Here is a 72089-nt window from a genome sequence, read left to right as displayed (position 1 = left end):
TAATCAATAAAGAATTTTTTTTTTTAAATAAGAACTTATACAGGAGCAGAAGAGGACAAACCACATCAGGTTGATGTTATCAGGTAAGACTCCATGAAAGATATGGAATTTTAGCTGTGCCTTGATAAACATGCAAGCTTTCAATAAACAGTGGGAGTCTGAGGAAGAGTGCTTTAAAAAAAAAAAAAGCTGTAGTACATTTACAAAATAGAATAGTATGCAGCCATGAAGAAAGATTCTTGCCTTTTGGGACAGCATGGATGAACATAGAAATTATTATGCTAAGTGAAATAAGCCAGTCAGAAAAAGACAAATACTATATGATCTCACTTATGTGTGGAATCTAATGAACAAAATAAACTGGTGAACAAATAGAAAAGAGGCATGAATACATGGAACAGACTAACAGCTATCAGAGGAGTGGGGGGCAATAAAGGGCTGGACGAAAGTGAAGGGATTACCCAAAAAACATATATGCATAACTCGTAGACACAGACAACAGTGTAGTGTTGGCCAGAGGGAAGGGGTGGTGAGGGCTGGGTGGAGGTAGGCAAAGGGCAGGAAAATGGTGACATCTGTAATAGTGTAAGCAATAAAAATAAAGTTTAAAAAAAACCCTGAAAAAAATAGCAGAAGCAACTTTGAAGTCATGCTCACCAGTAGAAATGATCAGATATTGAAATGACACAGAACTGGGAGGGCATGGCTGAATATTTGATGACAGAAACCAGACTCCAAAGTATCTTGACAGGCTGGAACAATAGGCTGAATCTAACATGATGGAAATGAACTGGGCTAAATGCACCATTTTGCATTTGATTGTTAAAGGGGAAAATGCTCACAATCACAGCTGCTTATGGGGAAAAGACCTGGTGTATTCTGTTGCATGTAAGCTCTGTATGAATTGATAGCATCATTGCCAAAAAGCTGAGGCATGCCCAAGTTACATTTCTCTCCAAAAAATATAGGTTGCCTTTACCTTTTTATTCAGAAGAGATCATAGCTGTCAGTCTGTTAGCCCCCAACTCCTCTGATAGCTTTCAGTTCTGGGGGTTGGAAGTCCAGTGCAGGCCTCACCAGACAGAAGTCCAGGTGTTGACAGTCTGCATTGTTTTTGGGGGGCTTTATGGGAAAATCCACTTTCTGTTTGTTTAGGTTATTGTTGGAATTCTGCTTCTTGGATGTGAAGGAAGGTCTCTGTTTTCTTCATGGCTATAAGCTAAGGTCCATCAACAGCTGTTAGAGGCTATTATGTTCCTTGGCTCATGGCCCCTTTCTCCACCTTCAAAGCCAGCAAAGGTAGGTTGAGTCCTTCTCATGTCACATCTCTCTGACCCTTCTTCCATTACTGTATCTCTCCCTTTATCTCTGCTTTTAAGGATTTATTAGATGGAGCTGACCTGGATAATCCAGGATAATTACCTCACCACATGTCTGTAACATTAGTCACATCTGCAATGTGCCTTTGCCAATACTGTGAATATGTGTGATGAAGAATCTGGGGCCTGGATTCAGGTCTCTACTATTAATCCTAAGCTTTGTCTTACTGTCTCATATTCGGCTTATAGTAATGAATAAAGATGGTGGCAGCTAAAAGAACAAAGATATCAATACAAATTTTATTGTTGAGGGAAAGATAGTAAATACAAAGTATAAACTTCTATCCACTGAATTCATGAGCAGTGGTCAGAGCCTGGAAAATGCACTATAAGGGAATTATCAGAAGAAAAGGAGAATGAAAACAACTGTGGCATGTGAGAAGAGAACTGAAAGTGAGAAGACCTGGATACAAGTCTCATCTACCACAACACAGCTGAGCAGTCTTAACAAGTCACTTCCCCTCTCTGGACCTCAGCTTTCACATGGAAAATGAGGTTGGGTTGGGGATGATGACCTCTACTATGCTATCCTGCTCTGAATTCTATGTTCTGTAGCTGTGCAGCAAGAGGCAGTTAAACACTGGCCTCTCTCCGAAGAAGAGCCTTTGGGTATTTTGCTCATTAAAGGGATTAGCTGTCCATTTTCAGGGATGTCTCTCCAATGAGGTAGGGACAAAATGACCCAACATAGTTAGTTTTGATTCGCTTTATAAAGTACCTATCCAATTCCCTGGAAAGTTAAGCCAAGCATGTCTTCTCATGTGTTTTAAGAATCAAGGCATTTGGCTGAGAAAGACAGCAAATGCTTCTTATTAATGTGTGACAAATCCATATGGAGAAAAACACTGTTTCTTTTCTCCCATATGGCCAGCTGAGTAAGGCTGGTTTTTCTGACCTTGAAATGGCTCCATGAACCAGGTGGGTGGCTTATTTCACAGGCTGGTGACAATCCAGTGTGTCTCTCCCACGGAGGTGGGAAGGGGTGAGAATTCGTCCACTATAACCCAGGGCTGTCAACAAGGTCTGTGACATGGGCCATTGGCTCTTCTTTCAGAATGAAGGGTAGATGAACTAATCTGAAAAAGGATAAGAAAACCACAAACCAACTTGAATCCTGGACCTAAACTTTTCTTGAACTTCAAGGTCTTCGAGGTTTGGGCCTAGCAAGGGTGGGTGTTTTTTACCCTGGAAAACCCTCAAACTCCTCTACCCCCTAATCCCAATGTGGTAAGCTTAATGAGGTCATTGGGAGAGAGAAGGAGCTAGGGGGAAGCAGTTACTTGAGGACCCAAGGCTTAAAACTCAATGGCATCCAGTTTAACCTGAATTTGGTCCTCTGCAAGGCATGCTGGGTTAGCTGTTTCAGTCTCTCTGATGTTTAGGGTACAAACAAGAGAGCATAAAGGAGATTGCATTGACTAAATATGAAAATAACCAAAACAATAGCAACAACAAAAACCCAAGTTCATTAGTATCTCTAAAATAACCCTACTTTTTAAAAAGAGTAAGACATTATGCTGGAAAGAAAAATGTTATCTCCTCTGCCTTCCAGTTTAAGCTGGCATGAACTAGAGAAGCATGGTAACTTTCATTGTCCCCACAATTTGGGGTGACAAAATTAAACTTTTATCTTTAACAAATAATCTTCTCAAATTAAAATTTTCACTCTTCTCTTTTTGTTGTGCTATGATTATCTGCTTTAGTAATATATTCATTGTATGCTATTTAACCAGAATCAAGCAAATGTGCCTATTTTTCTCTAATATGTAAATTATCATCATATACAATTAGGCACAAATGTAAAAGATTTTCTAAAAATGAGAAAAGCAGTTAAGTGACAAGAATATCAGTTTTGAAAGAAAATACCAAAGGTCCCCAATCTAGTAAATTAGAACCAGGTACATTGTGAAAATAGAGTTAGATAAACACACACATGTACATATACTTTTATTTCCTAAAAATGGTTATGTTAGATATGAATTTGAAACCTATTGGGAAGATTGTATACTGAACACTAGTGGACTTCTTAACTCTGAGAATGATTTAATTGAGTAGTCAAAGGAAGCTGTGTTCTTCCTTGTATATAATTGTGTACTCCTCAAATTCTAAAAATGTAAGATTTTTATCAAAGATCATCTAGTCTAATGGAGCAACTTCCTTATAAAGTTTCCAAAACAAATTAACCCATTTCTGCTAGTTGATTTTAAGGGATGGAAATTTATTCCCAAACATGTCATGCAATTGCAATCATTAAAATATTCTTCTTTATATTAAACCAACATCAATAATCTTCTCTTGTGTCCCTCTGGAGCCATGTAGAATATTTTATTTGTTCATCATGTAAAATCTTTAAACTTTTCAGGTCACTTGTTATATGCCTCATAACTCTTCCCTGGATTTCAGATTAAGAATAACAAATTATTTGATACCATGTGATGGAAGAAAGATTGAATGAACAAGTGTAAGAGTTAACAAAAAAACTGGAAGGTATCACCAGGTTAATGAAGAGAATTCAATCAACATGTACTATGTGTTCACTAATGTCAAAACAGTGTACTAAGTTCTGAAGGTCTCTTTTAAAGTCCAACACCCTGAACTAATCTCCACTCTTCAAAGGATTCTTCTTAGCTCACAGTAGAATGATTCTATCATAACTTATCATGCTTTTCAGGATGAGAGTGGTATTACTGAGGGACAGAATACTGAAAATATGAGTTAACTTCTCAATGGTCATCTCAAATCTATAATTCCACAGATAGCTCTAATTCTACAAAGTGTAAGATTCTTGGCTTGAAAGCCACAAGAGGGCACTAGACTACTACATGGCCCAAAGCACAAAGCAAGGGTCAGTATTGACATTACACTGACTGACAATAGTAGACGGCCACATCATTTGTATGTCCCAAGCCTGTGTCTGAGGCACAGTATGTAATCATGGATAATGTAGAGTTGTTGGCTATGAAACATGCATTCAGATGATAAGCTTGGGTTATGTTAAATATAGTCGAATTCACATACAATTAGAAAAAATAAAAAGGAGTTTAGGTCTATGCTTGAAGTTCTAAAAAGTAAGGTGGTTCTTTAGGCTGTGAGTTCTGAAAACAACATGGATAATGTGGTGATTTCTGGGGGCACACAGCAGGAGTTAGACAGAAGGGAGCCTTCCACATCTACTTTTGGAAAGTTAGACATCTGATGAGGCTGGCCACAAGATTGTCTCCCAGACCATGAGATTTACATTGGGCATCACCCAAGGTATTGTCTCTGCTCCTGAAGGGCTCTATACTTCACAAGGTTCAGGAAAACTAGTCTCCAGCTAAAGAGAGCACACTGAAAAACCTCTCACAAATGTTGAATGAGTCTTTACAATGTTATCAGACCATTTTAAAAACAAAATATTCAAGCAATTAAGTGGTGGGTTCATCTGAGTAACATCAACCAACAACTTATTTGTGTCAATGAAGAAGTGTCTATACAATGTCAAAACAGTCAATCAAGTTAATTCAGCCAAATGTGAATCAACACAGGGAAATGCTGGGGTGTGGGGGTGGCTGGGGAGAGGTCAATGGGGGGGGGGGAGGAGGAGACATATGTGATACTATATGTAATATTTTAAATAATAAAGAATTTAAAAAAAATTCAGTCAAGCAGGTTGTTTGAAATTATGGAAATCAAACTCTAGACTGAAGGCCTGAGTTCTTCACTTTCAACAATTTGTGTTAAATATTGTGAAGAAATTTACTCCTTTAATATCATAAATATGTATAGGAGATACTTATCCATAAAAATAACTAAATTATATATATAGGTAGATAGATAGAAAATAGATTATAGATGATAGATAGATAGATAGATAGATAGATAGATAGATAGATAGACAGATAGATAAAATAACTCATGTCAAGTGTCATAAAAATAAGTTATTGAACTGATTAAACCAGAGGTTCTTATTGCAGGAGGAAAGTTTAGAAGGGGGTCATTTCTCTGAATCAGGGTTTAGTTCTTTGGAGGCAATGGACACCTACAACAGCCCCTAATCCCTGTGACAAAGTCTCCAGTCATAGGAGTGGGGTTTTTGTTTTGTTTGTTGTTTTTTGCAGGTCTAGTTGAAATTATTAAGGGGGATGTTCCCCTCCTCCTAGTATCTTGTTAATTTACCTACATTCTGAGTTCTGAATCCATGCCTTTCATTTTTGCACTGTCAGAAAATTTTTGATTTTGATCTTTTTACTTCTACTGTCCTTCTAACATTTGGCCTAGGCATTGTCCTGTGGCTCCTTTCTTCCATCATGGACCAAGTGCTCTCACCTTCTGCTTTCTAGCTCCATCCCAATCTTTTTCCCCAGGAGTTTTGTCCTAACCTTTCCCCCCAGTTTTATTTGTCCTAGAATTGATCTATATACCACATTGCCTCAGTTTTTAGGTTTGTGGGTTTTGTTAGTATCAGGTATATTGAGTCTGTTAAAGATATCTTGGCTACGTGGCTTGGCTTTGAGCAACTTGCTTGCTTGGCTTCTTTCTATCTTTTAAGTGACTTTTTTTCTCATGATGTTATGTTTTATTAAGTTCTGGTCACCAATTTCTGCATATTTCCTGTTTCTTGACTCTTTCATTAGCTTAAAGCTACACTTGAACTTCCATCTTGACCCCTTCAGTTTTGTTTTCAGAGCTCTACCTTTACTGGCTAAACCTACCCTAAATAATGGTGGCTTTCCTTGCTACAAGTCTCAGCACAGACCTCATATTCTGGCACATCCCCCAGCACTATGGGGAGGAAGTGAGTTCAGAAGAAAGTGGCCCAGGACCTTCTCTCTGCACTTTTTTCCTTATGGCAAGACTTTGAAGCTGTCTCTCTGGCCTGTCTTCCTTCTGTTACCAAACAAACACTTTTTAAAATTAGGAAATGAAAATGATAGTCCTACCCCTAGCCAGGAGCTCCTCATGTGAGCTCCAGGAAAAGGGTGATTAATGGAGCTAAGGCTTTATGCCTGAGCCAGGGAGCAGCAGCTTGTGGGCAATAACAGACATGCCAACCCAACCATAGCCTCGGATCAGGTGAACTGAACTGGCTTGGGGCCTACTGGAGGCCCTTAAAGTTAGCTGGTGGCCCTGGCAGAAAGTGTGCCCCAATAAGGGCCTGGTGGGCATACATGGCCCAAAACAACATGGCAATTTTCCGATGTTTTGGTTTATATAAAGAACCAACCTAGACAACCCTGGCTCGCAAGAACTTGCTAGCATCTGGAATATCCAGATTGGTTGTCCAGACCATTTAAATTATATGGATAGGCAAACATTTCCTTTCACGGACTGTCATATGGACTCATTCCAAAGTCCTTTTGGAGATTGAGGCCCGATGTGTAATAGTCCCTCAGCAGAAGGGGGGGAAAATAGAGGGAAAAAAAATCTAGTCAATTTAAGTTCTGCTTTGTCAAAGCTCACAACACAGAATTGGCCAATTCTGTATGGTCTTGGCTCATAGTAGTTTTTCACTTCTCTCGATGTCAAAAATAACCTGTTTGCATGATCTTCAAAAGGTACATTCAGACAGTTTCATTTCATCTGAGGTTTGGGATCCCAAAGACTTATGGCATAAGCCCTTAGATCACTCCGATTTAATGTCAGGTGGTACCTAGGAGTTCATAAGCATGACCCATCATGATAACCATCCTTTCTCCATCTCTGCCTGCCATACTCTTCTGCACTGTACCTAACCCAAATGCTACTTTTTCCAGGAGATCCTCTCTTCTTCCTCTGTGGACCCCTGGTATTTGATGTGGCTTCCTTTGCTCAACCTGACAAGTCTTTTTTACCATTTAAGTTCATTTATTTTCCTTCATTTAATTTTTTTTGTTTGCTTTATTAGTGACCTCTGCAAAAACAAATGTAATAAAAAAGAATTTTCAAAAATAAAACTAACCCTTTACTCTCTCCTCTCTGGAGAGAATTTGCAGTTTCTATTCATCACAAGAAAAGTGGGTGAGAGCACTGAAGAAATAATGTTAAGAATTGCACCCTAAAAATAAAACCAATCACTTTAAAATGCATGATCTCATTTGCTCCCTGCATGAGGCTCTTTGCTCTATTGTAAAATGGAGATTGTAATGATTAGACCAGAAGAGGTAAAATCACTCAGCATATAAATGGGGAGATCGGAATCAGACCTGGATTTTGTCTCTCCCTTTTTCTCCACCATGTTGTGTCCCAGCATGCCCTAGCACCCTTTGAGACAAAGGTCTGGAGGAAACACAAAGGGACTTCTATTTTCATCTTTTGGTTCTAAGAAGATGAAGATCCGCAGGCAGACAGCACCCAGGAATAATGGCTCTGCTTTCTCAACTGGGCCCCTTCTCCCAGTGCTTCCTCCCCACTCAGGGTGACCTCTGCAGAACAAGCTTGCTCTGTAATGACCACTTCGTCAGTGGGGGCTGTGTATTTAGTAGCAGGAAATATAAGCTTTTGTGGTCAGTGTGACGTCACCCCACCCACTAAACAGGCCTTTATAATTTGACCACAAAAAAGCTTGAAAGGGATAGACACATACACACAGAGAAAGAGGCAATAGGACTGTCAACAGTTGTCTGAGCAGTGAAAGGAGCATTGTATCTTTCAAATGTTTCCCAAAAGCCTGATGTTTGGCCTGCTGTAGACAAAACATCTGGGTGATATATGGCTTTATCTTTGTAGTTGACTGTCCCAACTCATCCATCTGTCTCTTCCTCTCTCCTTTCCTCTTTGTGTCCTTCCCTAGTATTTTTTCCTTCCTCACTCCTTTCATCTTCTGCTTCCCTTTATGCCATCTTTTTATTTTTTTTACTCTCCCTTAATCTAAAATATCCAAATACATATTTTAAAATGTTTTGCTGTTTTCCAATGTTTAAATGCATAACACACACACACACACACACACACACACACACACACACACACACCAATTGCATTACTCTTCTCCTGGATACTTCACTGTTGGATAGAAAGAAAAGAGAGAGAGCTACAGAGAGGGGGGGGGGGGCACAAAGAGAGACATTCTAAAAGATGTAGTTGACATATTAATATAAATATTAAAATTTGCTTCCCACAAATGTCTTGTTTTTCAACCTAATTTTTTAAAGGAGTAAATAACCTCTTTTGTAGAGCTAAATAGTGACCCAATTTCTTTCAGCATTATATTGTATAAGTTTGGTAATATTCCACTTATATATTTCACTTTACCTTTTTTTTCATTTTTATTTTAGGTGAAAAAAAAAAGCACACCTGTTAGGCATTAATGTCAACACTCCTATTAATAACAAAGAGAGAAATAAAATAAAGGTACATATGGATAAGTAAACCTAAAAAGCAGATACCCTGAGAAAGGAGGGTAGGAAGCAGCTGTCCATTTATTAATATCTGTATTAACTTTCTGCTAGTTCGAAGCTAAGGAGATTCTGTCAGAAATTGAGACAGATAGTGAGAGGAAGTCTGGGAGGTGATGGCTGATGTGTCTAACCTCTGAATTAATGGCTGATAGAAAAGTATAGCTTCCTTCGATTTGTGCTGCTATGGAAAACTCTTTCCCAGGGCTCTGAGTTTTCCTCTGTTGTACAAGTAGCAGGAAACACCTGCTTTACTTCTCCCCTGGTTTTTCCCTTTTAAGGGGTCTGGCTCCCGCTTCCTCCCTTTTCTGGGAAGCACAAATGGACAAGCAGATTTGCACATGTCTCTGTTTTTCTTACAAGAGGAAGTCTGGACCCATCTCTGAGTGAGTGATGTACTTTGATGGCTTCCCTATCCCCAATTCTATTCTCCACCCTTTCCCCTCTTCCAATTAACATCTATTATTGCTTCCTCAACATGGCTCTTTTCCTCCTTGGAGTAATAATATTTTTCTCCCAGAATAAATGAGGCACAAGAAGTCTAGCTATAAAAGCTAGGCAAGTGTGCATTCTGTTTAGTATGATTCCTAATTTTGGGTTTTGCCATTTCCCTCCCTGTAGTAACAAAGGGGAAGCAAATGGAATTTCCATTTGGAAAGGCATGAAAAACAGATGCAAGTATGTATCGGGATCAAGATAGCGGCCTTCAAATATTCTCCCAGCCAGAGGCACTGTGCCACTAACAGCCTCTTAAAGTAGACCTTATCCACCACAGAAACTGGCAACTGAGAAACTATCTACATAACTGTACAAAGAATTAAAAATTTTTATTAAGTAACAAATTATGAAATCTAGGAAATTTTCTTCAAACCTACAAAGACCAATGAGAATCACCATGTCTGTTTCCTTTTTCCAAACAGAACATCAATAGCAACGTTTGTAACACTGCTACTTCCTCCACAGTGCTTCCCTCTTCTGTTCTTAGTGAAAAGAATCCTGTCTGATTTACCAGCCAGTATTTATTGAGCACCTACTGAAAGCATATATTATGCTAAGCCTCCTAGGAGTTTACCTACGTATGAGGGGTTGGGGTGGGGGGAGACAACATAGTGAGTCAAGCACATTGGAATTGAATCTTGGCTCTATTATTTACCAACAATATGATTTAGAACAAGCTACCTATGGCCTTTAGTTTCTTTTTAATCTACAAAATGGGGATAATAATCCCAACTTTGCAAGATTAAGATAGTACTAAAATATACAACCAACTCTGGATCAAAAACAGTATTTTGGATCTGTAGTCAAGAATCTGCAGATGCAGAGGGCCAACTGCATGAATTGCTCTGTGCCATTTTATCTAAGGGACTTGAGCATCCATGGATTTTAGTATCCAAGGGAGTTCTCAAACCAATTCCTCTTACACACTGAAGGATGACTGTGCTATTTCAGGTTACAGTTGAGGAAACAGATATTGAGGATTTAAAACATTGGTAAGATGGTGAGTAAGTGACAAAAGGAAGGTGTGATTCAAAAGCTTATTTCCTGACCAATATCCTATATGACCTCTGGTTTTGCTTTGCACTCAAATTTGAAATCATCCAGTCTTACAAAACCAAGAGTGGACAGGTGTTTAAAGAAGCCTCTGGTAGAGGGTATCAAATCATCATCTAGATCTTTTTTCCAAAATGCTTCCAGATTTTTGTTAGAGAGCAAGCAGGCAAAGAGAATCACATAAGGGGTTGACAACTGATCCAGGCTTAGGGGCCAGCTCTCCTGACTCTTCCACACCACGTCATGGAAAGAGAATTAGGGTGTATGCACATAAACCTAGGTTATCCATGCTACAGCTGAGATGGGGAATGGATTAGCATCTTTCCAGGCAGAGGGATGGCTTACTGTCTAATACAAATCAGAACACCAGTCAACATACGACTGATATCATCATCGTAGCCCTTTAAATATACTTGGACAACTAGGGATTCCTTAAGTAGAAATAATTTCTTATTTTATTTTTAGAGTCAATGGACTGGTGTTGGCCATTTGGCAATCAGCCCCGTTGGATAAATTAGCTATTAGAGTGAAATCACATCTTGCACAAGATTTAAGAAGTTTGGTTGTAAAATTTTTGGTCTCATGAAACAATAAATAAATGAGTAAATAAAAAGTGCAAGGTAAAATTATCATAGAAAATCCTCTGGAAAATTTCTGCATTAGAGACCAGTGTGTCATCTTCTAATAAACACAATAATTTCTTTTACCTTCAGCTTTGGAACTAAATGTGCATGTAACCATGATCTATTCCCAAAAGAAACAGACACTTAGGCATGTCTTGGCCAGAGAGTCGACACATACCAATTGTAAGTGGCACATGATTCAATTGCTTCTACCACTCCTTCTCTGTCCATCTTGCATGTTTGATTGGGAAACTATGTCCTCAGTTTCTGCAAGTCACTGCCAACAACTGGAACCATTTCTCTCTTCTGTCTCTTTAAAGGCAGCATTTTAACTCTTCTTCTAGGGGACGAGACTTTCCTGCTACTCTTCCTCACCCTGGGTAAAAATAGGTTTTTTGTTTGTTTATTTTAACGGCTTCCCACCAACCTTCAATCATTCTTGTGACCCTCAGTTCATTCGCTCTCTCTCTGACTCAGTTTTCTTATCCACTAGATAATTTTCAAGATGATTTCAAGTCATTTTAGTCTATGATTCTGAGTTAAATGTTTTTTAATATGTTGTCTTAGGTTATCATTACAGTAGAATCTGTCAGGAGAAAAATCAAAACTCTCTATGCCACACACATTTTTTGAAGGGAAAGAACTGTGATAGTTGTTTATTTCCAATGTAAATGTTTATGATTTTAAATACATGTTTTTTGTGTGAATAACTGAAATATAAGACACATGCTCTTTTCTGTAAAGAAGTCACACATCCTTCCCTGAGAAGTTCCTTCACTCTTCTTTCTTTTCAGGAGAATAAAGTAAAAATAAAAAAGGGGGGAGGAAAAGGACATCTTCAAAAGCATTATGGGAAATCTGGAACTCCTTCTCAGGACAGGATTGAATTTAAAATAAATATGGCCAGGCTGAAATGTCCATTCTTTTCCCTTCGGGTAGCACTGCATTTATATTCTGACAGACAGATGTGTCTGATGGCCCCCAGAGAAGAGCATATCACCCGCCTCAGAGCACTTGGTCAATGATTCCAGTGTCCAAGGAACTTGTCAGTTGTGAAGTTCATTGTGCACTCTGAATCTCCTTAGTCACGTTATTAACCAGTATTCCCTTGCTCACTCCCCAGTGGACAAGGTGAACAGATGGATATTATCTTCTGTAGGGAGGAGTATGCAGAAGCATAGGAGTCTTTCGGCAAAGCTCATCAGTTACTTCCTTTCATCCATCATCAGTCTTTTTAATAACATTCCCATCCCCATCCTGTATCCACACTACATATATCCCCATCAAAATCCTAGATAAAATACATAATGCAAAATACTTCACTATGGAAATGTTCTATCATTTGTTTGTGGTGTCATTGAATCAGCCCCTTTAAATAAGGTAATGAGACCTGCATGCACATTTGTTTCTCTTATCTTACATGATGATATGTAAAAGCAGATTTGAAGTGTTTGATTAAGTCCAACAACTTAATATTAAGATACAAAATATAATCTATATGTGGTATAAAACTGAGAGGCATTTTGGGGGGGTTCAATTACATTAAACAATTATTAGTGAATTTGTGGCTGGACCTTTATCAACTTTTAGAGAAAGTACATTACGTTGCTAAAAAAAACTGTCTTAATTTTATCAATAGGGATACTTGGTAAATTTTATTGACAAATATTTATCTTGAAGATTTTTAGACTCATAATTATAAAATTATACTTGTTGAAAATAAATTGATCTCTATTTCATCTTAGTAAAATTAAATATTTCCTAAGTATCCTATATAATAAAGAGGTAATATGCAAATTGACCATCACTCCAACACACAAGATGGCCGCCCCCATGTGGTCAAAGATGGCCACCCCCATGTGGACACAAGATGGCCACCACAAGATGGCCAGCAGGGGAGGGCAGTTGGGAGTGACTGGGCCAGCAGAGAAGGGCAGTTGGGGGTGACCAGGCTGACAGAGGAGGGCAGTTAGGGGCAATCAGGCTGGCAGGGGAGCAGTTAGGCATCAATCAGGCTGGCAGGGGAGTGGTTAGGGGGTGATCAGGCTGTCAGGCAGAAGCAGTTAGGGGCAATCAGGCAGGCAGGCAGGTGAGCAGTTGGGAGCCAGCAGTCCTGGTTTGTGAGAGGGGTCCCAGATTGGAGACGGTGCAGGCTGGGCTGAGGGACCATGCCCCCCCATGCATGAATTTCATGCACTGGGCCTCTAGTGTTTATATAATTTATTTCTAGAGCTTCTGGTAATACATACAATAAAGATAAAAGAAATGACTACAAATATTTCTCTCTTACTTGAGCAAACTGATTCAATGAAAGAGGCAATGAAAATCTTTTTTTAGATATATTTTAATTGATTTCAGAGAGGAAGAGAGGAGAAAAAGAGAAATACATGGGTTAGCTGCCTCCTGCACACCCCCTACTGGAGATCGAGCCTACAACTTGGGCTGGGAATCAAACCCTGGACTTCCTGGTCCATGAGATAATACTCAATCCACTGGACAGCAATGGAAATCTTAACTGTATATTTGACAAACATTACCAAGTCATTTTCAGTAGAATTTTCCTGAAGAAGTTATGGATTATGTTATAAATCATATATAAATTTCATAAGGGCTTCTATGTAAGTGCCAGGTAAATTATATGAACTTGATATTAAAAAATTACAATTATTTAAAATAGGAGAAAATCTCTAAAATTGTGTGGTCAATGACTAACAGTATCAGAAGGCTCTCCAGGCGTAGTCAGAATTAACTGAAGCTAATTATAATGAACTGATTTTTATCAGTTTCTACCTGCTCTAGGTCTATATACTAACTCTCACTTCCTTGTTTTCTAAAATGTATTCATTTATCTGAGAGACCTTAATAGGATTTAATAATCTTGACTGCCATATATTAATTATTTGTGATAGACATTCAACTCATACTAGCTTAAGCATAAAAATTCATTTATCTTATGTACCAGGGCACCTCACAAAAGAAACAAAATAGGAATATAGTTGGGCATTAGATATAATTAAATGCAAGGACTAATGCATAGGCTTGTCTTCTTGTCTTTAATTTCTGTTTTTCTTTCCATCTGTTCTCACCCAGTAGACACCCTTTTCTTTCCCTCTAGGCCCAAAGGAGAGGAGGAGGAGGAGGAGGAAGAAGAAAAAGAAGAAGGAGAAGAAGAAGAAGAAGAAGAAGAAGAAGAAGAAGAAGAAGAAGAAGAAGAAGAAGAAGAAGAAGAAGAAGAAGAGGAGGAAGGAGAACTGCCAGCCAACCACATCTGAGTTTTATGTGTGATGGAGAGATATTGACTGCTCAATTCCAGTCCCAGTGAACCTTGGAAGCAACTATGTTCGTGTGGCCACCTTTAAGGCAATCACCCCAGCCTTGCTGCCAAATTTGGTCACATCCATGATGCTTTCTTAGTAACCCAGATTATTGGTTCAACTGGGGAGAGTGGAGAATAGAATGAATGAGAGGACCCATTCTTCAGAGGTAAGCAGATGAAAAAAAAAGGTATCCACAATGTACTTCTACCCTATAGTTGCATCAATTCTCTTCACTGTTAAAGCTTGGCAGAGGATATAGCATAGAGGCTTTCATCAATGAGATTAGGGAAAGACTTCCATAGTGACTCTCCCTGCTACTTAGGCTCACATTGTCTTTTGTTCACAGAACAGCCATAACCCTCAGACACATCATTTGGCCTCAGAATGAGGAGACCTGACTCTGAAACTGAATCACTTAAACTTTCTGGGACTCTGCTCCTTATCTAATCTAATAATAGAGAAATATGCAAATTTGTACATTACAGCATCACATCACAACCAGATCAGCAGGCTGTGACCCCGCCCTCTGCTCAGGCAGCTGCAAGGACCGGGGTAGGATAGGATATGATAGGCACAGGAATGGAAAAGGGAAGGAAACTGCACACAGAAGGGGTTGGCGACTGCTGGAAGGCGAAGCAGGAAGACCCGCCCAGATGCGGGAGGAGGGCGGCGGTGGCCATTGCCGGGGAGGTGCCCACGGTCTTGGACAGAGTGGAGGACGGTCCAAGGCCTTCTGGGCCTGTGGGATCGGGCCTAAACTGGCAGTTGGACATCCCCCGAGGGCTCCCAGATTGGAGAGGGTGCAGGTCAAGCTGAGGGACCACCCCACGTGCATGAATTTCATGCACTGGGCCTCTAATCTATAATAATAAAAGTATAATACACTAATTAGACTGGAGAGCCAAATGGCCTTCCAGACATCCTTCCAGAAAAAAAACACAGTGGTGGGGGCCAAGGCAGAGGTGGTTAGGGGCGATCAGGCAGGCAGGCAGGCAGGCAGAGGCAGTTAGGGGTGATCAGGCAGGCAGGCAAGTGGTTATGGGCCATCAGGCAGGGAGGCAGGTGGTTAGGAGTGATCAGGCATGCAGGCAAGCAGTTAGGGGTGATCATGCATGCAGGCAGAGGCAGATAGGGGCAATCAGGTAGAGAGGGGAGTGGTTTGGGGCAATCAGGCATGCAGGTGAGCATTTAGGGGCAATCAGGCAGGCAGGCGAGTGGTTAGGGGTGATCAGGCAGTCAGAGTGGTTAGGGGTGAGCTTAGGAACAATCAGGCAGGCAGGCAAGCAGTTAGGGGTGATCAGGCAGGCAGGCAAGAAGTTAGGGGTGATCAGGCAGGCAGGCGAGTGGTTAGGGGTGATCAGGCAGGCAGGAGAGCCATTAGGAGCCAGCAGTCCTGGATTGTGAGATGGATCATAGATTGGAGAAGGTGCAGGCCAGTCTGAGAAACAGCCCCCCACCCCGTGCATGAATTTTGTGCACTAGGTCTCTAGTATAGTAATATTACCAAAAGTGTACTAACATATTATAGTATCACAAAAGTTATAGGAAATATTAAAAATCTGCAAATAACAGGATTACTTCTATTATATTCTAAAATATTTTTTCCTCTGGCTCTATTTTTGTTCATCAGTTTATGTTGTTCATTATATTCCACAAATGAGTGAGATCATGTGATATTTATCTTTCTCCAACTGACTGGCTAATTATATTTTTCTTGATGTTGGTTGTAGTGTGACTTTGAAGAAAATAATACAAGAAGATTAAAAAATAAAGATATGCTGAGACTCTCAGAACTTTTTGAAACATATTTATTTGAGTTGGAGATAAATTAAAGACTTTAACACCTTTCAAAGAAAATTATTTTCTGAAAGTAATAGGACGACTTTTTTTGAGAGCAAGAGAGAGAGAGATGAAGAAATAGGCAAAAAACAATCACACTTGCAAAACCTTGAAATCTATCACACCTTGTTACCAGGCTCTTGAGGCACATCCTCCTTTTGGGCTGTGGTTCATAGGACTGAAATACCTCCTGACTTCACTCCAGAGGCAGGCTGAGGGTATGAGCCTCTCAGTAGCTTCACAGTTGTTCTAAGGGCTGTTTGGAGACCCAGCAGCCTCTCTGTGCTTTGTAAGAGGGAAGAAGAGTCATGCTAGGTCTATCTCAGAGCCCAGGAAAGGTTAGAAGCAGTGATTGGTGAGCAAAGTAGCTGACAGAAATGGAAACTGCTGGAGGTGGTCAACATATGTAATTCAGAGGATCTGAGCAGAGCTGCCCACTTTGTCTAAATCATCCCTTGTATCAACTACAACCTAGACAGATGGCTGGGACTCAGGTCCCAAAATCATCTAATGAGAGACTTCCAACATTCCAGTATGATACATTTTAGTACTTAGTGCTATTTATTTTTTTCCACAAGATCATTTTTACCATCTAGTCTAATTCCCTCTCATTGCATCCAAATGTGATTACATCATGGTCTCATCTTTTAACCAGCAATAAATTGGAGAAGTAGGTGCCTCACTCTTATACATTTAGCACAATATAGGTGTGGTGAGTATTCAAGTATATGCCCTTGTGCTCATGCTGTGGGCTCAACCCTAAAGGACCTAAAATCGGATTTTAGAATTTAGCCTAGTCTGATGGATCTCTTTGATCTTACTTTTTAGGCTTATGAGCCTCATGCCCCATTTTAGATAAAGCAGCAGGTATTTGGCACTTTTCCTAACCACTCACAGGAACCAACTCAATGACAGTCAGTGGCAGGCTTTTATAAAATGCATTAAATGGACTGGAGAGTAGGGTGGCTGAGGGAAAGAAGAAGAACAGGGGAAAGATAAAAAATAAGTTTATGTTTCTGCTATCTGAAAAATCAAGTGATTTTCTAGCAGACTCCAAGTAGAATGTATTTGTTGATTTGCTAGGAAAGCTTTTCACAGAAGAAAGCCTTAGGTGGATGGTACCGTAGCGTGTGACCCAATCATCTTTCTGACGCAGGGCATGCCTTGTTAACATCCTGGAGATATTGACGAGGAACACCTTGTTCTTGGCCTCCTATTCCTCCTCTGCATCCAGAGCCAATGTTCTAGGTAACAAAATTGGCCAAAATTCTTTGCAGCTGCCTCCCATCCAGTGGTGGAGTCTATTCTTCACTCCTTTAATTCAGGATTAGCCAGGTAAGTTGCTTTCACCAATTAGATATTAGCAAATGTGATAAAGCAGATGTTTGAAAATAACTTACAGAGAGAAGCTTGCTCTCTTGAAATCCAAAGCCAACATATGAATAAGCTTGGGTTATCCTGCTGGAAGGCGAGAGACAAGCAGCACAATCAGCTAAACCCCCAAAGTAGGCTGACTTGGCTGACCAATAGCCAATTGAAAATGCAGGGTAAACTCAGTACAGCTGGCAGAACACCTGGATGAGCTTTACCGAACCTGCTGAAACACAACTTAGTGAAGTCAGTAGTTATTGTTTAATTCTATTATGTTTGGAGATGAAAAGCTAACTGATACAGTCAGCTTACAGAGAGCAGAGTTTTCCCACGGCAAGAGATTTTTTTTTTTTTAAATTGAACAAAAAAGAAGACAGAATTTCACTTGGACTACAGGCTGATGTTTATTAAACTCTCAGTGTAGTTTCCTTTAGCATCTTTCACCTGACATTCAGAGGATGAAAAGTACTAGAGTATATTTATAAATGCCTTTTGAAAGTTTTTCCAACTTTGGAATTATTTCTATCATGGATTGGATATACCTGAAGTGTGTCTAATCAGGTTATATGTTAAACAAAAGCTATTAGGCGTAGGAAGAGGACAAAATGAGTGAAGGGGGTCAAAAGGTACAAAATCCCAGGTATAATGAAAAGCAAAAACATCCTGAACAATTTAAAAAATATAAAACCTCTACCACTGATACACTATCAATTATGATTTTACATATGTGATTGAACTATATGCAGTCTACAAGAGACACACCTTAGATTAAAAAACCACAAATAGGTTTATAATAAGAGAATGGAAAAGGATATAACATGAAAGCAGTACCTAAAAGAGAGGTTGAATGGCTAGACTAATAATTAGACAAATAGACTTTAGGCAAGAATTGTTACTAGAAACAAAGAAGGACATTTTATAATGATATAAGCATCAATCCATCAAAAAGATATAACAATTATAAATATACTAGGGGCCCAGTGCACAAAGTTTCATGCATGGGGGGCTGGGGGTGTCCCTCAACTTGGCCTGTACCTTCTCCAATCTGGGACCCCTCAGGGGATGTCCAACTGCCAGTTTAGGCCCGATCCCGGCAGTCGGACATCCCTCTCACAATCTGGAACTGCTGGCTCCTAACTGCTCGCCTGCCTGCCTGCCTGATTGCCCCTAACTGCTTCTGCCTGCCAGCCTAATCGTCCCCTAACCACTCCCCTGCTGGCAGAGCCATGGGACCCCTAGGCCTTACCACGCGGAGCCACCTCCGGGGCCCTCCTCCACTGTGCGCATTGCCATCTTGTGGCGGCCATCTTGTGTTGGCCATTTTGTGGTGGGCATCTTGTGATGGCCATCTTGTAATGATGTCACGGTGGCCATCTTGTGATGACATTGTGCGAGGGCATCGCATGACACCATCTAGGCTTTTATCATATAGGATATCTACCTAGTAACAAAGCCCCAAAATATATGAAGCAAAACATGACAGAATTAGTGAGAGAAATACATAAATCTATAATAATAAAAGCATAATATGCTAATTAGACTGGATGTCCTTCCAGACGACCTTCCGGACGAAGCTGGGGCTGCTAGGGAAGCCCGGGTCCTGGGTGCCAGAGGGTAGCCTGTGCCAGCAGCCAGGGGAAGGAAGGCCTACTCTTGCATGAATTTCGTGCATTGGGCCTCTAGTTCAACAATAATAACTGGAGTTTTTAAAACACTACTTGGATTAATGGATATCGGAAAACAGAGAAAAGATCAATAGGAAATTGATGTTAGTCCCAATAAGTACTAACAGATATCTATAAAACACTTTATCCAACAAAGCAGAATATGCAATCTTTTTAAGTGCATATGGAGCATTCTCTAGGATATATCATACGTTAGGCCATCAAATGAGTCTCAATAAATTTAGTAGAATTGAAATCATACAAAGTGTGTTCTCCAACTAAAATGGAGCAAAATTACAAATCATTAACCAAAGGGAATTTGAAAATTGACAAACATGCAAAAATTAAACAAACTCTTAATAACCAATGGTCAAATAAGAAACATCAAGAGAAATTAGAAAATACTTGGAGGTAAATAAAAATGAAACATAATATACCAAAACTAATGGAATGAAGAGAACGTAGTGCTCAGAAGGAAATTTATAGCTGTATACATTTACATTTTAAATATCTCAGATCAATAAGCTAATCTTCCATTATATAAAACTAGAAAAAGTAGAGCAAACTAAACTCAAAGCCAACAGAAGAAAAGAAATAATAAATATCTGAATGAAAATAAATAGAGGGTAGAAAAAAAGAGAGAAAAGTAACAAAACCAAAAATTAATTCATTAAAAAGATTAATAAAATTGACATACCAGGAACTAGATAGATCAAGAAAAAAACACATAAGCCTGAAATTACTAAAATCAGGAATAAAAGAAGTGACATTACTATCAATCTTACAGAAATAAAAAAAATGTAATGGAGTAAGATGAACAATTTCATACCAACAAATTAGGTAATTTTGATGAAACAGACAAATTCCTAGAGACACAAAAACTACCAAATTGACTCAAAAGAAATAGAAAATCTTAATTGACTTATAACAAGTAAAGAGATATAATTAGTAATAAAATAAAATAAAATTTTTTGCAAATAAAAGTCTATGACAATATTGCTTCACTGGCAAATTTTGCCAAATGTTTAAAAAATTATATCAATATTTCTCAAACTCTTCCAATGGTGCTCATTATACATCTACTAGAGGCCCAGTGCATGAAATTTGTGCACGGGTTAAGGTCCCTAGGCCTGGCCGGCAATCAGGGCTGATCGGGGCCTTCTGGCTGCTGGCTGGGGCCTTCCTTCATTCTGCACTGACCCCTGGTGGTCAGCACACATCATAGTGAGCGATCAAACTCCCAATCTCCCAGTTGAACTCTGGAGGGGACACTTTGCATATTAGTCTTTTATAAATATAGATGTGCATAGCCTAAAAAACTACTGAATATTTTACTTTAAAAGGGTAAATTTTATCGTTTGTAAAGTATACCTTAGTAAAAAAATAACCTATATCTTCCCTATGACCCAGCAATTCCACTCTTATGTATTCACATGAGAGAAAATAAAGCATCCTATATAATAAAAGCTTAATATGCTAAGTGTCTGGTTGTCTGGTTGGCCACTCAACCAATCAAAGTGTAATATGCTAATGATATGCTAAGGCCACTCAACCACTCACTATGACATGCACTGACCACTAAGGGGCAGACAGTTGACCGGTCAACCAGTCGCTATTATGTGCACTGACCACCAGGGGTAGATGCCCTGACCGGTAGGTTAGCTTGCTGCTGGGGTCTGGCTGGTCGGTACTGAGAGAGATAGGCCAGACATGCCCTGGAGCCCTCCCGTGGTCCCTCCCTGGCTGGCCAACCTCCCACATCCCCTCCCCCCCCCCGGCCCCAATCATACACCAGAGAGGTCCCTCGGCCTGGCCTGTGCCCTCTCGCAATCCAGGCTGAGGGACCCCCCACCCCCAAGTGCACGAATTTTGTGTACTGGGCCTCTAGTATGTCTATAAAAAGACATGTATGAGGATGTTCTTATCAGCTTTATTTATATCATCCAAAAACTAGAATTGATCCAAATGTTCATGACCAGAAAAATGAATAAGAAAATTGTGAGATATTCATACAGTGGTATACTATGCAACAATAAAAAAAATGATAACTACAGCAATGTGAATAAATTTTAAAACCATTAACTTAAATAAGGGAGGACAGGCTAAAAACAGTAAAAACTATGTTATTGATAAAAAACTTTTCTGAAGCTTAATCATAGGCAAAATTAATACATGCATTAAAAATTAGAAGTGTTTTTTTGGGTATGGTATTTCATTGCAAGGGGTATGAAGGAAATTTTTTAAATGATTAAAATATTTTGAATATTGATTGGAATAGTAACAATACAGATGTATACATTTATCAAACCTCATTCAAATTTACAGTGAAAAGCTGTGTATTTCAATGTATGCAAATTTTACTTAATTTTTAAAAATTTACTGTTTTTTATTTATTTATTTTTAATATATTTTATTGATTTTTTTACAGAGAGGAAGGGAGAGGGATAGAGAGTTAGAGACATCGATGAGAGAGAAACATCGATCAGCTACCTCCTGCACACTCCCCACTGGGAATGTGCCCACAACCAAGGTACATGCCCTTGACCGGAATCAAACCTGGGACCTTTCAGTCCACAGGCTGATGCTCTATCAACTGAGCCAAACTGGTTAGGGCTACTGTTGTTTTTTTAAAGAGTGTGACCCAATATAAGATCAACAAAAAAGTCAGAGCTTTTATATATATACTAGAGATCCGGTGCATGAAAATTCATGCACTGGAGCGGGGGTACCTCAGCCCAGTCTGCCCCCTCTCACAGTCCAGGAGCCCTCAGGGGTGGGAGGCGACTTGGCGATCAGGGGAAGGTGATGCTCCCATCACACCTCTGCTGCTGCCACTGCCAGCAGCACAAGCCTTGGCTGGCCCTGGTTACCTGAGCCTTGGGCGGCCCTGAGCGGCTGGGCAGCCGCCATCCGAGGCTTGCCTGTATCTCAGGCCGGCCCTGGGCAGCTGGGGGACTGAGGGCGGGTCTGGCCCCACCGTGTGCCTGCAGGCCCCCTGGCTGGGCTGAAAGGACTGTAGGACTTTGGTGGCAGGCGCAAGGAGTGGCAGGTCTGGCTACACCACATGCCTGCCACCCCCTCCCCGCCGTGGGGCTGAAAGGATGGGAAACTCTGGTGGGACCATCTTGTGGCTACGGGTGCCACCATCTTTGTGATGGTGTGATGGTCAATTTGCATATTCCCTGTTTATTAGATTATATATATATATATAATTGATTTCAGAGGAAAGAAGGAAGAGGGAGAGAGATAGAAACATCAAAAATAAGAGAGAATCATTGATTGGCTGCCTCCTGAACATCCCCTACTAGGAATCAAGCCTACAACCCAGGCATGTGCCCTGACAGGGAATTGAACCATGATCTCCTGGTTCATGGGTTGACACTCAACCACTGAGCAATACTAGCCAGGCCAGAGCTTTTTTAACAGCTTTATTAATATTCAATAGACATACAATAAACTGGAGACATTTAAGTATATAATTTGATGTTTTCTGGTGAAGGAGAACTTATGAACAAGGATTTCAAGGAAAATTTCAGGAAAAGGAAAATATTTTATGAAGGGAATGAGGAGCTTACATGAATCACTGGAAACCTGTGACAATTACACTGTAAGCATAGAGACCAAAGGCTATAGTTGAAACTCTTTTGGAAGGAAAGAGGATGAAATGTTAATTATTCAACAATTTTATTTTATCTCTATCAGCCTACTGAAGTCTCAAGAATTCACAGGTATCACTCTTTCAACTCATCTATTTTCTCTTTTATAATAAAGATACTCAGGGCACATTATATTTATTGCCCTTCATTTTCAGGGACTTCTGTTGGTGGCAATGGAGACAGCATTGGGGATGGGGTAGGTGGGTAAGGAGAACTTTTTTCCCCAAATGATGAGATCTTTTAACCATTCCCAGAAAATCACAGCTGCTTCTTGAGAAGAGGGTCAATGAGGTCTTCAATTTACATTTCTTTCTAGACTTTCTCGCCACATCTCCATCATTGTCCAACCATGAATCCAATATGTGTATTATATACTATGAGAAATGATATATAATTACTTATGGCCTGAAAACAGTCCAGCAGCCTGGTTTCATGGATTTTAAGGCATACCCACAAGGTCTGGTTTATGGCCCTGAAACTATCATCCTGGGAAGAGAGACAAAGATCCAGTGATCAGTCTCACCCTGAGTCCATTGATGAGTTCACATGACCCTCACAAAACATGAGATATTCTTCCCATAGCAACTCTGGCTTCTGGAACCTTAACTTGCAGATAACCAACCAGATCATTAAATGCTATCCTTCTCACATACTCAGCTCTAGTCACCAACTCCAGACACTTGCTTTATACCCAGCAAAATGAATGCCAATGAGCAATATAAAGCAAAGAGGAATGTATTGATACACTTCAGCTTAGAATTCCACCCTCCCATCAACTCCACCCATTACCCTAGCCCCCAAACCAAGCCATTTACTCAAATTCTACCCAAATAAGCAGCAAAGAGGACCCTTCCCTCAGAAAGCTGCCTGGCTTTTGCTGAGGAACCACTCCTAGCCCTGGAGAATATCCCCCTGCTCCAAAAGAACCCATTATGAAATTAACTGGCGATAAAACCAACCACAGGGGGATTGTGGGGCATTTATCTTTTTCAAATGCCTTGTTGTTTTTGTCCATCTGGTTGCATTTAGTCCAGAGGTATAATTTCCAGGGCTGCTCTTTTCTGGTAGACCATACAATTAAGGTATTTGAAAAACAAACAGCTCTTAACCACTGCATTGGTGAGGAGCTAGTTTAGCAATCTGTGACCCATTTTCCCTGAGCAAACACAGTTCTATATCCAAGATGGTCATAAAGCAAGAACTGAAAGTCAGGAATTATTATTTGATATAATAATAATCTAACCTCTTCTGAAACTCCTCAGAAAAGAGAAAATGAAACATGAAGAGGGCAGGGAGAAAAGACTGTTAACGAAATTATACTTGTTGTGGCTCATTTCATGAATCCTTAATATTTTCTTTAGGGCTTTCACAAAATATATGTACTCAGAACACACAGAAGGAAAAGATTCAATGATGGTAGGCTTATCCTGACAGACATGATGCTATCAGAGAAAGAAGAATGACTGGGTCCTATTCAAAAGAAGTATGGCTGTCAGTTTCTAAAAGCTGCTAGATATCCATGCTCATGAAGTGTGAAAAATAATTGTACTATATTCACCCATGTGCCCTTGTGCTTATTATACCTTGGCCATGAGACTACTTTTGCTTCTAATGCATTATTTTTAAGTACCATTCTTCAATCTCACACAGGAAGTTGTGTAGATTGTATTTTGAAAATCTAAGTATGGGCTGATGAAAGTGATAATCCATATAACATACATGCATTAGGCAAAAATATGCTGGGTATACCAAGGTAATGGTAGCACATCCTGTCCGCAAGAAGCTCTAGTCTCTAGTTTTGTCCTTCAGTTTCATCTCCAGCTCCTAGTTGTAGCACATCACCTTGAGGTATAAGGTATGCACATTTACCTACAAAAGGGATTTGGGAGAACTTAATAATTCAGCCTTTTTTTTAAAAAAAAAAAAGATATTATCTTGAAGAAGAAATCAAATTAGAATAACAGCAGGGGCAATCAAATCAGGCTAAAAAAATACTGTGACTTTGTTAAGCATCAAAACTCTTTATGAAAGCAGAATCAACTTTCTGCCTAGAGAGCTCCAGGATCTGAATGCCTTCCCCTGCCCTCCCATTTCAATTGGATATGGCTTAAGGAGATGCACCAAATGAGTGGTGTATGAATTCCCATAAGTTTTTCATTTGACAGTTTCTCAGGCTTTGCTTACATTCTTTCCCACTCACTGGTGATAGTTGCCTTCCTCCTCACAGAATAGAGACAGTCCTAGGACCTCCTCCCCACTCTTCCAGCCACCTGTGCAGCTGAGTGAAGTCATAGGGTATTTTGGTTCCAATGACAGAGGTGTGAATGGCAGCTTCCACCCAAATTAGATGAGATCATGCATGTGAGTGCTCTCTACAAGTTATGAAGTCTAGATTAGACAAAGGCAAGAGGTGGTTATTTTACAACTCTGAAGCTCAGTGGATCATATGCAGGGCAGGCATGCCTATCCCCAGGGAGGTCCACTTTCTTCCCCCACTAATAACATTCTCAATTCCTAGATCTATCTCTACTGGAGTGAATTGAGTCCAAGAGTTCAGGATACAAAGACAGATAAGACTATTGATCACTCCTGTTGCCAAATGTAAAGAGTTGCCCCTTGCTGTCACAGGGGCATTAAGTGTCACTAAAGATAAAAGCAGCAAGTCTTCAAATGAATTTTCTCTGATGAGTGAGTTCTGATACTTTTGGAATGTATACAGGTCACCTCACATGCTGCGTCTATAGTAACTAAATCAAGGGAACACTTTAAAGCATAAAACTGGATAATTCAGGAAGAACTAGAAAGTGAGAAAGACCTTTTATTTGGTTTCCCTAATTCCCCAGAGGTCTACTTGTCCTGGCCTAATTAATATAGATTCCAAATACCAACTCCTTGCTCTAGTCTTTTCTTGAGCTAATCATTTCTCCATTTTTAAGGCAATTTCTAAAGGCAAATCTGATTATTCACTCCCTGACCTAAAACCTTTCATAGGTTTGCATTGGCTAGGCCCAAATATTCAATGCACAGACCCTCCACCATCTGCCCCTGTCATTCCCCTCTCCACCACACCCATCTCACCTCTGTCCTTTTCCATAGGCTGTGTGCTCATTCTCTTTATACAGATCTCATGTGGTTCCTCCAACACAGTCTCTCGGTATTTTTAACCACCACTTCCAGTGCATGCCATGAGCAGCCTCCTTGTTTCTTCCCATAAAACTCCTATTCATTCTTCAAAGCCCAATTGAAACATCACCTGTTCTATAGCTCCTTCCTTCACCATACCTGATCTTTTCCACTTCTCTGTTTTCCTTGTTTCTTATAATGACTCTATTGCTAGATTTTATATATTTAGTAAAAACGTAATACATTAATAAGTCATGAGCTCTGGAGTCAGACTGAATTTGAATCCTGCTTCAACCATGTGATTTGGGAGAGTTGTCTAATTTTCTAATGTCTAATTCTCTACTCTAAGAATGATTCTGCTCCTAGTGTGAACTTGAACTGCCAAGGGTAATGGGGTCATCTTTAATTCAGACTAACATACCACCTGTCTTCCTAAGATTCCCACTTCTGCTCCAGAGGCCAAGCCTGATCCAGGAAAAACTGACTTATGCTTCTTTCCCCAGAGAGAAGGTCAGAAATTACTTCACATCCATTACATTTGACTAAACCTACCCACCCATCTCTGCACTTTGTCCATGGACTCCACTCAGAGGTGTGATTATGAGTCAGAAAGCCATAGGAATAAATCTCTTCATCTGTCCCCACTTTCCAATCTCATGTATTATCTCAGGTGATTTCTTCTTACAGCTTAATTTATTTTTAATTAGCATAGGTGATTTGTGAAAATAATTTTCTTCTAAGGAGTTAAGATGCTACAGATAAAGCTGAAGTTCTCCATGATTGCTCTCCTTTCATAACTCTCCAGATATAAATACTGTCATTGTTTGATGTGAATTCTTCTAGAAACATATACAAATAACATGTGTGGGGGGAGATTAGAACTGGTTTTCTATTTGCCTTTGAGTTTCACCATATCTTTATAAAGTTCTATCTCATTATAGGAAAGCTACATTATTTATTTAGCATTGACCCTATTGATGAATTTTAGGCCATTTTTTAGAAAAAGGGCTGTAGTGAACCTCCTGACTGGTGCACCCTATGAACTTGTGTGAGTTTATCTCTAGAAAAATACTGAGACATGAAGTAGGGGGTGAAAGGCTATCTATATTTTAAATTTTAATACATATTGCCAAATGTCTTTCCAAATGTCGGTACTAATTTTCAATGCTTCCTCTCCTGTTAGGAAGGTACCCAATCCCACATTCTGTCCGTGTTTTTTGCTGGTCCATTTTTTTCTGTATTCTGAGCTGGCATTTAAATGAATATTTTTGAACTTTGTTGAGTTCCTTCTTGGGTTTTCTAATTTATCCTAAGAGCTCCTACTGCAAAGATGGGATGAAGGAATAGCAGAGAATGTATCCCCCTCAACAATTTGAATGAAAGAGAAAAGGACTTGTTGCTGAAACATTTGAAAACACCAAGCACTGTGCATGCATAAAAGAGGAAAGGAGGAGTCAAAATGTCAACCTATTGATCCTCCTTCTTTTAAGTATGTCTGCCTTCTCAGCAGTACCCTTCAACCAGCACCTCTCCACCCACCACCAAACGGCCACTTTTGTTTCTAGGTGACTTCATTCAACATTCAACAGTTATGGAGCAGCTGTTTAAACAACACACAATACATTGTGTTAGGTGCTGTGAAGGAAAGCAAGATAAATGAAACCCAGCTCCATCCTACACTGGAACAACTAACCCAGTTATCTGAAGACATGTTTGGTGGTTGGCATTGTTCAAATATTTCTATATCAATGCAGCTGGTATATCACTGGTCTCTTTGTCTTTCTGGCTAACCCTTCCCGTCAACTTTCTGTCTTATTCATCCTCCCACTTGAAGTCAGGGGATAGATAAAATGGCTTTCCCTGGTTTCACTGAATATAAAACACATAAATCTCTGTCAATAGGATGTGGCTTGTATCTAGATTGAGATTACAGATAGTGGGAGATGCATATGTTTCATAAAGTTTATGTGTGTTAACATTTTGATTCCATTGCTTGTGCGAGGATGATCAGATATTTCCATATGGTGCTGAAGAGAATATGGTTTCACTATTCAATTCTCTCTTTCCCAAAGGTGATGGAGGTACTTTTGAGCAAAAGAATGGCACCTATAAGAGTTCCTTATAGCTTTCTATTGTCAGAAGTCCTGCTATACACATAAAAACAAGCTTTGGTTTGTGTCCTGACACACACTAAAAACTTTGAATCTTAAATAAATTGTAGCTAGAAGAAACCGTTTTTGCTTCTGTGTAGAATTGATATATTTTTTTGCAATAGAGACTGAAGGTATAGCAAGAATGGGGTTTCAGCTCATGAGATAATTTGCCAAATGATTATGGCCTGGCCTGTCTTCATTGCCTCTGCCTTGGTTCTGGTTCCTGAGTATTTAACTCTTCTTTTCCCTATATGTGCTACAGGAAATGTTTTTTTCCAAGGAAATAGTAGTACAAGTAAAGAAAAATGATACATTAGTCTGTAGGAATGTCCATTTCCTTCACAGGAAACTCCATGGCTCCCCACAATCACAGCCCACACTCCAAGACTTGGATCTGAGCACAATAACAATAGTCCATAATATATTTGGCAAATGGTGGCTTATCCTCTCTGATATAACATCAGACCTGGGCCAGGGTGAAGGACTCCCTTGCCACCTCCCGCATCTTTCCTCAGGCATCAGATAAAATCAGAAGACGTTTGTGTCCCTACTGCAATAGCTTGGCCTCCTGTGAAAAACTTCTTAAACAAAAATATCTACATTTCACAGAAAAATGAACAGCCACTTCATGGATATAAAACATTTGGGTAAATAAATATTGGACAAAGACATTATTTAAAGATACATCCAAATTAAATTACTAAACAGAATTTTTAACATCAGTTAAAAGCATCAGCATTGTGATACCTCAATGGCTTAGGAGATAGAAATTCTAGAAAGGTTTACAAAATGTGTTCTTGCTGAAACAAATGAGGGAGGCCTATCACCAAATTACTTTTCCCACTCAAAGATACAAATATTTCTTACAATCCCCCAAATTGTAGCTTTCTAATTTGAAAAATTTTGTATATACTGACTCTACCAAGCCCTCTTACTTCATAATTTGCTCAAGGAGACCTCAAAATTGACTATGGCTATAATACGAGATAGAGTACAAATACAGAGCATTAGGCAATTAGGGAAAGCCAACCAATGTACAGCTGGAGGGTTAGAAAGCTTGGGAATTATTCATGGAGTTGAGCTGAGGACATTTGGAATGTCTTCTGTCTTCCTCTTTACACAGCACAGGGAATTCCACCAGCGTGGGCATCAGTTGGTTTATAGCCAGAGAAAATAGAAATAAAGGCATGGAATTATAATTCAGTTCATTCAAAAGTGACAGCAAAATCCAGCAGAAACTACTCATTAGGCTTTGGACTCCCACCCCAGGTGAGAGGGGTCCAACCCATCAAGAATACCAAAAGGCCATCAAGCTAGAGGAGTTAGAATGACAATCTTCAAAGACTTGGGGAATTGAATAGCTATAAGACTTATAACAGAGGATTTAGAGGGTTTACAGGTTTAATAAAATCACCTGTTTCTCCTCCTTTTACTTGTGTGCTTCCCATGGATTTTGTCTTCTGCCTACTTTTTGAATGATATCATGAGCCATCTTTTAGGGCATACTGTACAATAAACCCCAATATGCTATGGGGAAGGACAGAGAGAGATCTTCTTGATGGTTCCCCAGAGAGTGGTTGATAGTAAAATACAGTCATCCCCATTCTCTCTTATCAGCATGTACTGCATATTTTACCCAGGGAGAAAGAAGCTTTATAGAGTCAAGCAAGGAATAAAAATTAGACTTTCATGAAGTCTAAACAGTGAATTATCAAAAAGCAGAGGAAACTAGGGTGTAAAAGGTAAGGAAATAAAAAGTAAAGTTTGTCATATTGTAGCTTGTTCATCGTCTGGGACCCAGCCCAATGAGAAGATGCTGGCAGGCTGATATGAGGCTTCCTTATGTGCCATGGTGGCATCGAAGATGGCATCATAATTATAGCAGCAGCAGTAGCTTCTAGTCTGGACAAACTATGCTACGAGAGCTGGTCAACATGGAGTGGATAGATTTGCTTCTGTCCTAACCCAGACTTTGCAGCACAGACACTTCCTGGACCATGTAGCCAACAGGTCCCATTCAGTCTAACTGAGTGTATGATGAGAGGGAGGAACCACCTTCTTGGGAAATGAAGGATTAATGCCATGGGCTTTCCCATCACTGCTAACCATGCAGATCAAAAATTATAGCTTCTTAACTTCTGATTGGTTAGGCAATAAATATTCAGAACGGATCATATAAAGACCATCTTCAGCTGCTATCAAGAGGTTAAGGCCAAAGATAAGTCCACTCAACTCTTAAGAAACTGTCAAGAGGAAGAGCATCTCAAATAGGTAGAGTATTAATGAGAAAAGAGAGAGGTCAAGGAAAACACTCAGACATATACACCACTCATACATATGGGTGAAGCCGGATGATTCTTACTGTTTAAATAACAGGCATTATGAAAAGAAGAATTAAGGACTCTCAGAGGGAAGGTGAGGGTGGGTGGGGTGAGTGGAGAGAGATTAATCAAAGAACTTATATGCCTATATGCATAACCCATGGACACAGACAATAGTGGGGTGAAGGCCTGGGGGGGGGTGGGGTGGAGGGGGTCAATGGGTAAATACTTTATTTTAATACTTTCAACAATAAAGATAAATTTTAAAATAAAGAAAAGAAGAATCCGGTTAAGAAAAAAAAGAAAGAGGAAACAGAGGAAGAAGAGTCTGGTGAACTGGAACTTTTTATTGTCCTGCTTAATGTCCAGCGGGATAAAGGGATAGAAAACTGAATCCTGTTGTAGGAGGAAACAGTGAATTTGCCATAATCAATGTAGTATTTCTCCCACCACTCTCAACCCTTATAGCTGACAGCTATTTTTCATTGGCCATCCTTCCTGCATTCCTTTGGTGGTGAGGTGTCCATCAGAGTCCCTGAATGGATAACTTTGGGTAGACTGGAAGTTACTATCACTTTGCCAGTTGGACAACGCCACTTAACTCATACATTTTTTTTTCATCAGATTTTTTTTAACTAAGGAGAGACTATTTATTTATTTATTTATATTTCACCAGAGGATATCTTTTTCCCCATTAATTTTTAGAGAGAGTGGAAGGAAGAGGGAGAGACAGAGAGAAACACCAATGTGAGAGAGACACATCGATTGGCTACCTCCTGCATGCCACCAACTAGGGCTAGCAGCCTATAACTGAGGTACATGCCCTTGACTGGAATCGAGCCCAGGGCCCTTCAGTCTGCAGGCAGAAGCTCCAGCCACTGAGCCAAACTGGCTAGGGCTTTTTTTTTTTTTTATCAGATTTTGAACACCTGATTAATACTGCTTCCAGTGAATATGCACACCCTTAGTACATTAAAGAGAGCTTGTCTCTAACCCTGAGTGATGAGAATAATATGAATACCCAGCTGGGAGAGGAAAGGAAGAATATGTGGGAAAACAAAAAGATGAAGTCATGGACCAAATCTCAGTAGTCAGGTAATACTATGCAATGACCCCAGAAAAGAATCAGACTGAAAAGTAAGTTAGGAGAATCCACCATGCCTGTTAAAAAGGCAGCAGTCCTCAAAGCAGCAGATCAGTTTTGCAGCCACTCCATTCCAATTCCACCATTAATTCTACAGAATAGGAACCCTACATGTTTCTTTCCCCACTTTGTAATAGGCAAGTGCACAATTGGCATTGAGAGAATACAAAAAATTTGTTCTGATCGAAACAAATGTGTAAGCCCCCAATTTTCATTACTGCCTACAAAGTGATGAGAGTCAAAGAAAAAGAATAACACTTTTGAGCCAACAAATGCCAAGCGTTGCCAGAAACCATCAGAAACTAGGAAGAGGTAAGGAAGGATTCTCCCCTCGAGCATTCAGAGAGAACATAGCCCTGCCAACATTTTGATTTTGAATTTCAAGCCTTTAGAACTGTGAAGGAATACATTGTTTTTAAACCACCCAGTTGTAGTAATTTGTTATGGCAGCCATAGAAAATTAATAGAACTTTTCTGTTCCCTGCTCCCTCTGGGAATCCTCTCTTCAAAAAGGCTTTCAGGGTGGCACACTCCTCTCTGGGATAAGTGCCACAGGAAGCCTGTGGGTGAATGAGATCAAGGGAAGAGCAGGTGTTAAGGCTGGAAAGAAAGCTCTCCTGGAATGTCCATCCTCAGCAAGGCATTCAGGCCACTGTATGTTTTATGAACTCTGAAATCTATATGTATATAAAAGCCTAAGTGACCAAACAACCGAATGACAGAACAACCTGTTGACTGGTTGCTATGACATGCACTGACCACCAGGGGGCAGACACTCAATAAAGGAGCTGCCCCCTGGTGGTCAGTGCACTCCCACAGCCAACCTCCTGTGTCTGGCCAACCTCCTGCGGTCCCTCCCCACAGCCGGCCCCGATCAGCCCTGATCGAAACTGGGTAAGATGGCCCCGATCGGCCCCCATTGCAGGCCAGGCCAAGGGACCCCACCCATGCACAAATTCGTGCACTGGGCCTCTAGTTACTTCATAAAACCTGTACTGCTGATGGACTAGTCCCTGCTCAGCAAATTAGGAAGAGAGAGGCAAGAGTAGATATGAATAAGTTTACTGAGAGCTTATTATATGCCACACACTGGTCTACATGCTTCGCATGCAATATCTCACCTAATCCCCACAACAACCCTCTAAGGTAGGGATGATTACTACCCACACTTTATGGGTGAAGAAGTTGTCTCAAAGGGATTAAGTTAAATTGCTCAAGCTCACACAGTTAGTAAGCAGTAGAACTAGAATTTGACCCCAGGCAGTCCTTGAATGACTATTAAAAGTTAAGAGACTGGGGCATTTAGGGACCCCTCTATTCAACTTGATACCCAATTATGAACAGTCTCTTTTAGGTCTAGGCAGATGGTGGTCCAGTAGCAGGAAGCTCATTTTCTCACCTGACAGTCCTTTCCCCAGTGTAGAAAGATCTGAGTAGCTGGTATCAATTCAAATGCCTCCAGGAGCTAGGCAAGGAATGTTAGTGAAAGAGGTAGGTAGGAAGGTCACGACATCGAGAGAGCAGGCCATCTGAAGGTGTTCACCACCAAATAAGCAAAGAAACAAACACTGGGAAAAACCAAGATTTCAGCAATGGATCTGGTCTGGGAGACTCTGGTCAAATTCAGCCCAAAATGAAGAAAGTGCCCAGCATAGGACCCAGAACTATATGATCAAACCCTGAGAAGGCTGTGCTGTCAGAACTTAGAGCACATGGGATGCAGGCAGTCATAATGGCCTGTTTTCAATGGCCAGAGAGGCCTTACAAAACCTGAAAGAAAAGAGGGAAGCAAGGAAGGAAAGAAGTGAAGGAGGGTAATAAAAGAGATCATGCTGCATCCTAATCTTTAATCATTCAGAATAGAGGCTTGAGGCAGTTTTAGATATTAATCTGTTTTTTTCCACCATGGTTTCTTTTTTATTCTCCCACCATTTACATATGCAGCAGTTTTTATGTTTTCTGCTTCAAGAGAATTATTAGGCAGGATTGCCATACTGTTGTTTCCAGATGCTAGACCCATTAAAGAGACTAGGGCTTGAGGACAAGAGGAGAAAGCCACGGGGAGAAATGTGGAGAGAGGGAAAGGAATTGACTTGCCTTCAGTGGGATTCTCTAGGGCAGGAGGGTGGGGTAAGAGTGTGTTTTGGGGTCAGCTCCCTGCTGGTGTGCAAAGGGGTGGGAAGACCTTGGAGGAACAGCCAAGGGTTGTATTGAGTGACATGTCCTCAGCGTGACAGTCAGAACCTCACCAGAAGTTCCCTCCATGGCTCAAAGCACAGCATGAAAGTAGTAGAAAAAAGAGACTGAATAGAACATGAGGGCACAACAGTGGACATCTCTGCCACCAGAGAGTGTCCAGCCCACTGAGGCCCAGGGCTTAGTCTTCATGAAGTTGACCCTGTGTGAAATCCTGAAAGCTTAGCCCTGTAATCAAGTGGGGGCTGGGGATAAAAAATAAAACAGAATTTTTGGCACTCTTGTTTTGAGAGGTCCCATATCATCTCGAGTCCTGCCCAGACCAAGAGAAACAGTGTATCCCAACAAAAGGGACCACAGCCTGACAGCAGTCTGCTTACACTCAGACCAGCACAAGACATGGCTGATCACATTGGCAGAATAAATTTGCCTTGACCCATGCTTTTTTGTGAGAAGGGTTTAATTTTCCTAGAGGGGTGAAGGATCCCTAATTCCTAGAAAAAACCCTTGATGAAACTTGATCTGCATCCATCAGCAAGCCACCATAAAGCCCAAACCAAAAGAGGCCTAGCAATGAAAATGAGAGAAAATTATATGAACAAAAATATATCTCTCACCACTATTTATGTCTGTCATAAGGATTCAGTTGATTGCTGTAACTTATCATATGTGCTCAAGGAAAAAAATACCACAAGAGCCAAAATCCATGATGTTTTTCAACCACCAAGTGCCAGCTGTAAACCAAGACACCCCAGTTCAGCATTACTGCTCTTCATAGTAGGCAGTCATTCCCAGGTTGTACTGGGGTTTGGACCAAAAGTCTGAGTGTGGTAAATGTGCAGCTGATGGGTTTGTTTGGCTCCCATTCAGATTTAATGCCATGGACTCCTCCCAATAATATGCATGCTATTATGATCAGATTTAGCAAGCCTAATTTTCTTTTTTGTTGTTGTTGTTGTTGCAGTGTGAAAAATTCTGATTTAGACTATAACCCTTAAGAGGTAGGACTTGTGTATTAGATATTCCTTTATATCCAAGAAGTAGTCTAGTGGTTACCACATGATAAGTGCTCACTTATATTTTCTCACAATTTATTTCATGGTTTTTTCACAGGTATTTATAACTGCATTTTACAAATAAAATGAAATTACAAAATATTGATTAAAATGTTCTAAATTATACAAATATATTTTGATCATCTTTAGTATGTTAAAGTAGTAATTATGAAAGTTCATTTTTTGTGACCTGGAAAAGTTAACAAAGCAATCATTATTTGAGAAGTTGAGGCAGCAGAAGTGGAAGGCAATGTCTCATTATTAAAAAAAAATAGAATAAAGATAATAATAAGAGCACAAATAATCAAATAGTCATATATAGAATGGGGAAGGAACATGTTAGTTGCATCTTTGGAGTTGGTACTTAATAGATATATATGAATGAAATTAAATATGAGAAATTTTCACTTACTGATTCTTTGCATATAACAAGTGACAGGGACTATTATGGAAGTTCTCAATAACTTACTAAGTGAATTCATGAGTATTGTTGGTAGTGTATGCTATTCTCTCTTTGCTCTCATACACGTTGTGCTTTATCTAGTTTGGGCCCAGCTCTGATATATATTCAGAACAAAGGACAGGATGGAAACCTCACACATGTTTCCACCCAGGCTGAAGGGTGGAAACATGAGGCTGCTGTAGTGCAATGCACTGCCCACCCCAGGAATGGAGCTTTAGCATTCATGGAGGGAGAAAAGGCTTTGTAAAACTTATCACCCTTTCCTCTTTGTCTTTGTGATAGACTTGGAAATCTCAAGGGGAGACATTCTCAGCCCTTAAAGTTTAAGTGAGGACCTGGAGAAAGGGTCAAAAGCTTAGCAGCATAGGACCTATGGCACCCCTATCCTAACGCAGAAGGGTCAAAGAGAAGTGAGAAATCTTCAAGGTCTCTATGTTATCCAACCTGGCTCACATTGTTTAAATACTGGTCACAGAAGGACAGAATTTTGATAGAGAGTTTCCTGGGTGACTTCTGTCAGGAACTCACATGACAGTAGATAACAGAATACTAAGTTAATCAAGTGATCTGGATTAATATCACAAGTGATGAGTCATGTTGATAGCATGTGCCTGATATGAGGTGATGAGAAGGGCACTTCACTTCTATGGTCTTCCTCCTCCAAACTCATAAACACAAGCTAACCATTAAAAATACATCATATATACTCAAATTGAGAGACATTCTACAAAATACTTAGCCAGTACTCCTCCAATCTCTCATGAAGGTCATGAAGAACAAGAAAAGACTGAGAAATTGTCATAGATCAGAGGAAATGAAGGAGACATAAGAAGTAAATGTAATGTGGAATCCTGAACAGGATTCTGGACTAGAAAGAAAACATAAATAGAAACACTAGTAAAATCTAATAAAGTGTGAAGTTCAGTTAGTAATGTTGGTTTCTTGTGACTAATATGCCATGGTAATGTAAGATATTATCAATGAGTAAACTGAGTGAGGGGTATGCAGGAACTTTGTACTATCTTTGCAACTTTCCACAAATCTAAAATTATTCTAAAATAATAAGATTATTAAACAGAGTAGTTGTGGTGGAAAAATTTTAGAAACATTTTAACACAGAATAATTTCACTACAATTTATGTGACAAAGCTGATATGTAATACAAAACAATAATTTGGCATTGCCCATGATACGTTTCCTCTTTCCTGCTCCTCCTGAGTAAAATTTTAGAATTATTTTACCTGTTAAAGAATAACTTAGTAAATGAACCTAAGGCTTTTAGGGTAAGTGTATTTAACTTTTCATGAGCAAGTTCTTTAGATTTTTGTTTGTATTTGACTTAAAATATATTGAAAATATTTCATTAAAGTATGCAGTAAGTGGAAAATTGAAAACATTAATATTTGGTGTTTTACTGAATTTTAGTTGTTGACAACAAAGATTACAAATAGGAAGATATTGAAATGTATCCATTAAAGGGGTGGAGAGAGAGAAGAAGAAGAAAAGGAGGAGGAGGAGGAGGAGGAGGAGGAGGAGGAGGAGGAGGAAGAGGAAAAGAAAGAGGAAGAGGAAGAGGAAGAAGAAGGAGGAGGAGGAGGAGGAGGAGGAGGAGGAGGAGGAGGAGGATGGTTTTCTATAAAATAGAATATTTGGGACATACTTATAATAAAAATGTATTCCTTGTTGATCTGAAATTTAAATTTAGTTGGGATTATGTTTTTTATCTGCCTAATCTGACAACCCCCCATAATGCAGAGAAGACTGGCTTCCAGCACAGCTTCATTTATTCAACAAACTTCTGTTAGCCTGGCTCTGTGTTAGGTGCTGGAGCAAAAAAACAAACAAACAAAACATTGAAAGACATGAACTTATTGTTGAGAGACTCCACTCCCTAATTTACTGTGTGGTCTTGGAGAAGTCACTTAACTTCTCTGAAATCCATGTCTTCATATGGAACACTGGGATAACTGCCATCCTAGGCTAATTTGTACACAAATAGAACTCTGGGTGTGAAGGAATTTTGGAAATATCGGAGTTGTTGAACAAACCTATGTTTTAATAACTCCACTATGTATCTTTGCAACACTAAAACTAGGACAGATTTATGGGCCAAGCCTTCTTCATGTGTCCTAATGGATCCAATATTTTTGCCAGATTGCCCTGCTCTAAGGAACCAAATTGCTCCCCACTCCCATTTCTTCCCCATCTTGTCAAAGCTACCCTTGTCAAAGCTTGCCTGAGCCCAATCCCTGGAAAGAGGCAGGATGGAGTCAAAGCAAACAGCAGCAGTACCAGAGTAAATAGTCAGACTCAAAAAGGCCAGCCAACTTATCTTTTGTGCGACAAGTGTTGGCGAGGATGCGGAGAAAAAGGAACCCTTGTGCACTGCTGGTGGGAATGCAGACTGGTGCAGCCATTGTGGAGAACAGTATGGAGTTTCCTCAAAAAACTGAAAATGGAACTCCCATTTGACCCAGTAATCCCACTCCTAGGAATATATCCTAAGAAACTAGAAACACTAATCAGAAAGGATATATGCACCCCTATGTTCGTAGCAGCACAATTTACAATAGCTAAGATTTGGAAACAGCCTAGGTGCCCATCAGCAGATGACTGGATCAGAAAACTATGTTACATCTACACAATGGAATACTATGCTGCCATAAAAAAGAAGGAATTACTACCATTTGTAGGCACCTGGATGGAATTAGAGAACATTATGCTAAGTGAAATAAGCCAGTCAATGAAAAAAAAATACCACATGATCTCACTCATTTGGGAATAATGAAAAACATTATAAACTGATGAACAAAAAGATAGATACAGAGGCAGTAAAGCATCAAACAGACTGTCAAATTACAGTGGTAAGGTTAGGGAGAGGTGGGGGAAATAAGAGATCAACTGAAGGACTTATATGCATGCATATAAGAGTAACCAACGGATGCAAAACATTGGAGGGTGAGGGCATGTATGAGAGTGGGGTGGGGGGCGGGCAATGGTAAGATATGTACACATATAATACCTTAATAAAAAAATTAAAAATTAAAAAAACTTATCTTTTGTGTCAACATCAGTTCTCTGATGAGAATTATGGGAAACAAGCAGAATAACATGACTAAGCAGGTAACCTTCTCTAAGTACCTACTCAGAGACCCCAAAGTATTCACTCACTCCACAGGACAGCTCAGGATTCTGCTGAACTATTTTTTCTTAATCTTTATTAATGAAAGTATTACATATGACCCCTTCCCTCCTCCTCATTGACCCCATCCAGCCCACCCCAGCACCCCCCCCAGGCCTTCACCACCCCATTGTCCATGTCCATGGGTAATGTATACATGCATACAAGTTCTTTGATTGATCTCTTTCCTCTGACCCACCCACCCCTGCCTTCCTTGTGAGATTCAACAGTCTGTTCCATGATTCTATGTTTCTGGATCTATTTTGTTCATCAATTTATTTTTATTAGATTTCACATATGAGTGAAATTGTGTGATACTTATCTTTCTCTGACTGGCTTATTTTGCTTAGCATAATACACTCCAGGTCCCACCATACTTACTCAAAGGGTAAGAGATCCTTCTTTTTTACTGCTACATAGTATTCCATGGTGTAAATGTACCATAGCTATTTTATCCACTCATCTACTGATGGGCACTTGGCTGTTTCCAGATCTTAGCTATTGTAAATTGTACTGCTATGAACCTGGGGTGCATATATTCTTTCTGGTTGGTGTTTCGGGTTTCTTAGGAATATGTTCCTAGAAGTGAGATCACTGGGTCAAATGGCAGTTCCACATTTAGTTTTTTGAGGAAACTCCATACTGTTTTTCATAATGGTGGCACCAGTCTGTATTTCCACCAGCTGAACTCTTGAATGAGTATGCCAAGGCTGAAACGCCCCCTTAAGTCATTGCCTCTTGGCTTCAGATGGGACTGTGACTAAGCACGGCAAAGACTGCAGAGTAACTCTTATTTTCCAATGTCTTAGGGAATAAGAGACCCATGCATTCTCCATCACCTCCTCCACATCCTCTACCTCCATCACGAAGCTGCTGAAGTCCTAATTCCACTACTCAGAGGTTAGAATCTGGTAATATTCTATTAGTAAGAACATCACAGTCTAGTTAGGAAGGTGGAAAAAATGCTGCTATATATATATATATATATATATATATATATATATATATATATATATATACACACACACACACACACACATATATATATGTTATTAGTGGCAAGCAGCAAGACAATCATTTCCTGATTGATTACCTAAGATGATAATTAGGATAGAAAAATATTTTCTTATGAAGAGACTGCAAAGATTAAAAGATGCTGCCTATCTTGATTTTTCTTGTTCTAGGAAGAAAAGTTTTATTTAATGGACTCCTAGGTTAAACAAAGCTGTAGGGGTTGCCCTACTCAAAAATCATTAAAGTTAATAAAAGTACTCATTAAGTATGTATTGCAAACATGAAATAAAAGCCATTGAAAATTATATCAGCATAAAATATAAAAGATGTGACTTGCAGTCTCTGGAGATCTGGTAGCCATTCTCCAGTAACTCTTTACCCGGAAACTAATAAAATCCCTTGATCAGGGTGGCCAGGAAAAGTCACTGCCAAGACCAGTAGGAATTTCTCTACTTCCAGATCTTGCTACAGTGGAGCCCTCCTGACCCTCCTTTGTGCTGTAGGATTGGGCTTTGGTCCCTGGGGGTCGTTAGCTACTCAGTCTTTAATGATATGCTTTCTCAACACTCACTAGAGTACCAAGGTGTGTTCATCTCTGACATACTTGCCAAAATGCTCCATCAATTTTGGAATGGCTTTTGTCCAATGCTTGGGCCTCCCATGCTCTCAAGCCAGGTCTCAGTTGTACATCAGTGCTCTACAGTGAGAAGCAGGAAGAGGTGGGTAGGTTATCCACTGTCCCCTTTTTATCTTCCACCTATATAAGTGAAGTTAACTCTCTTTTTTCCTGTTATCATGTAAAAATAAAGCAACTGGAATGATTTTCACTAAATTTGGGGTGCACGTTTCGCATAGTCTGCCAAAATGCAAGCTATGGCAGTGAACATGACATTTACTTTGGGAGGCCCTGGGGGAACTGGGCCTCAGAACCGTTTCAGGGACTGGGAATCAATGGAGGGATTAAGAAGATATGAACAGAGAAAACAGTGTTTTTTAAATGTGAGTCCCAAAATCAAAAGTCACAGCACAGATGCTGCTTTACCCATTAGAATGACTCCTCACAACCCTGGGAAGTGAGTGTGTGTGTGTGTGTGACATTTACTGTGCATCATGTGCTAGGTATTATATGAAGTATGTTACGTGAATTATATTCAACAAATATCTAAATGGTTAGTGTTATCAGGCCTATTTTACAGATGGATAAAAGGGTCCAGGGAAGATACTAGCTGTGTGATCTCAGAGCAACTTAAGTAGAAAGCTAAAATTTGAAACTTTCAACTCGAGTCACTTTTTGAAGTTTGTACTAAAAAATTAACAAGATTGTCCCATCATACAACTCTCCTGCAAGCACACTGACTGCTACCCAAGTGGCAGTGCTCACCAGCCCCTGTACACCTGCTGCAGTCTGTGCAAGCATCACACCATGCTTACTCTCTCTTATCAGAACTGTCTACTCAGCTAGGAGCATCTGGCAGACACCGGGGCTATCAGCTGTCATCTGACCAGTAGAAAGAAACATTCCAAATATAAGGCAGGAGCAATTTTAGCAGGATGTGAAGAGGAACTTTCCTCCCTGAAGGTTTGAGTGACATCAGAATGGATAAGCAAGGGAATCACATAATCTACTTTCCAGGGGAACTTTAAAAATAGCAACAGTCTCTTTCTGTAGGGATGGTAGTAACAGTATATCTAGGCCATGTCTGTGGGTGATGCCAAATCAACTACTGCAATGAACCAATTCAGGAAATAAATGCAGTTTATGTCAATACTGCACAAAATCAAAGCAATTTAGCAATTGTCAGCTTGACCGGTCAATCTTGACAGCAGGTGACTTGGGCCCTAATCTGAATCATAGGGCTCTAATTATTCAGTTTAGATGTCTAAAGTGATCAAACCCAATGTAATACTGCTGAGTGGCTGTTCTGTGTTGCCCTAGGCCAGTGGTCAGCAAACTCATTAGTCAACAGAGCCAAATATCAACAGTACAACGATTGAAATTTCTTTTGAGAGCTAAATTTTTTAAACTTAAACTTCTTCTAACGCCACTTCTTCAAAATAGACTCACCCAGGCCATGGTATTTTGTGGAAGAGCCACACTCAAGGGGCCAAAGAGCTGCATGTGGCTCGCGAGCCGTGGTTTGCCGCTCTGTTGACTAATGAGTTTGCCGACCACTGGGATAGGGGCTTAATCACAAGCAACAACAACAGCCTGTAATTATTGGAATCGAGAGTCTAGGTCAGTGGTCGGCAAACTCATTAGTCAACAGAGCGGCAAACCACGGCTTTGGAACCGCATGTGGCTCGCGAGCCGCAGTTTGCCGACCACTGCCCTAGGCAGTGGAAAGAACTGAGTGTACTCATACATTCATTCATTAGGCACCTACTATTTTCCAGACATGATACTGGGTGCTGGAGTCACAGTCTGAATAAGCTATGTTCCTTGTCCTCAAGAAGCTCACAGCCTGGTGGTCTGGATTCTAGTCCCAGGTATAATATTAATAACATCATGCTCTGTACAAATGATTTGACCTCATTCTGGGTCTGACTCCTAATCTGTAACATGAGGAGAGTAGTCTGAGACCCCTTGCCTGGATGGGCACCAGCTTACATGGCTAGGTACTGTTTATGTCATCCATTCAACTACTGTTTGCTAGCATCCTCTATGGACCATACAGGGTGTTTTGCAGAGATAACATCACAAGGATGATGTCCCTTCCCTTGAAAGGTCCTGTGGGAAAAAAGAACATTGAGGCTGGAGACTGAAATACCATGAGGTGTGTTGCTGCATTAAGGATAATGAGGCATAGGAAGGCTCAGGGAATAGTTCTCCTGGAGGAAAGCTAGGTGGGCTCCTAGAGAGTGAGAGGAAGTTATTAACAGATTAAGGGACTAGGAGGAGGAATTCCAGGCAAGGGAAGATCATGAACAAAAATCAAGACACAAGAGGGAGGATGTTAGTTTTAGAGAATTATGAGCAGTCTGATGTGAATGGGAGGTAAGTGGGTAGAGGAACAGAGGGTGGAGAGAGGGGGAGGGGAGAGGAGGGAAAAGTGGGGAGGGAACGTAACAGGAGAGAGAATATGGGAATATGGAAAGGTTTGAGAGGAAAAACAGAAGGGCAAAATGAGGACCAGATTATGAAAAACTTTATCCCCCATGCTTAGGAGTTTGGACTTGAACTTGGGGCAATCAAGTCACATAAGGTCTTAAACAGCAGAATTCTGACATTGAAGGGAGCTTTAGAGTCCAATATGTAAAACGGATATTGGAAGGAAGTCAGAAAGAGCAGTCCAGAGATTGTTGGATGATTTGAGGCTTAATGGAAAGGATTTCCTTTCCTCCTTCCCTTCTTCCATTCCTTCTTTTTTCTCCTTTACCCTCCTCTCCTCACCTCCCCAGGCCTCCCCCATCACTCTCCTCTTCTTTTTCCCTTGGGGTGTTGGAGAAGCCATAGAAGCTTCACAGGCAGGAAGGAATGCAGTGTGGGTGCTCCATAGCTCTGGATCCGACAGAAGTGGTTTTGTGACTGTATAAGGAGCTGGTGACATCCATTCCTTTTGAAATTCCTCGCTGTCAAGACAAGGCTCCAGCCCATAAGAAGGCAGGGACTGACTAGAAGTGAGTCATCATGGGTGGCACAGATGATACCAGATTCTAAGAATCTGAACTATGTGGCTTGACTGAGCACCCTTGACTGTTTCTCTTCTTTCCTTGTGTGGTTTTGGCCCAGAGGAAGGTGCCAGGTTTGGTCATATCCATCCTTAAACCCTATAAAATACTTGTGCAGGGCTCTCTGAACTCCAGTTACCCTATAAATCTAAGCATAAAGACCTGAGCTAAATGGTATTTTCAGTCAAGGTATTTTCAATATAAGGCAAGTAAAACCAAGGGAGAGCTAAACCCAGATGCTCTACTTGAAAAAAGAAAAGGGTACCATTATATAATCTTCCCGTCTGAGTAAGAAAATTTAGTGCCTAAATAATTAAAGGGCAAGTACATTCCAGGCAGGTAAATTTTAATAGAGCTTCAGTATGAAGTGATGGTTAAGAGTGAAGGACTCTGGAGCCAGACTGCTTAGGCTGGAATTCTGATTTCCCCACTGAGGAGCTGGGCAGCCAGAACAAGTCATGTCACCTCTTCATAACTAAGTTTCTTCATCTGTAAAATGGGGATAATAATAGTTCCAGTGTCATCGAGTTGCTGTGAAATTAAATGAGTTGATATTTCTAAAGTACTTCAAAAAAGCTTCTGGCACATAACCAGAGTTATAGAAGTGTGTGTTAAATAAAAATAAAGAAAATCACCTTTTGCTTAACAAATAAGTTGTTCAGGGCTTAGTGGAAGGGAGGTTGAGGAGTTCAATGATGCCTTTAGATTCTGGATGAAGAAGACCTGAAAATAAAGAACTTTGTGGCCCAAAGTACATATTAGCAGATGGAGTTTCAGGATGTTTCTCTGTTATGTCTTCATACTAAAGAATCTGAACAAAAAAATCCAAAGAAGGAGCAAATAAACTTTTAAACTCTTAGGCTGAAGTTAAATCTGTTTAGGTTAGCAGATAAGGAATAAAATTTCTAAATCTAAGTTTGAGAGGAAAATGTTTGAGACCAAGAATTATATTGTTACTGGAGGCCCAGCGCACAAATATGTGCAAGAGTGGGGTCAGGCCGGCCCCAATCGGGGCGGATTGGGGCTGGGCCTGTCGGGAGGAGGAGATGGTGGGAGGTTGGCTGGCCGGCCTGTCCCCATTGGGCCGATCAGGGCTGGGATGGCTGGGGGAAGGGGATGTGGGTGATTGGACGGTGGGCCCTGTCCCCGATTGGTGTTGGGGGGCTGAATGGGGTTGGGGCCATGGGTGGTTGGCCAGTTGGCCCTGCCCCTGATTGGAATGGGGGCACTGATCTGGGGTGGGGCTGGATGAGGGGAGGGGCTACAGGAGATTGGCCGGCTGGCCCTGCCCCCTATTGGGGGGGCAATGAGGGGTGGGGCGGTTGGGGGCCGATCAGGTTGGTGGGGGCCCATAGGGGACAGGTCCGGTTGGGGGGAAGGGCTGCAGGAAGTTGGCCACCTGACCTGCCCCCTATTGAGGTGGGGGTGGTGATCAGGGGCGGGGCTGGCCAGGGGGAGGGGCTGCAGGAGGTTGGCTGGCCAGCCCCACCCCCTATTGGGGTGGGGAGGGTGCAATCAGGGGCTGGAAAACCAGGGGGAGGGGCTGTGGGCCTATCGTGGTGGGGCTGGCTGATCCGGGGTGAGGGTGGTGGGGGAAGAGAGGGGAGAGGGAGCGTTTAGCTGCAGCCCTGCTCTTGATTGGGGTGGGATAGTCTGATCAGGGGCAGGCCAGCAGCGGGGAGGGGCTGCAAGGTTGTCTGGCAGGCCCCACCCCCTGATCTGGCTGGTTCACTGGCCACAGTGGGCGTCCTAGTGACTGCTCGTTATGGTCACTGGCTTTTTATATATAGATGAGAAGAAAAATGGAATAAAAATAACATTGCATTCTCCATGTAACCCCATACTGGCAAACAACTGTAGGCAGACAGAGGGTAAGGCTGCCCATGCATCCACCTTTCAGAAGATAAGGCTCTCTCTTCTGAACCCAAGCAGTATCTTTCAGGCATAGGACCTCCATGCTGGCTATATTGCCCTTCTGACTCCTCTCTGTTCTTCCAATGCAGGCCTAGGTTCCCTGACTGAGTTCCCCAAGGTCTGGTCCCTAGGCCTGGAACAACAGGAAACACTAATTCCTAGGTCATGTTTGCTGGCTACTGGAAAAGTATGCCTTGCTCAGGCTCTGGCCCTTCTCCTCTGAGCACCTTCTCTTTGCTTCAGAATTCTTGGATCCCCCATTGTTTTGTTTTAAAAAATATTTATTGTTGAGAGTATTACAGATGTCCCCACTTTCTTCCCCATCACCCCTCTCCACCCGGATCCAACCCCGCCCTAGGCCTTTACCACCTTATGATCTATGTCCATGGGCAATGCATATATGCATATAAGTTCTTTGGTTAATCTCCTCCCACCTCCTCTTCCCCCTTCCCTCTGAAATTCATCAGTTGTTCCATGTTTCCATGCTTCTGGTTCTATGTTATTTATCAGTTTATTTTGTTCATTAGATTCCACATATAAATAAAATCATGGGACATTTGTCTTTCTCTGACTGGCTTATTTAGCTTAGCATAATAATAAAAAGGAACTGTCATGCACTGCTGGTGGGAATGTAGACTGGTGCAGCCACTGTGGAGAGCAGTATGGCATTTCCTCAAAAAATTAAAAATGTAACTGCCATTTGACCCAGTAATACCACTTCTAGAAACATATCCCAAGGAAAAAGAAAAGATATATGCACCCCTATGTTCAGAGCAGCACAGTTTACAATAGCTAAGATTTGGACACAGCCTAAGTGCCCATCAGCAGATGAGTGGATTAGAAAACTGTGGTACAGCTACACAATGTAATAGTATGCTGCTGTAAAAAGAAATTTGCAACAGCATGGATGGAACTGGAGAGCATTATGCTAAGTGAAATAAGCCAGTCAGAGAAAGATAAATATCATATGATCTCACTCATTTGTGGAATATAAATAACATCATAAACTGATGAACAAAAATTGATACAAAGACAAAGAAGCATCGAACAGACTGTCAAACTTCAGCTGAAAGGACTTGTATGCATGCATATAAGCATAACCAACGGACACAGACACTGGGGGTGGGGGGCGTGCGGTGAGGACATATGCCGGGGGGTTGGGGGAGGCCGGGGGTTGGGGAGGGAGGTCAATGGGGGAAAAGGGAAGCATGTGTACTACTATTTGTAATACTTTAAACAATTTTTTTTAAAAAAAGCATCTTTCTAATGATGTGTAAACAAGGCTTGTTGTTTCCTCTCTTGCAGTTCCGTAACGAATAAGATTCCACTCTACCTGGAGGCTGGGGGATGGATGTTCACAATTTTTCTCAAACTTGAATTTAAATTTCCCAATTTAATTAGAGCATTAAAACTGAGAGCAGGAGAATAGCTGTTATAAATGGGACTAAAAGTGGAGTTAAGACTCCATCATTTATTGTGAAGAATAAATGAGGCTAAAGTATGTAAAATGCTTAGTATAATACCTGTTACATAGATGCACTCAGTATGTGATAGTCTTTAATGATCATAATGGTGATGATAAAACTATGCTTTTACATTTCTTATGCAGGGGTCTTTTTGTGCAAAGCAGGTGTTAATAGGCAAGGATATGTTTAAAATGAGTTCCCAATAACCTTTTCCATATCCAATTCCCTCTTTCTCAACCTTGAGTAAAAGCCTTGAGAAAAATCAAAAGCCCACATTTTCCCTATAGAGTTAGTCATCACCAGCTTATAAAAATTAAATTGGCTTTATTGGCATGAAACACTGATAACTTGGATGTCATCAGAGATTTATGGTCAGTCTGTGAATTGATTTATTTTTTCCCATTCTAGGACATGATTTTAGTCATTCAATATAAGAACTCACAACCAAAAAGAAAACTAGAGCCATAAAATTTTTAAAGTGATTGTTTCCATAGCTGGCTACAAACTCCACAACTATCTCCAAGCACAGTGTTTGAAGAATGTAAATATTTATTGTATTTAATTGAAACATTATTAAATAACTAGAGGCCCAGTGCATGAAATTCGTGCATGGGGGCGGGGGAAGAGGTGTCCCTCAGCCCAGCCTGCACCCTCTCCAATCTGGGACCCCTTGAGGGACCCCGTGTGGACATCCCTCTCACAATCCAGGACTGCTGGCTCCCAACTGCTCACTTGCCTGCCTTCCTGATTGCCCCTAACCGCTTCAGCCTGCCAGCCTGATCACCCCCTAACCACTCCCCTGCCAGCCTGATTGATGCCTAACTGCTCCCCTGCCAGCCTGTTTGCCCCTAACTGCCCTCCCCTGCAGACCTGGTCCCCCCCAACTGCTCTCCCCTGCAGGCCCGGTCGCCCCCAACTGCCCTCCTCTGCAGGCCTGGTCACCCCTAACTGCCCTCCCCTGCAGGCTTGATCGCCCCCAACTGCCCTCCCTTGCAGGCCTGGTTCCTCTCAAATGCCCTCCCCTGCTGGCCTGATCGCCCACAACAGCCTTCCCTTGCAGGCCTAGTCCCTCCCAACTGCCCTCCTGTGGTGGCCATCTTGTGTCCACATGGGGGCAGCCATCTTGTGTGTTGGAGTGGTCAATTTGCATATTTCTCTTTTATTAGATAGGATTATTAGATAGGATAGAGGCCTGGTGCATGGGTGGGGGCCAGCTGGTTTACCCTGAAGGGTATCCCAGATCAGGGTGGGGGTTTTCTTGGGGCATGGGGTGGCCTGGGCGAGGGGCCTGTGGTGGTTTGCAGGCCGGCCATGCCCCCCGGCGACCCAAGCAGAGGCCCTGGTATCTGGGATTTATTTATCTTCTATAATTGAAACTTTGTAGCCTTGAGTGGAGGCCTGGGCCTGCCAGGGTGTGCAGAAAGCTTGGCTTCCTTCATTGCAGGGGAAACCCAAGCTTCCTGCTTGCTCGGTGGCTGCAGCCATCTTGGTTGGGTTAATTTGCATACTCACTCCTGATTGGCTGGTGGGTGTGGCTTGTGGGTGTAGCAGAGTGATGGTTAATTTGCATATTACTCTTTTATTAGATAGGATGGAATTTTTCCTGAGGCCAAAAATGTATAGAAATATGCGTAGCAGTAGCAAGATATAGAGACAGAAAGAGATCTGGATATGTCACATGCAGACATGAAGAGTAGAGACAGAGAGCCCACACTCCTTCAGGTTCTAGGTGGGTGACCTGGGGGGACACCAGGACCCCAAGGGTCTGGCTACCCAACCACAGCCCATGATTACAAGAAAACCTCTTAACTCAAAGTTGAATCATGGTCCTGGTGGAGTGGTTCCTGAACCTGGAACTAAACCAGTGAGAAGGTCAGTGTTAGCACACCCTCTAACAGCAGACACAGACCCAAGCAGAGGCCAAAACAAATGCATTGCATCATCTTGGTTGATAATAAAAGCCTTATATGCCAATCGACTGAATGGCAGAACAACTGGTGGAATGACCGGTGGCTATGATGCACACTGACCACTGGGGCAGACACTCAATGGAGAGCTGCCGCCAGCCCAGAGGTCCTGGGCCAACCAAGGTGGGTGCCAGCAGGGAGGGGGCTGACCACCCTGCCAGTTGCCCCACAGATCGGCCTGATCACTGGCTAGGCCTAGGGACCCTATCTGTGCATGAATTTCATGCACCTGGCCTCTAGTCTTCTATCAAAGCCTCTATCTCTTTGGAATAAAAATTGGATCGGGGTGGAGAAAGGAGGAGGAGAGAGGAAGCAGGCTTTAAATATGTTTGGCTGCAGACAGATCATGCTTTTGGAATCATGTAGTCATTGAATACTGATGCTTTGAGGCCGTGGTCGGCAAACTGTGGCTCACGAGCCACATGCGGCTCTTTGGCCCCTTGAGTGTGGCTCTTCCACAAAATACCATGGCCTGGGTAAGTCTATTTTGAAGAAGTGGCATTAGAAGAAGTTTAAGTTTAAAAAATTTGGCTCTCAAAAGAAATTTCAATTGTTGTACTATTGATATTTGGCTCTGTTGACTAATGAGTTTGCCGACCACTGCTTTAAGGGACCTAGAGGATTACAACATTCATTCTCCTGCCTCCATTGCTGGAGTCCACAGCATCTTGGTAGTTGCAAAGCTATTCTGTGTTTCAAGCCCTATAGTGATAGTGATAGGGACAGGAAGAACTTGTGTTTAACCTAAGTATTCCCAGGTGATAGTTTATAATTCTTGCCTATTGCTTTGCTAGAGATCTGTGGACAAAAAGGGGCCACATTCTAATTTGACAAGCTCAGGGAAGGCCTACATGATGTCCTTGAAAACTCAGAGACCTAAAGTAACCACAAAGGATGGTCTGAAATTAAAATGTTTTAACTCAAAGGGGTTTATGACAGGTAATCAGTCTTTACCTTAACTGAGCCTATTGTATTTTTCATCTATAACATACCATTGGATGTCAGGGTAATTTCCTTTTTCCAGACCCCTCAGGGCACAATCAATGTACCAGAGCAGAGACTACAACAAATCCTCTAATTATTATTTTTATCATGTTAATTGTTGACTATTAACTTTCCTGTACCCAGCCATGTAAAAGATGTATGTGTCTATCATTTTACTTTTCATCCAATCCCAGAGGTCCCTCCCCCAACACTTTGCTTTCTTCTACCTTCCAAATCTATCACCAATGGATTTTATGTAACCCACTTACATCTTCCCTTTTGATTCTCATGTATAAAATAAGGTGCATTATCTCAATGCCTTGAAATTTTGTTTCCCAGTAATTGTCAACTGTTTGGCCAAATAAACTCACAAAAAATCTTTACAGGTTTCTTACACTGACAGATCTATAATTCTATTTTGTATACGTACAAGTCTATCTCCTCACACAGTGCATATCTAGTCACTGTATATCTGTATTGTTAAGATATCACTCTAGAATTATTTCTTTCATCCTTTTTTCAAGTAAAGAAACAGATAAGGGGGAAAAGGAGAGATTCAAATTATCAGTGGTATAAATTATTTTGATGATGGAGTTAAAAACCAGAATCTAACTTTCTTTATTCCTAGGTTCTTTACAAGTGTATGACCAAAGTCCTTCAATATTTATCTTCCTTATAGCTGACCTACTAGATATTTCCTCACTAAGAGGAACATTTTTCATATATTTATAGTTCTCTTCTATATTTGTTCTTTGTCTCTTCTGTTCAAACCAAGAAATCATCATGAGAATTTAAAAACCACAAAATTTTCCATTTAATATCCTCATTTGAAAGCCAGTGGATTTTTTTCATACTAAATTGATTTAAACTCAAGGTCTGGAATATCAGTAATGCAGATATGAGAAAGGAGACAAAGGTGAAATTAAATCAAAATGAACTGATAAGTCTCCAGGAATAAAGTATGGGACACACACTCTCAGGACCCCCTTTCCTCCTGCAACAGTGATAAAATCAAATTCTTCTGACTATGGAAGTGCCCTATTCTATCTGTAGTGTAATACCCACTGATCACTCATAGTAGAGAAAGAGGGTTGAGGTTCTGGGACTGCCGCTGAGCTAAGTAAAAGTGGTTTGAGATGAAAAGGGAAGTGGGTATATCTCAGTAGTAAGATAGGGTGGGAAGAGGGAGAGAAGAGCAAACATGAGCTGTCTCTTGAGCTTGAGGTCAGAGTTGAGGTTAGAGACATATTGACCATGCTGGATGATAGTATCAGAAAAGGAGATGATGGATAGTAGTCTGAGGAATATCTACTTACTGTAACAAGCAGTCACTGGAAACTCTTGAACAAAGGAATAATATGGCAAAAATTGCATTTGAGAAATATTAATGTCTCAGGAGTGTGTAGGAGAGAAGAGAGATTGCAAGCGGATACTCCAGTGAGAGTATATTGCAAGAATCCTGGACTGAGCTGGTGAGAGCTTATAGAGGAGGCTGGCAATGGGATCATAATAAACCTTTATTGAGTGTTTACTACATGCTAACCATTGTGCTGAGTTTTATGTACAATATCACATTTCATCATTACAATAATCATATGAAGTAGGTATTATTATTATTCTTATTTTCAAGTGTGGAAATTGAGGCTTATAAGCTGCTATGTAAAAGCACAAGTAGGAGATGCATCTTAGAGAGGAATCCTGAGGATTTGGTGAGCAGGCAGTGTGAGGGAAGGGTGCAGAATGTTTAAGGAGCCTGGATAACTGGGATTGATATCTATTAGTGTCAGCAATAGCAAAAGTGAAGTTTTGGAGAAGGAAGAGGTTTTGTTAGAAAGAAAAGCAGTAAGCCTTTTTGCCCTATATGAACTGCCCATTATCTTAGAATTTTCAAACATTTTTATTCTAAGTTCCAAGCACATTTTCTCAATAGGATCTCCTTCCCCCTAGTATTTCTATAGTTTGGGAAACAAACCTGGTTGAGCTACCTTGTAGAGAAAATGAGGGTCCAGCAACATGAAACTAACACCAAACAGTGAAAAGAATCCAGGTCACTGGTGAATTTCTGGTCAACCATGGGACTGTCTGAAGGCTCTGCTTTTTCCCTACCTCTTCGTTCCATCCACAAACTTTCAACCACCCCAGGCTCCCGCACCTGGAGGGACAAAGCTGACTTCAGTTCTCTGCAAGGGCACTGTGTCATTCCCAGCACTTGGATTCCTTCAAGTCTGGGAGAGTGGTACTTCTCAGAAAGACAAGGCAATAAAAAATATTTTTGAGAAGGATAGGACTTCCAAGGGGGGACGGGGGCGGGGGGGCGGGTGAAGCAGGCACCTTCCAAAGGCCACTGGGAGGAGGGGTGAACAGTTCTGACGTCAAAGAAGTTCCAGGGTCCTGACACAGAATTAGATAATGGCTTTTTCCCTGAGGGAGCAAAGCTCCTCTTGTCCCTAGGGTCTTGTGAAACTAAGGCCACTAGGGGAGGTTAACCATAGATGAAAGTTCTTTCTTAACATTGAGAATCCTCTCCCTGTTAGGCTTACCTTAGAACACATGCATATGTGTAACACATATATGTTCTTATATGCTTCCTCCGGTTAGGATTTAAAGGTAATTACTCTGTATCTTTATTCCCTCTTGTCCTTTTTTTGATCTTTCACTTCTCCTTCCTCTCGATTTCATTACTTTCATGACTTTCAATGATGGCAGATAACATTTCTATCTTCTTCTTTCCTACTAAACCCCACAACTGAAGTCAATCACCCCATAATCAAGTTAAATAGCTATCTGGGGTGGAGTGGGGGTGGAGAGTGGCACAAGTTTTTTTCTAATTGTCTGAAGTGTGGGAGGGATTCAGGTTCAGTGAATGAAATCCCCAAATCACTCATCCTCAATTATGGTGTCCTTACCATGCCTTACAGGTGCACAGCAAAACTTCCCAAACCACCTTGAGGTCTCCTGATAGGAAGTCCCCAAAATTCTTATTTTACTAGAGGATCTTGAAGGAAAGAGTCAAATCTGTAGCTTTCCAGACTTGGATATTTTCAGAGCAGCTTTCTTTTCTTTCCATATCAGAGGGCAGAATTCCCCCTTGCTTGTAGATCCCTACCTAATTGTCTGACCATGTAATTTTACTTTGCCCACAACATCTATGTCTCATGGTGATGCATGGAATAAATTCATCTTCTTTTAATTTCACCAGCTAAGCAGGCAAGTGTTGATGTGCCAATTGGTCTCCCCAAGATTCACTGGCCCTCCAACCACATTCTTTGGTGAGAAAAAGGAGTCTCTTCATAAGTCCTGCCTACACAAAGGTCTGATTGTTAAGGGACACAACAGTGACGTACATTTAGATTGGAGATTTTGTGAATCTAAAGGTTAATTTTTTATTTTTTATTATTTTCAATCCCATTCCATATGTTTTTCCCTTACACAAAAGAGATGTTATACTCTGTGAGCTCTCAGAGAAGCATCCTTTTACTCTCTGGTTGTTGTCATTGTCAGGTATTCATCAGATTAGAGTCCAGATTACATGGAACTGGAAGAATGGAGAGAGTGCACACCCCTGTGTAAACACCCACACAACTACAATAAACCATAAGTGACATCAGCAGTCCTAACCTGAAATTTCCATGCCCATGGAGGAGGCTTCAGCTGTATATTTCCTTCTTTCCACTCTCTCTTTATCCCATCTTATCCTCCTCCTTCTCCCTGCCACTGCCTCACTCTGGGTCCTCACCACATCACAACTGGACCATTGAAAGGGTCTCCTCCAGGTCTTCTTTAATGCTTTGAAATGAACTGTCTTCTTAGGGCAGTATTTTTCTCCTTTTCTTTTTCTCCATCTCTCTAAGTTCTAGGATTATTTAGAAATTCTTGTTTCTTTTGCAATTTTCCCACCAATCCCACCACTATTCAAGTTTTAAAAATAAAATAAAAAACACTGTAGAGAGGGGCAAGTAGGAAACATGTCTATGCCTTACCCTTACCCATAATCAATCCCCTAAGATCACAACTAACTAATGACCCACCCCTGTCCCCAAATTTACTGCTGGGTCCCAGCTCTATAACTTTGCCTTTCCTTGAATAGAAGTCCAAGCATCCAAATCTATGTACCTCAGTCTGTGCCTGGCTATCCCCAGACCTAGTAGTTTACTCTCTTAAGCAGACATATTTAACTTACCTGAAGCACAAACACACAATGAAGACATTTCTACACCTTCTCCCTTAGGTCAATCTAAATTAACAAGGTGAGAGCAAGCAGGCTAACCTCACCCAGAACCTCAGGGTAGAGTAGGCAGGAAATTAACAGTGTGAACCTCAATACTAAACCTTTGATTAGTGAATACACCTGTGGATCCTCAGTTCTCTTGCCACTTTGATCTGAAGCCTTCAGCTGTGAATCATCCTGGGAGACGGTGAGGTTGCCTGGAAAGAGAGAGAGTTACCAAGCAAATCTGCCACCAAGGTACTGCCACCAAGCTGCACAAACTTAACTTCCCAGCACCTTGCAGCCTTAGAAATTTAATTATCACTCTAAGACACACAGCCCAGAGGTTCTCTCAGGTCTTGGGTAAAGTGCTAACAATAAGAAAAAGAAAAAGGAAATAGAGAAAATTAAGAAACTCCAGATTCTATGGAACATGTGCTTGATAGAAGCAAACTAAAAATCTGTCATGTCTCTCTATGAATTAGACAGGACAGAAAAGTTTACCCCATAAAAATGGAAAACAAATAAGCAAGCAACAACAACAACACACACACACACACACACACACACACACACAAAAAAAAAAAAAAAAAAAAAAAAACTCAAATGTATTCACTTTGCTTTTGTAGGGTAAAGTGGAAACATAAAGCATGAAATAGGGATGTAGGCAGTAGCCAGTTTCTATTAACTAGAGAATTGATTATGAGGTCTTCTAACCTCATCGAGCCTTTGTTTCATCACCGATATGTAACCCTAATAAACTCAGAGACCCATGTGATTTTGTTCCAGAGAAGTGTCAGATTTAAGAAGTAACATCCAAAAATTAAAAGTAATAAAGATGGAATTCCATTTATTATTCATGCCTCTCTGAAGAGATTAAAGTGTATGGAAATACATGGTTTTCAGAAACACTACTCAAATTCTCTTTTCTCTCCAACCTACTTTCTTATCCTAGTTACTCTGGTTCTGGTCTCCAGGGAAAATAAAAAGCTTTTACTTTCACTTCCTCTTCATACACTTTTCTGTCATTTTCATTCTCCCTCCTCACCCTCCAAGTACTGTAATATATGTATAGATCAACTTATCTTTTCTTCCAGCAGAAAATTATTCCTTCATGTGAGAGCACAAGAGGTAGAAATTGGGCTAGTATTTACAGGATTCTTTTTGGTGAGGTTGGAAAAGGAGTAGGTCTGTAATTATTGATTTTATATTGATTCTATATGATTGATTTTATTCCTGCATTATTAAGTTTTATTTTATACTATTAAATATGATACGCCTGATTTCTCCTTGCTTGCCTCACAAGTTTGTTGTGTAGATCAAATAATATCGCACATTCCTTTGGAAAAACCATAAATCACTATAATCGGGAATATAGTATTTTTACACGAATCTATAGGAAAAGAATTGGCACAATTTTCCTTTCTTGGAGGCTGAGGTAAAAATTTAGGTGGGGGGAAAGGAAGAGTTACTCTTTAAAATAACCATATATATGATTATACCTCTGAAGATGCCAAACATATCACTACATTGCTTAATGTCTTTACCTTCCTTTTCTAGTTTCAGCACTCCTAAGGACAGGTTTTGTTTTTGTTTAATAGTGTCTCTATAAATGGAGTCCTCCATTAATTAATTAATATTTATCAATGAAATTAGTCATTTCCTCTCATATTTTTTTTATAAAGACATCTTTCAGGAGTCAGGTGTTTGGTGTTAGATACATCATAGCTCTTTTCCTCAAACAGTTCACAATCTAGTGGGAGAGGCGAGAATGTGAACAGACATTTGAAGTCATTGATTCCTAATGGAGAAGGAAAGGGATGGGGAAACAGCTGCTATTGCTGATAGCTAACCCAGATTCCAGTTCCTCTGTGGGCGAGCTCAGAAAGAGCTCAGCCGCTGGAGTGGACAATGTTTTTTGGCCATTGTTTGGCTATGTACATCCCCTCCTTCTTTGCCTACATTCTATAAAAGAGAATGAAAAAGGCGGGTGACACTTTCCCAGCTGCTACTGCAGTTTGAGATGTCCATGGAACCCAGTTCTAGCCAGCAGGTAAGTCTATTGAGGAGCTTTGGAAAAAATTTTTCCTCTGATGGTAGAAAAAAAAAAAGGAGGAAAAAACTAAAAAGCTTTTGCACAGCAATATAAACAGTCAACAAAATGAAAAGTCAGCCTATGAAATGGAAGAAAATATTTTCAAACTCTGTATTGAAAAGGAGTTTTAATATATACAAAATATATAAAGAACTCTGAAAACTCAATAGCAAAAAACTCACAAATAAATGATTTTTTAAAAAATGGACAAAGAACTTGAATAGACATTTCTCCAAACAAATATATACAAATGGCCAACAAGTATATTATATTAAAGGGTGCCCAGCCTTGCTAGTCATTTGGGAAATGCAATCCAAAACCACAAAACCTCATACCTGTTAGAATGGCTATTATTAAAGAAACAAAAGATTATATAGAGAAATTGGAATCCTTGTACACAATTTTTGGGAATGTATTGGTGTAGTCACTATGAAAAACAGTATGGAAGTGCCCCCACTTTAGGAAATTTGGGGCCTCCCAACCATGTAGCATTTGAATTGTTTTTGAAAGTTGCGACTCCAGACTTGCACCTAACATCCTGATTTGCCACCCAATTCCAGGATTGGAAAATATTTAGGTTCCCACTCCTTCTAACACATACTTCCCCTCAGCTGAATTGCCACTTAATTACATTCTTCTAGTCAACATTTACTGAATGCCTACGATGCACAAGGAAAAACAGTATTTTCTTCAATACCCAAATTAGGGTTAAGGGTAAGTTTTGTGATTTTTACTATCCCCAATGCCTATTATATTAATGGGATTTTAATGAATGTTTACTACTTCTTGACTAGTTTGGTGCCTGGCATCTGGTCTGTCCAGAAAATCCAACTGCATCCTTACTGCTGCTGCTTGGTAGTTTCAGTCACTGTCCTGATCCGAATCAGAAAGAATGGAGGTGGATGAGTCATCATTCACCTATAACATGGTTCTGTTACAGAACTCACATCTTCCTCCCCTCTTGATCATTAACCTCTGTGAAATTAAGAGATGCAGCTGTCCTCCCATACATTTCACTGTCACTCCGAGACGATGACTCTGTATAGCCACAAAGGGGCCAGAGTTATTCCTTCCCAACTCTTGCTTCTGAGCCTGCTCTCCAAGACCATGGTGGTTCTGGGCTGCATGGGACCCCATGGATAAGCGGATAAGGAAAGGCTTAGTCACCACACCAATTCATATAATGGGAGGTCTGCTAGGCAGAAAGACTCTGGAAATCTGATGGGCAAGCCCTTTTTTGTGGGCTGAATGTTTATCTCCTCCACTAAATTTACATGTTATGATGGTATTTGGATTACATGTTGTGATCCTATTAGCACTTGGGACCCTGCTCTGACACAGGCCAGGCCAGCTCAGGCTCCACCCTTCTCAATCAAGGGCTCATTCAGCACCAAGGGCTCCACCTACTTGGGTGACCCCTCACCAAAGTTGGCCATTCAAAGAAGCTCAATACATGGTCCCAGCAGGGAACTTTGGGAGGTGCTTAGATTTAGATTAGATCATAAAGATAGGAGCCTCATGATGGGATTCATGCCTTTTTAAGAAGAAGAGAGGGAGCTATGAGAGGCCATGTGGGAACACAGCAGGAAGATGGCAGTCTACAAGCCAGGCATTCAATCTGGCACTGCCTTGATTTTGGACTTTCCAGCTTCTAGAACTGTGAGAAATAAATGTCTGTTGTTTAAGCCACTCAGTCTATGGTATTTTATTGCAGCAGCCTAAGCTGACAAAGACAACTCCCATTACCAGTCAATTCCCTTCATGAGAGGGCACCCTGGGCTGCCCTCTGCTCTGCATCACATCACATTCAGTCTTATTTACAGCACATGCAGGTAACTCATGTTACTGGTGAAACAGGACATGTGTCAGAGAGTCTTGCAAGTAGAATCACACATCCTCCTAAGCTCACCACTTTCATTAGCTCCACTGCTCCCTCAGCTTAGAATCAGAAATATTCAAAAACATGGTGTTGGATCCATCTCAGTCTCAAATCAGGGATCCATAGAACAGCCTTGATGATGACTTTGCATAATTGCTGGTGTCAGCTTTCAACCTTGTTCTCCATCCTGCGCAAGAATGACAGAGCAAGAAAAATTAGAAGAGGAAGAGGCCAGCCCCTATGTCTAGACAGGCTAATGAGTAAAAAGTGTTCCTCATGAAGGTCCTGAACCAGGAAAATAGCTTCATAGACTGATTCTTTTTTTCCCCTTGATCAGCCAATGCCACCTTCCCTGATCCCTATCCCAGGTTAAGTGGGGGAAATACCTCCTATTAGCACTTGGGACCCTGCTCTGACACGGGTCTTGCCTGCCAGGCCAGCTCAGGCTCTACCCCTCTCAATCAATGGGGCTCATTCAGCACCAAGGGCTCCACCTACTTGGGTGACCCCTCTCCAAAGTTGGCCATTCAAAGAAGCTCAATACATGGTACCAGCAGGGAAAGATCTGAAGAGGGCCAGATTTCTTCTTCTTTTTTTTTTAATGTTTCCTCCTATTTCCTAACATTCACAGAATCCCTTTCTCTCCAGTCACTGGTTCTGTCTGCAGGAGTCCCCCTGCCGAAAGTCATTCAGCCTCTGCTTAAAAACTTCTAGATATGGAGAACTCATAATTTCTCAATTTCTCATTCCTTCTTTGGTCAACTCTTGTTATAATGCTCTTCTTCTTCTTCTTCTTCTTCTTCTTCTTCTTCTTCTTCTTCTTCTTCTTCTTCTTCTTCTTCTTCTGAGCGTTTGAATCTTGAATAAATAGAACACCTAAAATGGAACTCAGAAGAAATCTACCTTAACCCCCTCATTTTCCAGGGAGCCCTTTTGATGAAGTGAGTTCCTGAGAGACATCACTGGGAGCCTTGAAAACTAAGCTTTTGTTCATGACTCAGTTTGTCAGATGGAGGAAAGAGGTCAAAGTACACCTTACATCTGTCCTTCCCTCCATGATCATCGCCTTAAGAATGGCTTGCCTCTACTTTGCCTTGGCTTTCTGTCTTAGCTTGTTTTGCTACCAACAGTCTTTCTTTTCTTCTCCATCTAAACCATCATTGTCAAAGTGATTATCCTAAAGACAGCTCCTGGCATGGCACTCTGCTGCTATAAAATCTTCAGTGGTTCCCCATTGCCTATCATCTGAACTCTTAATAAATCCTTAATATGAATTTGCCTTTGTAAAGCCCATTCCAATCTAACCACAGCTTGACTTTCCAAAAGTGAATCAAACTGATTGTTGCTTTCTCCAGAGGGAGTCAGTGCCATTGGGGGTACCTCCAGACTCTTTAGATCAGTTAGGCAGGAAGTTACCCCATGCCCCTGCCTCACTTTACCTAACTACCTGACCTTCCTCTCTTGTGCCTTGAGTTTTCCTTTCATTCATTGAAGACTCAGAGCTAGGTGAAGTCCAGGGTTCCTTATGACTCTGAAATTCTGAAGGAGTAGAGGGAACACAAACATAGACCTGGACTCTAAGTAGATAGGAAGACTGATGATGGGGTAATGGATTAGAATCTCAGAGAATGAGGAATTAGCTGCAGGGGAATGAGAGAAGAGGGGAAGATCTTGGGAAACTTCAAAGTTGGAGGTTCTGCCTCAGAACCTTAGTGACACATTGGAATTAGCTGGGGACTTTGTAAAACACTGAATGAAGCCTGGGTCCTATTCCAGAGATTCTGATTTAATTAGCCTGGAGTGCAACCGAGTCATTGAGATTTTAAAAAGCTCCCTGGATCATTCAAATGTATTGCAGAGTTTGAAAAAACAAACCCAAGTGAAAGCCAGGCATGGAGGGAAAATGACACAATATTTATCAAAGGGAGATAAGAAACGCTGACAAAATACTATAGAACCTGCAACTCCCCCAGCAAATGTTTTTCTGACCTCCTAAGGCCAACAGCATCAGGTTCACTCAGGGAACCCTCCACGTGAGAGGACTCACTCTACCATTACTGCTAGCTCATGTATATTCATTCCTTCTGGCGCTGCTGTGCCCAGGCCTGAGTGGGCTCAGGTCTCTGCAGATTGTGTCCTCCCCGTGCACCTGAAAGCCTATTTACTTTTTTAGCTGTGCTGGTGTCCTATGTGGGTGAAAAGACTGACATATCTATCAGGCTGGGCAATGTCTGCCTCCTACACTGTCTGAGTAAACTGTTGAGGAGCACTGGAGAAGCCAGATGACTGGTCTTAGGAATGTTCTAAGAGAGCTGTTGCAAGGCCTCTCATTCCAGACACACTGAGCTGGGCCCTTTCTCAGCCAAGGAAAGAACCACTAGCTCTGCTCTGGAACTGAAAGTAAGTGTGCTGTCAGCCAGCTGCTAATGGTCAGAAGGTGGGAGCTGACTCAGAGAGTGAGGGTCAACATAGAGAATGGGGTCAACTCAGAGTGGAACCAAATCGATGCATTTTCACTTCACTGCATAAGTTTCACATTGAAATCTTTGGAAAGAGCTTACCAAACAATTTCAGTTAAACAATTTGAAAAAAATAAAGTGGCGATAATTACAATCGAGGACAAACTCTTGTTCTTTACACCTTTTTGTGCCTTCTGGGCATGCTCTCTGCAATTTTACATCCCTTTTTTTGGGAGTTATGATATATATATATATATGCCATTTTCCCTCCATATACACTACCCATTCCTCTCTACCCTGCCTTATACATCCTTAAATGTACAGATTGCATCCATTATCTCATGCTTTCTGACTTCTAGTTGGGTTTAGCAAATGGTAAGCACCAACAGGAGATCAAGCAAAGCAACACTGGGGTGTTTAATGTTATAGACTGCTCTGTTTCTCTATTAAAGACCATAACTGCTATGAGGCTATTTTTCCTTTTCCCAATAATCATTACTTCTCTCTCTTGCTCCTTCATGGCTCCCGGGTATGACTAGCTTGGAGGATACTGTACCATTCTTCATTACTGTTCTTAAATTATGCCTAAGTATCTGTAAGTAGCCACTTTCTTAAACTTTTCCTTTATTATTATACTGTCATACTTGGACTATGAATGATACAAAGAGTATGTATGTGTTTGATGGTGATTGTTGGAGAACACATGCTTGCTTAAGTATGAGTAGAAATGATCTCTCTAAGAGAATTATCTGAGTGAGGGAAAGCAGTTGGTCCCTATGCTGTCCTGTGTTCCTCCTGCCCAAGAGCCTCCTCAGTGATTTGCATAATCACTATCATACTCTTCTCCAGTGTGCTCTTTTTTTTAAAGCTCTATCCCAAGTCAGAACAAAAGCTCCTTTCTTCTTTTCTCTTTATCTTAGTTAAGCCAGAATGGCATTATTTGTCATTGCTAAGCATTAACTTATAGAAAACAAAAGTGTCTTTATAGTATACTGCTTCTTTGGTCCAGCTCTTCTACGGAGATGCCACATTGAGATTAAATATGCAAGGATTTTATGAGGAGAAAAACCTTTGTGAAAGGAAACCAGGAAGGGCCTTGAGAAGGCTGGGAAAGCCTTCAGACCATAAAGAAAATCTTACCTTAGTGAAGGAGAGAGGGAGGGAGGGGAGTGTTGAGTTGAAGTATCCTAGACTGCCCTGAAGTCTTATGAAGGTTTGGCAAAGCCATCTGGGAATCACTGAACCAAAATGAGCTGACAAAGCACTCCCAAGATTCCTAGAAAAGGTGCATTCAACCGTTAGTGGAAAGAAACCTGTGGGAGGCGTGACCTTGGAACAAACACAGTGATAAATTTTAGAGTGTAGCATCTGAGACCCTGTGCAGTAGGAGATATGGTCTCATGGCCACCAGAACTGTATTGGCTATTATGAAGAAGGCTATTGCCACATTATTACAGATCTGCCACTTTATCGGCCAAACCATGCCTTATAATTATAAAAGATTCAGTACATACTGTCGAGGTCAGTTTTTCTGCCACCTTGATTTCACCTTGCTAACACAGGCAACAAAGGCAGGCTTTATGACAACCCTAGTATTTACACTAGCTCTGAAAATCAAAACATTTATTTATTTATTGCTTCATTGTCTATTATACCCTTAATATTGTGTCAGTTTCTGTGGCCACCACAATAAATAAGAAACTGTCTCCTAGGATCTTGCTGTCTAGGAGAAAGGTGGAAAAAAAATGTATATGTTTGCAGAGAAGTGTTACAGAATTGTAATGTCAATATAGGCTGTGAGGGACTAAAACACAAAAAGGGGTGGTCAAGTCTACCAGTAGAGAGTAGGGAAGTCCTCAGAGAGAGGTTGAACTTGATGCCAAGTACTTGATGGTCTCCCAGATGAATATGTGGGATAGAACTATGGCAAAGTGAGTTACAGAAATGAGTACTGAGGTGAGAAGTTGTTTAATCTGTTTTGGGAACCACAGCAGTTTGGAATGATAGTAATGTGATAGAAATTAGAGAACACAGGAAGGATTAAAAAGCTATGAAGTTAGAGATAAGGCAGGAGCTACATTGAGAAGGATATGCAAATAATAAATCTAAAATTTATCTATTGGGCCTTGGGTCATAAATTGAGTAATGAGATGATCAGATTTGTACTTAAGATTCCTCTGACTGCAGGATAAAGAAGGGATTGAGGGCACAAGACTGGAGACAGGGAAACCAGGTTGTTGACAGCTATGACAGGCCAGTGAGAGATAAGGCCCTAATTGAACCAAAGTGGAAACAGTAGTACTAGAGAAGGAATGTGGTCAAGAAATGGTGGGACACAGCATCAATCATACTCTGTGAGTGATGAGTTATGAGGAGGAGAGGTGAGGGTGAGGAAAAAGTGAGGGTGTAGAAGTGATGCCCTATGGGATCTACATTAAAGAAAGAAAGAAGATACTGTTATTAACTGTGGCAGGCAGAAATCTAAGGTGGCCCCAACATTCTTGTTCTACGGTACACACGCTCTGTATAATCCTCTCCACTTTAGTGTGTGTGGAACCTGAGAATATGGTGGGTGTCACTCCTGTGATCAAGTGACATTATATGGCAAAGGTAAATGGATTTTCACAGATGTAATTAAGACCCTTAATCAGTTGGCTTTGAATTAATTAAGATAGAGATTATCCTGGATGGGTCTGACCTAATTAGATAAAATTTTTAAAAGGGTATAAAAGTTAGAGATGCTTTCTCTTGCTGGCCTTGAAGAAGCAAACCACTGTGAGTTCTACAGTGTCAAGAAAATGAATTATGCCAACTTCCATGTGAACTTCAGATAGGACCCTGAGCCTTAGATGAAACCCCAGCTCTGCTTTGTGAAATTCTGAGCAGAGGACCTGGCTAAGCTGACCCATGAAAACCATGAGATAATAAGTAATGGATATTCATTTAAGCAGCTCAAATTGAGGTAATTTTTATACAACATTAGGAAGCCAATACACTGATGAGTATCATGATCAAAATAATTTTCGGCATGTTTTTCTTATGTTTTCCAGGTGAATTTTATGAGCAGAAAGTATTATCTAGAGGTCACTTTAAAATCAATTTTAAATAAATATTATATTATTTAAGGTTCCACATTAAAAATCTAATTCTCCTATAACCTATTACTTTCAATCTATAAATCTTATAATTCTGATTATGGACCTAGTGAGTTTAATTATCTTAAAGGGCTTTTGATTAATGTTTGATCCTAGTTTCAAAGTTATTACAGAAAACATTCTGCACTGCATTGATAAATTTAATCTATTAGATTTCACTTAAAAGAACTTTGTCTGATAAATTTTCTCAATTACTTAAATGAATCTTATAAATCTAATAAATTAACCTTTTAAAATAGTTATTCTTGTTTTCTTAATTCTATAAATACAATAAAACTAAGATTTTATCTTATACTCAGATCTAAATTAATCATTTCATTACTTATTGTAAATTAAAGTTTAAAGGTTGATCTGTAATTCTAATAGATCAAATTCTCTTAAACATAAGAATGTAAAAAAAAACAAAATGCACAAATATTTAACTATAAAAATATTAATTATATGTTTATTATCTAAATTTATACCCTTAATTCTGTATCCTTCTGGGTTCAAAGATGCTAACCCATGAAAGAAAAAATAGATCATTAAATATAAAATAATATTTGATGGTTGAGCCTGCATTGTGGCCAATGACATTGGCAGAATGGGAGGTCTGGAGATGCTGAGGTCCAGAGAGATTTCTCATGACCCCTTCTGCCAAGAGGAAACTTTTGTATCTTATCAAATCTTGGGCTTTATATATTAGAGAATTGAATTTTCACAATATCCACATTCCAGTTGTGAATCATGTCATTACCTAATTTTTTCCATCTACACATGGAAGGGTCTATAATCCAAGCCCTGGAGTCATCTTATAGCAAAGAATGGAGCTTAGACCAGGGATGTGACCTTTAGGTTGCTCTGCTCCTGCTCATCCTTGGCAAGAAGTTTGCTTTCCACCAGTACCAACACATGAGGTACTGGGTGGAAGAAATGGGAAATAGGGGTGCCAAAAAGAAGTGTTAAACCAAAGGAAAGTTGGTTTGGAAAAGTGCGTAGATGTCTGGGTTGCTGTGTTTTTCCTTCAGGAACTGGAAATGCAGAAAAAGCTATATGTATTAGTTGCAGACTTGCTAATAGGCTAGGTCTCAAGGTTGAATTCCCAGCCAACCACTCAGCCTCACTCTGAGAAATATTTCCCTTCCTCTCCCTCCACTCCATTTCCTTTTTTCCATGTGATTCTTTCCAAGTTGGTACAGACACCTTGGGTGGCAAAATCCATTTGCTCTGTGACACACACCCCTCCGCCTCTCCCACTGGCAAATACTTTAGGTTTGCCAGGAGCCAAATGAGCTTTGGGTAACCCCAGAGATGTGACTCCTTCTCGGAAAATAATCTCTGGTCTTAAAGTATGTGTGCCCTCAACCTCACAGCCACTTTTTTTTTTTTTTTTTGTCTGTCTCTTTTCCCTTCCTTCCTTCTTCTCCCTTTTTTCTCCTTTTTATCTTCTCTCCCTTTATTTTATTCTCTCTTACATATCTTTCTTTTGTCCACCTTCCTCACCTTTTTCTTTCCTTTTTTTCCCATTCTTCTGCACTGGGATATATATGTTTATGGATTTTTTTTTTCTTTAAGGGGAATGGTGGTGAGATGGGGTGAATATATACTAATGCCAATAAAAATAGCTATATTTGTGAGCCATAACTACATGCCAGGCAGTGATAAGCATGTGGCATGTATTACCATTTGATCTGCAAAACAATCTTGATTGATTGATATATATGGTTCCCATTTTCCATATGCAGACTCTGCAGCTTAAAGAGAGTAATTTCCTCACACTTAGTAAGTGCAGTTTAATCACATGTCCCAGGAGGATGACTCTAGGATCACACTCTGAATCCCTATTCCTTATTAACCCAAGGCCCATTACCCACTGCATTTGATTACAGGACTTCAACATTATTTCCCTGACATTCTTGTCTCTTGAAGCCAGACATAGCCAGGTGTCATATCTCTGTATCTTACTTACTCTGAGCTTCTGGACAGACCACATTCATAACAGAAAATCTAGAAACTATTTATTTTGAGAAGAGTGTTTATTAAATCCACACTAAAAGTTCAGAGCTCATATTTCTCATGCTTGCTGACATGTGTTAGAAAGTAAATATCCTGCTCTAGTCTAGAGTAGAGAGAAGTCATCTGAAATGTTAGCAGGCAGGATACTAGTAAAAGGGAGTGGGAGTATTGGTGGATGGGATGAGTTTCAAGGAGTCTTGATAGCAGGGATATATATATCCTAGGGCTGGCATGTGGTCCCTAATGAAGGAAGCATGCCTTCTATGCAGTCCCTCCAACGCTGACTCTGGGCTTGGCCATGTCACTTGCTTTGGCCAACAGACATCATAAAATATGACACAAACAGAGGCATGGTAAGCCCTTGCACATTGAAGCTTTCCCTTCTAAACCCAGCCAATGGGTAAAGAAGCCCAGGCTATACCAGGCCACATAGAGAACTGAGGCACCCCAGGCAACAGCCAGAACCAAGGCCCCAGCCATGTAAATGAAGCCATTTAGGATCTTCCAGCCCCAGGTGGGCTACCCTAGGCGATTAGCCATCCCAGTGGGACAAAATTCCTGAACCACAGACAATGCGCAATAAAGTAGTTGTTTTAAGTCATGAAGTTTGGGAGTGGTTTGTTTGGCAATAAAAGGTAACTGATACATGATCCTCCTTGAAAGATACCTTTGTGCTGAATGATCATTCACTGGGTGGTTTCCTACCATTTTCTCAACCTCTTCAAAGACATTTCTGAATTGTGGCACCCTCGTGTGGCACTGACTCCTGGGAAGGAGGGCTCATGAAATGAAAAGCAGAATAGAGAAGGGTTGCTCCAGTAATTCATGGTACCTGGGCTCTTCCTAGCAATTCACAATAATAGCATACACAATATAAACCAAAGAGACAAAATCTGTTTTGGAAGAAGAAGCCCATTTTACTTTTAGAGGCCCTGAGCTGACTGGAAGTGCTGGGGCCGACCTGTGGCTGTCCTGACTGGTGAAAATGTCTTCAGTCTTTGCAAAGAGGAGAAGAGACATATCTCCTCTAGTTACTCTATTCCCACTTGAGATCCCCACAAACTTCAAGGAGAGGTGCAAAGAGGGGAAAGGAGCATTCTGGGGGTAAGAAAAACGTGCTTTGGAAATGCCCTCAATGACACTTTCAGGTCTATGCATGGATTGTCTGGAGCTAGACCTCCAGGGAGATGGTGGATTGCTTTTGCAGGGAAAGGGAATCGAATCAAAATGAAAACATGAGCAAGGCTTGATTAATCATCACCCAGCAATGCCTTTGCAGTTGAGTGGATCTCTTAACCCCTGACCATGAACAGCTAAGGCAGGAACCATATCTCAAATCATCTTTTATATCCAGGACCCAGCCCAGTGACCTCAGGAATTTCACCTCTTGTCTTTGCTTCCTCAACTGTGGAATGAGGAGGCTAAGAAAACTGCTCCCCAAATTCCCTTCTGATGCGAACTCTATGCTCTTCTACAAAAAAGTACAGCCGAGTGTTTTATTTTATATGTTCTGCTGGAAAAGACCTGGTTTCTTTCCCAGCACACTAAAGACTTAAATTGGTAATACCCTCCTTCCTTCCTGATGGCTTCCTCAGGATAGAGGCTCAGGGGAATTGGAGGTCAGGATGGAGAGTGGGGTCTGCAACCTCAGCTCACTTAACTCTAACTGGGACTTGTCACCAGCAGATTAAGAAGGAGAGTCTCCTCAGTGTGGGAGAGGGAAGAAGTCAGATGGAGTCCATGCTGTGCTGGGACAGGGAAGTCACACATATATACCAAGCAGCTGAAATAACAAGAACCTATTGGAAAAAGAGACACGTCACAGGAAATAGAACCAGCCAGTCCATAAACCAACAAGTTGGGAAGGTAAAGCCTTTCAGAAAGGTGGGCGGGGGGGGGAGGGGGGGGCGGGCAGGAATGAGAAGGCTCAGACCCCCCAAGTCAAATAAAAATTCTTGAAAGCACATGGCAAAGAATGTGGGGTTGGAATAATAAAGTCACCCAATGGTGGAAGGTCTTGAACCTGTGTCAGCAATGGCAGAGAAAATAGAAGGAAGCAATGCAAGTAGGCAGGTGCAAGAGCTGAGGAGAAACAGGGAACTAGAACTGGTGTCTCCAGTGTCTCCTGCAGAGAGGTCCTGCAAGATGAAGTCATAAAATTCTAGACATCATTTAAAATCACAATTGTGATTTATACTCTGTCTGGTGCTTTATGCTTTGCAGCCTATTTCATTTTATCTTTATAGTTGCTTTGGGAAATCAGAAAGGCAGGTGTCATCAACCTCATTTTCTGTGAGGAAATGAAGTCCTAAAATGATTAAGGGACTCACCAATGTCACTGAGCAGCCGAGGGACCCAGAGGAGTAGAAAGTGTAACTAGCCATCAGAGGATCCTCAGGTTCCACTCTTAGGTAGGCTTATCAATTTACTGCTATTAAAAAATTACCACACTTTTTGCATGCCTATATAAATCTACCCATATTACTTAACTTTCCTTCTATTATAATTTGTTATATAATTTCTTAAATGTGTGCAACATTTATATGAATAAAAGCAAATTACATGCTGTAAATCATTATGAGAAAGGCCATGATATTTGGAAAATATCTTGTGAAAAACAGTAGTTGAAATGAAAATTTAGTTCTTTGCTCCTTAACCTGCTTCCTCAAAGAGTCAACACTTAGTTGTAGGCTGGAAGAAATATTTAAATTCCCATCCTATCTCAGATGTTTCCTCTTATAAAGGTTTACAGGATTGTGCTGTCTTGGAATCACAGAGGTCCCTAGTTAATCCATAGAATTAAGTTTCTATTTGTGCTCTTGAAAGAGGGGTTGCTTGGCTAGATTTTCATCAGAAAATGAGCTACTGTGTTTGGTGTGAGGAGCCCAGAGCAGTGGGCTCTGCCACCCCCCAACGCATCTGCAACAGAGGAAGGGGAGAATTAAGGCAGGCTACTAAACCCGGGGAGTGTAGGAGGGAGGCTGCCAGCAAGAGGAATGAAGCTGCCCAAATGTCACTTCCAAGTGAGAGGCACAGACAAGAAGGAACAAAGCCTTTTGGAGGAGGCTGTGCATTGGAGGGGTCTGGGAAGTGTACACACTTTCCAGGAGTGGCTTGGATGTGTTCCCTGAATGTGGTGGAGAAAAGCAGAAAGGAAATCCCAGGGTAGAAATGGGGAGGTATGGATGTTGGGTGTGTGCAGGAAACACTGGTGCTGGCAGGGGTGAATGCTGGGAGCGGGGACACACACTGAGAAAGAACTTCCCATGTGGTGTGGGAAGTTCAGGGAGGAGCACAATCCTCAAGACTAGCATGGAATCAGGAGAACTAAGTGTTTATCCAACTCTGCCACCACTGGCCTTTTGCTTTTGGTCAAATCATATTCATATTCTATCTATCTATTTATCTATCTATCTCCCTCCCTCCCTCAGTTCTGTTATTTGTATAACAAGGAGGTTGAGGAGATCATCACAATAACTAATATGTCTTAAGGTATCCCTGTGAACTAGGCCTTGCTCCACAATCCTTGTTCCTGGGATTGTACCCATTTTATAGATGAGAGAACTGAGGCAAGAAAACAAAGAAACTTCTCTGAGGATGCATAGCTAATCAAGTAGAGGAACTGGAATAACTATCCTACATTCTGACTCTAGAGCTTGTCTTTTTCTTATCCACAACTCTATGTTGGCTCTACAAAGTCCTCTGAAGTCAGCATTAAACTGAAGCATAAAGTTTAAATGAGCTGCCATCTCTCCTGAGTAAAAATAGGACAAATGACCCTTTTTCCTAAAATGCCTTTCTCTTCATGCAGCCTGGGCTCACCCCAGGCTCCTGCCCTACCCAGGAGACAAAGTCACCTGTCTGAGCCTGAAGCCCCACCTGCCTTGAACTCCCAGGGGCTCTGCTAGAAGGTAGGGAGAGGGTATGAGGGCATTGAGTGACTGTCACTCCAGCCCCTGTAGAAATTATGTTTCAACAATAACTACTTATAATATGCCTGGCTTCTGTCCTTGCCATAATTGTGTGGTCTAATCAGTCAATCATACAGATCTGAGGAGTAATAATAAAAAGTGATTATTAATATGAACAAAGGCAATAGTAATGAAAATAATGATTGAAGAGCCTTCCAAACAAGATAGGGGTCACAGAACAGGGATTGATAAAATACTGTGGTCAGAGGTTACTTAGAGAGCATCCCTCTGAACCCCGTTCTATTTTTGATGAAAGGGAACTCAAAGAGGCAAGTTCCCTGCCTGAGGTCACAAAGTTCGTAGAACCAGCAATCTGGCTGGGACCCACATTTCCTGAGGCTATTTATCCAAAGATCATGCTGGAAAAGATAGGCGTCTCCTTTTCCAGTTCTACGGGGGTGACTCCTGCGTTCCCAGGATACACAGGGTTGCTGGGTTGGAGACTGTGAGAAGTTTAGAACCATTGGTTCTGTGAGCTGAGAGGGGCCTCCTCCCTCCACATGGTCCATACCACAGCCTACAAGGAATTAAATATCAAAAGCACCTAACCTTGACACTTGACCTCTATGTGGTCTTGTCCTGAGTCCAGAGCAGTTTTCCAGTTCTGACTTTTATTCCCGGGGAAGAGGGGCTGCAGCCTTCACAGAGTTCGGAGGACTTTCTCAGCTCTTGTTAGGAACCTCAGACTGCCAAAAGATGGTATTCAGAGCATTTCCTAACATGGAAGTTTCACTGCCTTGCATTAGGCCCTGAGAATACCTTTTTCACAAATGAAAAGGCTGCATTTGTCCTGGCCCCAAGCAGCCACATAACTTAGGCATTTCAGTTTAAGTCACTGGGCTCACTTTTAGCAACTGTACAATAAATGGACAGAAAATGATTACTACCTTTCCCAGCTCCTTGGCCTTGTTTACCGTGGCTGTGCAATCCCATATTGAGGTGCCCCTTCTCACTGGAGAGTCTGATTCACTTGTCCTTGCCAACTAGGAGATACCTAGAAGGATCCTAAACCCTGAAAAGCACACAGCATGTGCTAAAATGTATGTCACCTCTCTCTAGGTGCCCCACCCATCTCTATTTATATTTGGTGACCCTTGGCAAGTGCTTACTCTGTTTATACTAATCACTCTGAGTATATTCATTTAAGCTAAAAAGGAAACAAAATTATCATAAGATCACATATAGACCAAACTGTCTGGTAGCAACTACTTGATCTAGTCATAAACTTTTCAGTGAGGTGAGATGTGGAGGCAGTTGGCCGGGACATATGTGCCCTATTTCAGACCTACTTCAGAACTAAGCTCTGTTTTCATTAGCACTCATGGACATTCTTGATCTCTGCCTTCTTCCCCCCCCTTACATTTTTAAATCCCCGTCTCATTTTCAAACAGGTTGAAGTCCTTGCACTGACTTTGGCTTTCCATTCCACTTCTAGGGAGGCTGACCAGGATATCTCTTTGTTTATTCCCACATGACTCTTCAAACATCCTCACCCACCTAATGCCTCCTCTGCTTCCCTGTCTCTCTTCTACCCAGATGCCAGCAGCTCTCACATAAAACATAGTCCAGTCCTACCTTTATTGAGTTAGCTGCCAGGTCAGATCATAATGCTTTCCTAGATTAATAAAGTCATATATTTTCAATGAATATGGAGAGTGCACTGGTGTTGACACACAGCCTACTTTGTCTGAAAGAGAGTGTTCTCTGCAAAGATGCCCACCTCCCTGCTGCTCAGTGCCATCACTGACAGCATCATGGCCATCATCTCTGCCCCAACTATCTTCATAGTCTGATTCTCTCTCTCCACACACAGCACAACATTGAATGCATTTTTTTTAGAAAAAGATAACTTTCAGGTCATCTTCTTAGCTGGGCACAAGGAGAAGAATGTGTAGGGAGCCAAGTTATTAACAATGCACTCTAAAGAAATCAGTGCAAATTCTCATCTGTATGACTCTGCATTCCTCATAGAATAAGAACCCTTGACTGAAAGACACTGGGAGTATTCTCACCACAGGGCAAGGCCTCATTGTGATCATACATCAGAGCTTCTGGTCTAAAGCACAGTCCCTGAATGCCCCCCACCCCAAAAAATGTTTTCAGTGAATTCTGGCCCCAGAGTTGGCTGCCCTATGGGTCAGTCCTCACATCCTCCCTGGGCTGGTGAGGCTTGAGATTAAGGGAGTATCTTTGTAGGCGGAGGGGAGCAAGGCTGGGTCTTCAGACACTCAAAGCCAGGAAAGGGCCACAAAGATCTTCTTCTTGTCCACTCTCAACCTCCCAGCTCCTCTGGTAGTCTGTAGACACCAAAGATCCAAAGGCCTGCTCAGCCTGCCTGCCCTCCCGGCTCTATGCCTCACACCTGTATTTGACCTGAACCCTCTCTGTCCCACTATAAGTTGCATAGTTCAAGCTGTGGGAATGGAGGCAGTTTATGCCTCTTTAGCATCTGGGCCACAGCAAAGGTCAAGGAACTTAGGGTCAAGATCAATCACACTTACAAAACTGCCAACAGAAACACAGGCTTGTGGAAAATAATATAAAATAATTTTAAAGAGGAGGGCTGGGCTCAGAATTACACAAGAGGCCTAAGGGCTGGACAGTTTCATCAGGAGCTGTGTCCTGAAGGCAGGAAGCCATAAATAGCAGTTGCAAACAAGGGGAAAATGTGTTAGGGTGGGCTCAAGGAACATGTCATGCAAAAGCAGGAGTATAAGGGACCTGGCACAGCCAGCTATGCAGGGACAGAAACTGGCACTAGTGAGAGGAGACAGGTAGACACATGTATAGAGCAGCAAGTCATTGTGCACAAGGTAAGTGGTTCTACTTGATCAAGAATTTCTTACAGGGCTTTTACAGGTGCTACTCATACCAACTGATTCAGAAAGTCTGGACAAGCATCAGTAAGTGTTTGTTTATTTGT

This window comes from Plecotus auritus (genome assembly GCF_963455305.1).
Source record: "Plecotus auritus genome assembly, chromosome: 5".
Lineage (NCBI taxonomy): Eukaryota > Metazoa > Chordata > Mammalia > Chiroptera > Vespertilionidae > Plecotus > Plecotus auritus.
This window is presented reverse-complemented; position numbering follows the sequence as displayed.